Here is a 66868-nt window from a genome sequence, read left to right as displayed (position 1 = left end):
GTTTTCTGCATTCTTAATATGAAGTCCACTGAGAGCAATGACAATGCTGTCATAAAGTTAACAATAGGGTCTAAATCCACACTATCCAAAACTCCAAACTTTTCCATTACTATTGACGGTTTCCCCATCCCGCTTTCCACTCATGTGAAGAGCCTTGGTGTCATTCTTGGCTCCACTCTCTCATTTGAACCTCATGTAAAACACATCACCAGATCTGCCTTTTTCCATCTCCGAAACATATCAAAACTCAGGCCCATCCTGTCCTACTCAACAACAGAAACTCTAATCCATGCCTTTGTAACATCTCGGCTGGATTACTGTAACTCTATTCTCACTGGCACCCCAATCAGATCAATACGCAAACTTCAGTTAGTTCAAAATGCTGCAGCAGGAATACTGACCCACACAGAAACATACGATCACATCTCTCCAATACTGTACAAACTTCATTGAAGTAAAATTTCGAATACAATTCAAAACCCTCCTGCTAACCTACAGTGCACTTCATGGTTTAGCTCCAGCCTATCTCACTGACCTTCTCCTGGACCACACACCCACTCGCTCACTTCGCTCCTCCTCTGCCAGACTTCTAACTGTCCCCACATCTCGCCACTCCACTCTTGGTGATCGGGCTTTCTCCTGTGCAGCACCCAAACGCTGGAACACACTCCCTCCCCACATCTGTAATGCTGAGACTCTCCCCACTTTTAAGAAACATTTAAAAACTCACCTCTTCACACTAGCTTTTGCCTGAACAGGACATAGCTATCCACTCTCCCATGGCACTTTTATTTTTTTTATTTCATTACTATTATTTTATTTTATTTTATTTTTATCATTATTTATTTATTTTTTTAAATGTTTTTTATATCATGTATGTATCTGTAGTGTTTTGTCATTCTTCTATCCATTTTAATACCATGTAAGGTTGTAACCTTGAGTGTTCAGAAAGGCGCCTGATAAATAAAATGTATTATTATTATTATTAGTGTGGTTGCCTTAGGGCAACTACACTATTATTATTGCACATATTATTATTCTTATTCTATCTTTCCACCCATTTTTTGGACCGCTACTCCTCCCAGAGTTTTCGCACCACATACACATGCAATATGTCAAATCGAGCGGCTTGATCGGGAATGGTGTGCTATTACTTTGTGGAAAGATTGGTTGCACGGTTTTTGAAAAATTTGAATTTTTCTGGGCAATTTTTCCCATAGAGAATGAATGGCGGAATGTTCACCTTTGTGACGTCACAATGCTCTGTCTTCTCACCCTTGTGATGTCACAATGCCCTGTCTTCTGGCAGCAGTACTCTGGTCTCTCTCTAGATTTGAACATTCGGCCATTCATCTCTATGGGGAAAAATTGCCCACAAATTGTGCAATGCCTCATTGGACATGGTAGAGAGTCCATTGTCCATTGGTGGAGATCAGCCTCGCCCCCTTCCTGATTGGCTGATGTTTGATATTTCATAACTTTTGAACCGGTTGTCATAGAGAACTATGGGTCGCGTCATTGGACTCAGTAAAGACCTAGCAACCACCTATAACTCGATAGCAACCACCTAACAACACCGTAGCAACGGCCTAGAACTCCATAGCAACCACCTAGCAACACCATAGCAACCACCTAGAACTCCATAGCAACCACCTAGCAACACCCTAACGGCCTAGAACTCCATAGCAACCACCTAGCAACACCATAGCAACTGCCTAGAACTCCATAGCAACCACCTAGAACTCGATAGCAACCACCTAGCAACACCATAGCAACCACCTAGCAACACCATAGCAACCGCCTAGAACTCCATAGCAACCCCCTAGCAATATCCTAGCAACCGGCTCTAACTCCATAGCAATGACCTAGCAAACCATAACAACCAGCTAGAAAACCCTAGCAACCATCTAGAATTCCATAGCAACCACCTGGAACACCATAGCAAATGCCTAGCAACACCCTAGCAACCGCCTATAACTCCATAGCAACCACCTAGCAACATCCTAGCAACCACTTAGAATACCCTAGCAACCACCTAGCAACACCCTAGCAACCACCTGGAACACCATAGCAACCACCTAGCAACACCCTAGCAACAATCTGGAACACCATAACAACTGGCTAGTAACTGCCTAGCAACCACATGGAACACCATAGCAACGACCTAGCAACACCCTAGCAACCACCTAGAACTCCATAGCAACCACCTAGCAACACCCTAGCAACCGCCTAGAACTCCATAGCAACCACCTAGCAACACCATAGCAACCGCCTAGAACTCCATAGCAACCACCTAGCAACACCCTAGCAACCACCTAGAACTCCATAGCAACCACCTAGCAACACCCTAGCAACGGCCTAGAACTCCATAGCAACCACCTAGCAACACCATAGCAACTGCCTAGAACTCCATAGCAACCACCTAGAACTCCATAGCAACCACCTAGCAACACCATAGCAATGGCCTAGAACTCCATAGCAACCACCTAGCAACACCCTAGCAACCACCTAGAACTCCATAGCAACCACCTAGCAACACCATAGCAACGGCCTAGAACTCCATAGCAACCACCTAGCAACACCCTAGCAACCACCTAGCAACACCATAGCAACTGCCTAGAACTCCATAGCAACCACCTAGAACTCCATAGCAACCACCTAGCAACACCATAGCAACGGCCTAGAACTCCATAGCAACCACCTAGCAAACCCTAGCAACCACCTAGAACTCCATAGCAACCACCTAGCAACACCATAGCAACCGCCTAGAACTCCATAGCAACCACCTAGCAACACCCTAGCAACCACCTGGAACACCATAGCAACCACCTAGCAACACCCTAGCAACCACTTGGAAAACCATAACTGCCTAGCAACACCCTAGCAACCACTTGGAACACCATAGCAACCACCTAGCAACACCCTAGCAACCACCTAGAACTCCATAGCAACCACCTAGCAACACCCTAGCAACCACCTAGAACTCCATAGCAACCACCTAGCAACACCCTAGCAACGGCCTAGAACTCCTTAGCAACCACCTAGCAACACCAAAGCAACCGCCTAAAACTCCATAGCAACCACCTAGCAACACCCTAGCAACCACCTAGCAACACCATAGCAACTGCCTAGAACTCCATAGCAACCACCTAGCAACACCCTAGCAACCACTTGGAACACCATAACAACTGCCTAGCAACTGCCTAGCAACCACCTATAACTTCATAGCAACCACCTAGAATACCCTAGCAACCCCCAAGCAACCACCTGGAACTCCATAGCAACCACCCAACAACACACTAGCAACCACCTGGAACACCATAGCAAATGCCTAGCAACACCCTAGCAACCAGCTATAACTCCAAAGCAACCACCTAGCAACACTATAGCAACCACCTAGAACTCCATAGCAACCACCTAGCAACACCCTAGCAACCACCTGGAACACCATAGCAACCACCTAGCAACACCCTAGCAACCACCTGTAACACCATAACAACTGCCTAGCAACACTATAGAAACAACCTAGCAAGATGCTAGCAACCACCTAGCAACACCTTAGCAACACCCTAGCAACCGCCTATAACTCCATAGCAACCACCTAGCAACATCTTAGCAGCCACCTAGAATACCCTAGCAACACCCTAGCAACTGCCTATAACTCCATAGCAAATGCCTAGCAACACCCTAGCAACCGGCTATAACTCCATAGCAACCACCTAGCAACACCCTAGCAACCACCTGGAACACCATAACAACTGCCTAGCAACCACCTACCAACCACTTAGCATACCCTAGCAACCACCTAGCAATGCCCTAGCAACCACCTGGAGCTCAATAGCAACCACCTGAAACTCCATAGCAACCACCTAGCACCACCCTAGCGACCGCCTAGAATTCCATGAAACCACTTAGACCTCCATAGAACCACCTAGCAACACCCTAGCAACTGCCTCCGATATCATAGCAACTACCTACCACTGTTCACTCCGTTCAGCACAAAGTCGACTTTGCGTTGGCGGCAACCACACTTCACAATTTCTGCAGGAATTGTCTAGTTATTATTATTATTATTAACAATGGATTACAGTTAAACTGTACAGGGCTGGTTAATTAAAAGGCTTGAATTGATAATGATTGCTATTCTGGGTTCTCTGTTCCTCTATCTGGCTTTAGTGGTCTGGAGGTTTATAAATATACATAACCTTATCACAGGAACATACCTCTTCATGGTTTTGGCCAACCTTGCCAATGAAATGACCTTTTAATTTGACCTTGCATGCAAAGATCAGCAGAAAGCCAACAGGACTAAAATGGTGCCTGGTAGTCAGAGAAAGACACAAGGAGATTAGTTTCCATTCATTTTAATACACAGCATGCTGAGGGCAACACTGATGACTTATATACCTTGTATATGTTGGTATATTATATAGTAGAAGCCATAACTCTAATATGAGAGGCAATTAATCCCTTCCTGCTGAAGAGACCTTGTAGACAGAAAAATTGATTGCGTGTACAGAACATTCAATATTCAGTATTTGGTTATTTTCACTGATAATATTCAACTTTGCATCACTGATTCTATTACCACTTCAGGGAGTAATTTTAAGCAAGCATTGTATAATACGGTTATATCCAGTCTGTAGCAGTTTATAGTATATTGCTTGGAAAGATCACTTTAAAATCCTGCATATGAATGTAGTATGTTAATGTTGCCTGCATGTGTAAAAAACAAGCACTGCGACACTGTGTGAGTCTTGTCCTATTTATGCTCTTGAGCTGGGCCTCGTCTCAGGATTATCTTCCCACACCATAATCCCTCTATCAAATTAAATATTATCTGTTTTGCCTGACCTGGAATACTCATTCACATTTGTAAATTGGTCTCTTTACTGCAACATCTTTGGTAAATTTGGGGACCATGACAAGCACGCACCCTCCCCCAATTGTAAACTCCCAAATGGCTTTTTTCCTCACCAGCTGACAAAGATAGGGCGTGCCCGAATCGCAAAAAAAATACTGTGTCCCGATGTGGCTAGCCTAAAACATACTTGTTCTTTTAAAAAAAAAAAAAAAAAAAAAAAAAAAAAAAAAAAAAAAAAAAAAAAAAAAAAAAAAAAAATTTTTTTTTTTTTTTTTTTTTTTTTTTTTTTTTTTTTTTTTTTTTTTTTTTTTTTTTTTTTTTAATAAAACTTTCTGGGGTAAACGAACCATGGGAAAAGGGGTCGTTCCCTGGAGCCTTAAAGGGGGGAAAGTCTTAAAACCAAACCCCGGAAACCATACAACCACCTATAAACACCTGAAAACCCCTGAAACACCATAGAACTGCTGAAACTTAGAAAAACTACAAGATGTAGCAACCCCTAAAACACCTTAGCAACACCTAGCACCGCCTAAATCCATGGGGAACCCCCTGCAACCTTAGCAGCCACCTAAAACCCCTAGCAACCCCCTACAACTCCTATACCCTAGCAAATCCTAAACCCCCACAAGGGCAAACCCCATGAAACCACTAGCAACCCTAGCAACACCGGAACCCAAAATGCCTAAACCTAGAAACCCACTACCCCCCTTTACATCCCCAAAAACCCCTAGCAATCCCCCAAAACCCGGGAGCTAAATACAACCACCTGAAACTCCATAGAAACCACCTGCCCCACCCTAGCGACCGCCCTAAAATTTCCATGAAACCACTTAGCCTCCAAAACCCACCTAGAAAACCCCTAGCAACGCCTCCGTATCAGGCAATCCCTACCACTTTTACTCCGTCAGCACAAAGCGACTTTTCGTTGGCGGCAACCAATTTACAATTTTTGCAGGAATTGCTATTTTTATTTTTTTTTAAAAACAATGGTTACTTTAAACTGACAGGGGTCAAAAAAAGGCTTAAATTGTTTGTTGTATTGGGTTTTGTTCCTTATCTGGCTTTAGTGGTGGAGCAAAAGGGAGAAAGAGAAAGGGGGGGCGGGGGGGTCTGGAGCTTTATAAAAAGATGCCCCAAAACGGGAACACCCCTTTTCATGATTCGGGCCACCCTGGCAAAAATGCCTTTTTAATTTGCCCCTTGATGCAAAGCACAAAAAACCCAAAAGGGCAAAAAAATGGTGTGGGTCAGAGAAAGAAAAAAGGGAATTGTTTTCCATTATTTTAATACACGCATGCTGAGGGCCACTGATGATTATATCCTTGTATATGTGGTTTATTATTAGTAGAAGCCAAACTCTAATATGAGAGGCAATTAACCCCTTCCGCTGAGAGCCCTTTGTAGACAAAAAAAATTGATTGGTGTAAGAACATCAATTTTCAGTTTGGTTATTTTTCATGAAAATATTCAATTTGGCCCCTGATTTCATTACATTTAAGTATTTTAAGCAAGCATTGTATAAAAACTTAATCCCGTCTGTACGTTTATGATATTGCTTGGAAAAATCACTTTTTAAATCCGCAAGAAGTGTATGTTAGGTGTGATGGTAAAAAAAAAAGCACTGGGGGACTGTGGGAGTCTTTTCCTATTTTTGCTCTTGAGCGGGCCCCGTTCAGGTTATCTTTCCCCCACCATAATCCCTCTATCAAATTTAAAAATTTTTGTTTTTCCCGACCGGGAAAACTCATTCAATTTGTAAAAATTTGGGCTCTTAGCAACACATTTGGGAAATTTGGGAGCAAAAAACAAGCACGATCCTCCCCATATTGTAAAATGCCCCGTGTGCTTTTTTCCCTCACCAGATGACAAAAAATACGGGGTGTCCAACAGCACCCAAACTGGCCTCAAAATATTGGGTTTGCCCACTAAGCATACTGTGTTTTTTTTAAATGCCCCAAAGGGGGGATGCAAAAAAAAATCCTCCCTGCTACTTTTCAACCAACTGGGAAATGCATGGTTTCCTTTTACGGCCATGCCCCCGTCTTGTTTTTTTGAAGGGAAACACTGAAGCTCCACATCATATTTTAAAGCGAAGCTTGCATCATGCTAATGGGACAAAATGGTAATTTTACTTCCTGAATGTATGCCAACAGAATATGCTCAGCAAAACCCTGGAGATATCCATTTTTTAAGTATACTACAATTTAGTGGAAATTTCTTCTAATTAAGAACTCTTTCCATCCAGTGTACTTAACAGTCTACTCAATAGTAGACAGGTGTACTGATTCGTGACATGCCTAGCCTACGTGTACACAGAGGTGGGAAGATCTTAAAAACCCTCCACCCTTGGGCCTTGCCCCAGCCAATCCCACACCACTCTGCAAGGGTTCCTCACCACTGCTCCCACAGTCCACTCCACAAGAACCACTGCTCCGAAACCCATCCATAACCAGGTTTTAACCTCAACATGTGGGGGAAAAAGTAAAAAAAAACTCATTTCAGGATCATGTCTTTGGAGGTCCCACAGCCTCAGATGGAGCTGGAGGTCATAAGATCTTGGTAGTAAAACTTGGGAAGGCCGCACTCTAGAGACGAAGGCTCGGGTTCTTCGTTGGTGTTCAAGGAGCGGTTCTCTGGCAGGCTGTCCTTGATCCTTCTGATGTGGTCCCCTGGGATAGGTTTTTTGAGAGTGCAACCAGATGGAACTTAGCTGTCACTGAAATAACAGGGGGAAGGGTTCCAGGGTGTTTGTCCTGTACACAATGAACCTCTTACCCAGGACAATGTTGGGAAACAACATCGGGAAATGAGTAATACCATTAGTACCTATGAAACACCTCATTTCAGTGATATGGTTACATCTGTGCTGAGATGTTGGGAAAGTGAGGATTTATCAACCACAAAAATGGGTGGCAGCTAAACCTTTTTTTGCCATAGATCATTATAAACAATTTTAACCAATATTATTTTATTGCCATATAAAACAATCATTAGATGCTTTACAAGGAAATGCAAGACTTTTGTTTGTTTCATAAGAGCGTGGATTGACAAGAAATATTGTCAAGCATTACGGGGTTTCCTGAAGCTTCAGCTCTAAAAATAAATGAGATACTGCACTGTCCAAGTTGGGGATCCCATGGGACATGCTGGCATTTACTGTACAATAATGCCTAAAAAATCCATTAAAAAGAACATTAAAATATGTTTTAGTGTGGATTGTGCAGTAAATTCAAAACTGGAGTTAATCTGACTTTAAATAATGTGCTGCTGTTGTGCAAAAAAAGCTCCTGGCTACACTACTTATTCCAGGTTAACAACTGGCTAGTAACTGCCTAGCAACCACATGGAACACCATAGCAACGACCTAGCAACACCCTAGCAACCACCTAGAACTCCATAGCAACCACTTAGCAACACCCTAGCAACCGCCTAGAACTCCATAGCAACCACCTAGCAACACCATAGCAACCGCCTAGAACTCCATAGCAACCACCTAGCAACACCCTAGCAACCACCTAGAACTCCATAGCAACCACCTAGCAACACCCTAGCAACGGCCTAGAACTCCATAGCAACCACCTAGCAACACCATAGCAACTGCCTAGAACTCCATAGCAAACACCTAGAACTCCATAGCAACCACCTAGCAACACCATTGCAATGGCCTAGAACTCCATAGCAACCACCTAGCAACACCCTAGCAACCACCTAGAACTCCATAGCAACCACCTAGCAACACCCTAGCAACGGCCTAGAACTCCATAGCAACCACCTAGCAACACCCTAGCAACCACCTAGCAACACCATAGCAACTGCCTAGCACTCCATAGCAACCACCTAGAACTCCATAGCAACCACCTAGCAACACCATAGCAACGGCCTAGAACTCCATAGCAACCACCTAGCAACACCCTAGCAACCACCTAGAACTCCATAGCAACCACCTAGCAACACCATAACAACCGCCTAGAACTCCATAGCAACCACCTAGCAACACCCTAGCAACCACCTGGAACACCATAGCAACCACCTAGCAACACCCTAGCAACCACTTGGAAAACCATAACTGCCTAGCAACACCCTAGCAACCACTTGGAACACCATAGCAACCACCTAGCAACACCCTAGCAACCACCTAGAACTCCATAGCAACCACCTAGCAACACCCTAGCAACCACCTAGAACTCCATAGCAACCACCTAGCAACACCCTAGCAACGGCCTAGAACTCCTTAGCAACCACCTAGCAACACCAAAGCAACCGCCTAAAACTCCATAGCAACCACCTAGCAACACCCTAGCAACCACCTAGCAACACCATAGCAACTGCCTAGAACTCCATAGCAACCACCTAGCAACACCCTAGCAACCACTTGGAACACCATAACAACTGCCTAGCAACTGCCTAGCAACCACCTATAACTTCATAGCAACCACCTAGAATACCCTAGCAACCCCCAAGCAACCACCTGGAACTCCATAGCAACCACCCAACAACACACTAGCAACCACCTGGAACACCATAGCAAATGCCTAGCAACACCCTAGCAACCAGCTATAACTCCAAAGCAACCACCTAGCAACACTATAGCAACCACCTAGAACTCCATAGCAACCACCTAGCAACACCCTAGCAACCACCTGGAACACCATAGCAACCACCTAGCAACACCCTAGCAACCACCTGTAACACCATAACAACTGCCTAGCAACACTATAGAAACAACCTAGCAAGATGCTAGCAACCACCTAGCAACACCTTAGCAACACCCTAGCAACCGCCTATAACTCCATAGCAACCACCTAGCAACATCTTAGCAGCCACCTAGAATACCCTAGCAACACCCTAGCAACTGCCTATAACTCCATAGCAAATGCCTAGCAACACCCTAGCAACCGGCTATAACTCCATAGCAACCACCTAGCAACACCCTAGCAACCACCTGGAACACCATAACTGCCTAGCAACACCCTAGCAACCACCTACCAACCACTTAGCATACCCTAGCAACCACCTAGCAATGCCCTAGCAACCACCTGGAGCTCAATAGCAACCACCTGAAACTCCATAGCAACCACCTAGCACCACCCTAGCGACCGCCTAGAATTCCATGAAACCACTTAGACCTCCATAGAACCACCTAGCAACACCCTAGCAACTGCCTCCGATATCATAGCAACTACCTACCACTGTTCACTCCGTTCAGCACAAAGTCGACTTTGCGTTGGCGGCAACCACACTTCACAATTTCTGCAGGAATTGTCTAGTTATTATTATTATTATTATTAACAATGGATTACAGTTAAACTGTACAGGGCTGGTCAATGAAAAGGCTTGAATTGATACTGATTGCTATTCTGGGTTCTCTGTTCCTCTATCTGGCTGTAGTGGTGTGAGCTAAAGTGAGAAAGAGAAAGGGGGGGCGGGGCGGTCTGGAGCTTTATAAATATGCATGACCTTATAACAGGAACATCCCTTTTCATGATTCTGGCCAACCCTGGCAATGAAATGACCTTTTAATTTGACCTTGCATGCAAAGATCAGCAGAAAGCCAACAGGACTAAAACAGTGCCTGATAGTTCGAGAAAGACACAAGGAGACTGGTTTCCATTCATTTTAATACACAGCATGCTGAGGGCAACACTGATGACTTATATACCTTGTATATGTTGGTATATTATATAGTAGAAGCCATAACTCTAATATGAGAGGCAATTAATCCCTTCCTGCTGAAGAGACCTTGTAGACAGAAAAATTGATTGCGTGTACAGAACATTCAATATTCAGTATTTGGTTATTTTTCACTGATAATATATTCAACTTTGCATCACTGATTTCTATTACCACTTCAGGGAGTAATTTTAAGCAAGCATTGTATAATACGGTTATATCCAGTCTGTAGCAGTTTATAGTATATTGCTTGGAAAGATCACTTTAAAATCCTGCATATGAATGTAGTATGTTAATGTTGCCTGCATGTGTAAAAAACAAGCACTGCGACACTGTGTGAGTCTTGTCCTATTTATGCTCTTGAGCTGGGCCTCGTCTCAGGATTATCTTCCCACACCATAATCCCTCTATCAAATTAAATATTATCTGTTTTGCCTGACCCTGGAATACTCATTCACATTTGTAAATTGGTCTCATTACTGCAACATCATTGGTAAATTTGGGAGACCACTGACAAGCACGCATCCTCCTCCATATTGTAAACTGCCAGCTGCTGCTTTTTTCCACTCACCAGACTGACAAAGACTACGGCTGTGTCCGAATCAGCAACCTAACTACTGTGTCCTCAAAGTATGTACGGTCTAGCCTACTAAGCATACTGTGTTCTGTTAAGTGCCCAATGGGCAGTATGCAAAAAACATCCTCCATGCTACTTTTCAACCATACTGTGGAAGTGTCATATGATGTTCTGCCCTTGTACGGCCATGCTCACCTGTCATTGTTGTTGTTGTTAAGGAAAACATCAGTGAAGCGCCACATCATTTTTAAAGCGAAGCTTTGCATCATGCTAATGGTACCAAAATGGTAATTTACTTCCTGAAATGTATGCAACAGAATATGCTCAGCAAAACCCTGGAGATTCCATTTTTAAGTATACTACATTTAGTGAAAATTTCTTCTAATTAAGAACTTTGTCATCCAGTGTACTTAACAAGTATACTCAATAGTAGACAAGTGTACTGATTCGGACATGGCCTAGCTCGTGTACAAAGAGATGGGAAAGATCTTAAAAACCCTCCACCCTTGGGCTGCGCCCCAGCCAATCACACATCACTCTGCAGGGTTACCCACCACTGCTCCCACAGTCACTCCACAGAACCACTGCTCCAGAAACCCATCCAGACCAGGTTTTAACCTCAACCATGTGGGGGGAAAAAGTAAAAAAAAACTATTTAAGGATCAATGTCTGTGGAGGTCCCACAGCCTCAGATGGAGGCTGGAGGTCATAAGATCTTGGTAGTAAACTTGGGAAGCCGCACTCTAGAGAAGAAGGATCGGGTGTCTTCGGGGGTGTTCAAGGAGCGGTTCTCTGCCAGGCTGTCCTTGATCCTTCTGATGTGGTCCCTGGATAGGTTTTTGAGGTGCAACAAGATGGAGACGTGCTTGTCACTGTAAAAGGGGGAAGGGTGTCAGGGTGTTGTCATGTACACAATGAACCTCTTACCCAGGACAATGTTGGGAAACAACATCGGAATGGTAATACCATTATTACCTATGAAACACCTCATTTCAGTGATATGGTTACATCTGTGCTGAGATGTTGGGAAAGGGAGGATTTATCAACCACAAAATGGGTGGAGCTACCATTTTTTGCCATAGATCATTATAAAACAATTTAACCAATATTGATTTTATATGCCATATAAAACAATATTAGGTGCTTTAACAAGGAAATGAAAGACTTTTGTTTGGTTTCATATGAGCCAGTGATTGACAAGAAATATTGTCAAGCCATTATGGGGTTTCTGAAGCTTCAGTCTCATAAAAATACAATGAGATAATGCACTGTACAGTTGGGGATCCAATGGGCCATGCTGCATGTTACTGTACAATAATTCTAAAAACCATGAAAAGAGAACATTAAAATATGTTGTAGTGTGGATTGTGCAGTAAATTCAAACTGGAGTTAATCTGCAATTTAAATATGTGCTGCTGTTGTGCACAAAAAGACTCCTGGCTACACTACTATTCCAGGTTAAATAGTTTAAATGCTAAATATACTCTGCACCTCATACTACACACACACACACACAGTCCTTACAGTGGGAATGTGGATGTAAACCATTGCTCTCTGACAAATATAGGATGAGCTAGTTTAGACAATTTGGTATGCTTTATCACAGGTGTATCACAGCAGAAAAGTGAAACTGCATTCTGTATTTTTCCACTAGTAAACATAGATGGAGGATAAATGGAGGGGTGAATGTGTCTTATTACATTGGAGGAGTGGGGATTTGCATTGTGACAGACACCTGATAGGATAAATGGCGGATCCACTTCTCTACCCTCTGCCTTTGTCTGAGACCAACGACGCTTCAAGTCTACTTGGAGCCACACCATAGCACATCAAAGAACAGCTTCTGTATTGCTTTCAGGAGCAGCTCAAAAGAGGCAAAGCTTTAACAAAGGCTGCCCCAATTCTGAAGCGTTCCTTCGTATGTATTTGGGTATGTCTTCTTGTGGTGTGAGTGCTGGGATTCATTCACTGTGGTCAGGGTATGGATGAGAGGACAAAAATGGTTTACAAACAAAAGATGTCTACTGAATGCAGAATTGAATGTGAAAGCTGACCATCTGGTTCCTCCAGAGAATCTGTATTAGAGTGCTATATTGTGACACTGTGTCTTAAGTTTAACTGCTCAGGGACGAGGGACTGTTTATATGTGAGTGTGTTGGGGTGGGGGTAGGGGTAATCTTACCTGAGGTCAGGGTAACACTGGGCTAGTGTGATGACCTCCAGCTGGATGGCCCCAGGGTCCTGCAGCCTGAGGACTTCTGCAATTTTGGGGAGAATGTCCTGCAGCCACCTCTCCTTAGACCCCTGCATGAACACAGGGGGGCATAAATCCTCAGAACTCTCTGTGAGTGCACCAACACACTGAATATTCTCATTTTCATCTAAATACAGGAGGCAGCTGAAAAGGTAAGGCATTATGGAAGACAGTATTCACAGGACTGTTCTTCAATAACATCAGAAATATCCCAAGTAATATCTGTCTGTCAGATGCAATGCAGACCACAGCAAATCTAAGCCCCCCCAAAATGGTTTGATTCACCTCCAGAGTGTTTATATCTTAACCTGCATTACTGTCCAGCTCGTGTTAGTGTCTGATTCTGACCAATTGTAGGAGGGTACAGTTGAGGTCAAACGTTTACATACACCTAGGCTAAAGACATTCAAACTCAACTCTATATTCAGCAAGAGGTGTGTTTTTGATGAACGTAGGTCCAAAAAAAATAAAAGAAATTGCAGTCCATCGGTATTACACCTCAGCTTTAACAACTGTGTTTCTTACAAAAAATGTCCATAGAACATTAAATCATCTTATAAAGATATTCAAAAGAATAAAATCAATTCATATTGATGGAAGTGTGGTGAAATAGGTTGGGGATTATAAACAGAAATCAAACACAATGTTGTAATATAGTGTGTTTGGGTAAGGGAGATCAGTACTTACTGCTTCAATAAACACTAAATTGAGCATCTTACTGTCTTCGAACAGCAGTGATGCAGCTCGTTCCTGCTGCTCCTTATTTTTCAACTTCAGCTTCCCTTTCATCATCCTCCTCACATATTCCAGTATCACCTGCACATGCAGCCGACTCACTAGCTCCTGCAAACATGCACACACACACACACACACACACACACACACACACACACACACACATAAACAGACCCCCCCCCAGACACACACACACACACACACACACACAACACACGTAAACAGAAGCACACATAAACGCACACATACACACAAGGTTACTACAGTGTGGCACCACCTTACACCTAAGTGTTGTGTTCCAAATTCTCGTCTGTGTTTCCAAAGAGGAATCGTATCTAGTTCAAGGGCTCTTTGTCAGGCAAAATGGTTCAACCTGGGAGCTTTCATATGTTTCACACTTACTCACAGAATTCCACAAAGAACAAAAAAAGGGTCCCCCTATGAAGACAAGCCAAATAACCCTTTTTTCTGAGTGTGTAGAATTTAACCTAAGCCCCACTTTAGCACCAATACTACCCCATCCTATTGCTCTTTCTAACCAAATATATGAATGCAACAATGTCTCAGCACCACAGAAAAAACATATCATTTCCGATAGTAGCTTTGATGTTGTTAGCCCCATGTATTAGTGCCACTGCAGTGTTAGGCCTTACTTGCTTGCAGGTGGGCTTCAGGTTCTCGCAGTCCCAAATGTGTTTCTCCAGCAGTTCCACCAGCTGCCTGCTACCCCTCTCAAGCCAGGCTTGTGTCCATAGTTGCTTGTACTCTACCTGTACGAAAGATGAGTGTAGATGAACTAATCAACCCTGAAGCCAGACTTCCAGAAATAAAAACCCACAGAGAATAATTTTAATTAAAGTTAAATGTTATTATATATTGTCCTTCATCCTTATTGTTTTATCAATCCAACTGTATAGACAGTTGTTTTATAGACATAAAAATTATTGAAACTAAAATGAAGAAAAAAAAAATTCTTCCCAAACTTTTCATCTTACGCAAACTACAGTCTCCCACAATGCATTTCTTTGTCCATGCCCTCAACCAGAGAAAAACCAGTCTGAAGAAATGAGGCAGCACAGAAAAATAATGGATCACCATATGACTTGCACTACATTTAAGATAACATTGGGTTCATTGATTGGCAAAAAAAAAACCACACATACATCCTGAACTCTATAAAATTTGTTGATAGCTCAGTTGCTACTAACAAACATATATTAGAGATAGATGAACACAATATTAAAGTATTATATTTAAATGCAACAGTCAACACATTTTTTGGTTTAATACATTTTCTGTCATTTCCCAGTTTCCCTGGAGATCTACCAGCAATAGGAGGAAAAATGTTGCTGATGACTACTATTACCTTGTGAGTTCCTGATGTTTTATTAGGAGAAGCCAATGAAAAGCCAACCCAAGAAGCCCCAGATGATTTAACCCACCCTATCATAGAAGGGTAGGGTAGTCCAGTTGCTAAAACATGCAATATCTAAGCATTTACACCTTAACAACGTGAGTTCAGTTTGGGTAGTCCAACCAGTGTACATTTGGTTCTTGTTTTTTATGCTTTTATTTGTTGTTCATCATATTTATTTGCCTTGTCTTTTTGCTTATATGATTTCTTTGACAATCATAATATAAATAACCAAGAATGTCAGTTCAAAACAATAAATATCAATAGTTTGCTCCATGAAAATTTTGTTTCATAAAAAATTTTCAAATGAACATTATGCCCCCATACCTATAGAAGTGAATGGCACTTTCATTGTTAATGTGATCTATCTGAGTTTAATGGTAACCATTAACTAAATGTATTGTTTGGAATTGAGATAAAGATAATATATAAAGAGTACTTTTTTGCATTTTATTTCTGCATTGCTTTAGGATCCCAAATGCTTGTATATTTCCATAGTTTCCGTTGTAAGAAACAGATACTAGTTAAGTCCAACCAAAGTAGCAAGTACATTTTGTTCATTGCAAAAAGGGTGCAAAGTGAAACCCAGAATCTAGGAATTGTGTAACAAGTACAGACTAACTTCTATATTGACAGGTTAGTTGAGAAGTCAGGAGACTTAACAAAAGGTTCAACAGTTACATTGTGGACTTTTAACAGTATGGACAGTCATCTCATGGGAGTCATCGGGTCTGATGGGTGCTCTGCATGGTCTTATAATGGCCAAGGAATATGAAGCCATTTTACAGTACTAAGTACACCCTAAGAGACAAACACTGTTCCCTCATGATGTCCCCACATTCCATGATGGTAATGTACACTGCTAAACAAATTTAGATTTCAGGAACACCAGGATGAATTAAAATGCTTTCCATGAACACCACAATCACCACATCGAAACATCATTCAGCCTTAATTAGAGATTCTGAAGCACCACTTCAATCCCTCAGAGGCCTGGAGGCTTCCGTTCTTTACGAGTGGTCCAATAAAAAACTACATATGGTTCAGAACTTGTGTGGCAGAATTCCATGATGGTTTGAAGCTGTTCTGAAGGTGAAGGATTGCCCTATTCTTTCCTAGTTACACTGATATTCATATACTGTGATGTGTTTACATTATTTTGTCCCAGCCCTGTAAGGACAGGTAGTGAACAAAAAAAGGATACACCAGTGTGAAACCACTTTATAGGGTGTTGACCCAACATGTGTAGCCAATACAGCCTACATGCAGCATGACATTCGAACAGAATCTGAAACTGCAGGGCAATGACAGAACTTCCATGAGAAAATCAACAAACTCTTGCTTAGTGGAAAAGTAAAATTTATATTAGGCACTGTTCTAAATTACAAGGTATAGTTCACTAGTACGGAAGGCTAAAACATTTGGATAACATTGGTATTAAGTATTTCAAGCCAGTGCCCAGTTATTCATGCTCTGTGGTCAAGGGGGACAGTGCGGTCTTAATGAAAGACACCCACCTCTGTGAGAAAGAAATGATTCACTATGAAGTGAAGATGATCACAAAATACCATTAAGTAATGATTGACATTGACCTAAGACTGCAACCAGAACATGGGGAAATGTACAGTGACTTCGGAAAGTATTCAGACCCCTTCACTTTTTTCCACATTTTGTTACGTTATAGCCTTATTATAAAATTGATTAAATTTCTTTTTATTCTCATTAATCTAAACACAATACCCATAATGACAAAGCGAAAACAGGTTTAGAAATGTATTAAAAATAAAACTGAAATATCACATTTACATAAGTATTCTGACCCTCAGTACTTTGTTGAGGTACCTTTGGCATCGATTACAGCAGGGGTCCTCAATCTTATCCAGAAAGGGCCGGTGTGGGTGCAGGCTTTTGTTCCAACCAAGCAGTTACACACCTGATTCTGCTAATCAAACACTAGAGTCTTCTTTGCAAAGGATCTTGATTAGTAGAATCAGGTGTGTAACTGCTTGGTTGGAACAAAAGCCTGCACCCACACCGGCCCTTTCTGGATAAGATTGAGGACCCCTGGATTACAGCCTCAAGTCTTCTTGGGTATGACGCTACAAGCTTGGCACACCTGTATTTGGGGTATTTCTCCCATTCTTCTCTGCAGATCCTCTCAAGCTCTGTCAGGTTGGATGGGGAGCATTACTGCACAGCTATATTAAGATCTCTCCAGATATGTTAGATTGGGTTCAAGTCCGAGCTCTGGCTGGGCCACTCAAGGACATTCACAGACTTGTCCCGAAGCCACTCCAGTCTTGGCTGTGTGCTTAGTGTCGTTGTCCAGTTGGAAGGTGAACCTTCGCCCCAGTCTGAGGTCTGGAGTGCCCTGGCGCAGGTTTTCATCAAGGATCTCTCTGTACTTTGCTCCATTCACCTTTCCATCAATCCTGACTAGTCTCCCACTTCCTGCTGCTAAAAAACTTCCCCACAGCATGATGCTGCCACCACCATGCTTCACCGTAGGGATGGTATTGACCAGGTGATGAGCGGTGCCTAGTTTCTGCCAGACATGACGTTTGGCATTGTGCCCAAAGAGTTCAATCTTGGTTTTATCAGACCAGAGAATCTTGTTTCTCATGGTCTGAGAGTACTTTAGGTGCCTTTTGGCAAACTCCAAGCGGGCTGTCATGTGCCTTTTACTGAGGAGTGGCTTCCATCTGGCCACTCCACCATAAAGGTCTGATTGGTGGAGTGCTGCAGAGATGGTTGTCCTTCTGGAAGATTCTCCCATCTCCACAGAGGAACTCTGGAGCTCTATCAGAGTGGCTATCGGGTTCTCGGTCACCTCCCTGACCAAGGCCCTTCTTCTCCGATTACTCAGTTTGGCCAGGTGGCCAGCTCTAGGAAGAGTCCTGGTGGTTCCAAACTTCTTCCATTTGAGAATGATGGAGGCCACTGTGTTCTTCGGGCTTTCAATGCTGCAGAAATTTTTTTGTACCCTTCCCCAGATCTGTACCTCATCACAATCCTGTCTCGGAGGTACACATACAATTCCTTTGACTTCATGGCTTGGTTTTCGCTCTGACATGCACTGTCAACTGTGGGACCTTATATAGACAGGTGAGTGCTTTTCCAAATCATGTCCAATCAATTGAATTTACCACAGGTGGACTCCAAACAAGTTGTAGAAACATCTCAATGATGATCAATGGATGCACCTGAGCTCAATAATGAGTGTCATAGCAAAGGGTCTGAATATTTATGTCAACGTGATATTTCAGTTTTTTATGTTTAATACATTTCCAAAGATTTCTAAACTTGTTTTCACTTGTTTCAACTGACATTATGGGGTATTGTGTGTAGACTGATAAGAATAAAAATGAATTTAATCAATTTTAGAATAAGGCTGTTATGTAACAAAATGTGGAAAAGGTGAAGGGGTCTGAAGACTACACTGTACACCATTTGTTCACTACCTGTAGCTAGCTGGCATAATGACCATGTTCTAGCAGGTACTGTAAGTGCTTTGCCTGGGACTCTGCCCCCTGGATTAAGCCAGACAGTTCCCAGACATACAAATAATTAACCAAGTCCAAATGAACTCAACCTTTGTGGGAGATGGTTCCAGAAGACAGGATATAGTTTCCTGATTCATGTTTTCGGGAAATTCACCCTGGACCAAAAAGGGCCAATTATTAACAGCTATTCACAAAATAACACCTGTAAGGAAATAACCAGAAAAATATATTCACACTTGTTTGATTATCCCTTTTCTCCAGGGACATAACAATACATTTCTATGAATATTTACATTTATATTTGGAAACTTACATGAGACATTTTCTCCATGTACAATTTTTTGTCTTTTGTTTAGAAAAAAAAGTATTTATTTTTTTGTACGGGTACATTTTTAAAGATGCCACTAGGAGAAACAAAACAGAATCAGGCACAAGAATATCTGAACAAACAATAACTGCACGAGGAAGTCAGAAACTGACTGATCACAGCAGGTGTTCTGCTCTGGAAATTGAACTGCAGTCAGTTTCATTATGAAGTATCATGAATCAACCTGGCATTCCTGCAATGGTGCACATGGAAATTGGTAGAACCATGTGGGCAAGCACAATGTGTCTACATGCCAGTAGTAAATTTGAACCATACCAAAACAGAGGGTTTCCAAGTACTGCCAGATCTCAAGGTACTGACTGAGGAAATACTAATTAAGTGGCATGTAAATGGTGCAGGCAGCCCTGGTCTGCACAAACAGAAATGTGACCTTTTCTTACATATTTTTATGCACAATGCTACAACCTGCTCTAGGATCAGACTGGAAGTAGGATCAGAAAAATGAGTGGGGAATGTGAAATAAATTTTTATTTATTTTTATTTTTCCATAGATTGCGTTGTTGCCGTTCTCGTTGTTAGTGTTAATCAGTTTAACCATCAGGGTCCAAGTTGAACTATGCGGTTGTTCCCTGTACTTGGACCGGTACTTCTCTCTAGGGGTTTCGTCATACTTGTTCCTGGTTATGGTTATACACTTTGTTGTACGTCGCTCTGGATAAGAGCGTCTGCCAAATGCCTGTAATGTAATGTAATGTAATGAAAGGAAAATGGTGATGCAGACCAACGAGTATCTGCTCATCCAGAACTAACTGAAACCTGGCAAGTCTTCAAAGGGTTACTGGGCACGAGGCGGCTTTGAATGCCAAGCTTTGAGACACTTACTCTGTAGTCTGAAACTAAGAGTCCGAATAGCATACCCCCAATGGAGATGTAAAATTGCACCTTCAAAAATAATAAAGGAGAAATGACAAAGCAAAATAACAAAATAGTGTCCCAATGGAAGGACCTGTAGTCCAGCTGGGAACACTCTTCCTCCTAAAGTCACTATATGGTGTCACTATACGGCAAGCAGAGGGAAAAACGAGAGTCGAGGTTAAGAACGAGTGGATGGTCAACCACAAATTCGCAAACAAAGCATAGGGGCTAGACAAGAACCGGAATCGAATACAATGAGGGAACGGTCAAACACACAAAATCAATGGGACAAACAAACTAGAAGGTCCAAGTACGAATGAAACAAGTCAGTGGTCAAACACAAGATCAGCAAACAAATCAGCAAACAAAACAGAAGAGCTAGATGGGAATTAGAATCAAACAAAATAAGATCATATATGTGAAATCAAACTAAGTAATAATCATTCACAACACAACGAGCATAAGTTAAAAGAGTGAACTAGGTTCGACTGGCAAGTGGCCAAGGTTTACCTTTTCAAACCCATTAACTGGAGATGGCAAATGTCAATCTGATTACAAATAGGAACAACACAAGACACTCATGCAGCAGAGACAAATGTAAACACAAAACTTACAACAGGGGTAATAACAATGCTGTTTATTTGCTGAATTTTACAGTTAAATAAAACACTGAATTAAGTAAATGAGGTTGAAAAGAGGTTGGAGATTTCAACAAGACAATGATCCAAGACATAACTCAAAAATCTACCATTAAATACTTGAACTGGCTGATTTTGAAGTATGTTTGAATCATTGTCTCATTGAAATATCTTTCTGTTTCTTCATTGACTTGTTGATTTGTTGATATTTAGTTGAATACATTAGTTCTCCTACCCACATAAAATGTACTGTACCACTGGCTGCCACACAAAGGAATTATTAGGATGAATCTTTGGATTGGCCCACAGTCCACAGATTTGAATATTATTGAAAATCTATGGGGAGATCTCAAACATGTGTTGGTAGGAAGACCAAAGTACACTTCTGAATGAGAAGAGTTTTGCAAGAAAAATTCCTAAAGCGAGGAAAGAAAGGCTGTTATCTAGCTACAAGAAACATTTGAAAGCAGTGAATTCTGCCAAAGAAGGTGTTATGGTCTGATGGACAGGGCTCTGCACATGTCACATTTCGTATATATTTTTTTAAACTGTTAAATTCAGCAAATAAAAAGTAATTGTGTGTTAAATTTAAAGAAATATGTTTAGGTTTGTTACCTGCAGAGGTTGTGTTAATATCTTGTCAGTTAGCAAACATGCAATTTGACCAGGGGTGCATACCCTTGTATATGAATGCTTTGTGTATTGTATAAAGACTACAGTGTGTAACTGTTTATGTAGAGGTGAAATGTCAGAGAATTCTGGAGGTTTCTTTATCGTGGAGCTAATTCACATTTTTCTGCTGGCCAGTGATGATGCTACAGTGTGAAACGAAGATCCCTAATAAGATAAACCTTGGTACCCCGTTTTTAAAGTTATCCGTGCAGTTATTAATATGTATGCATCCTGTCCAACCCCATCCACCCACAACTTTAAAAATAGGGAGAGTCACATTATGCTTCTGCAGGAAGAATTTGTTAAAAAGACAACATACCTTAAATTCGGCGTGCATAACATCTAAGAAGTAACAATAGGTATAGTTCTCCATGTCTTCCAGAAGTGTTAGGCATCTGTTTTTCTCCTCTGGTAGGAGATATGCACATTTCTCTAAATATTCCCTGGGGAAAAAAAGAAATCACTGCCTATTCACCTTATAAAAAATACCTGTGCAGTTTCAGCTGTAAGGGAGGCATGGGGAAGAAGATTCCCTAAGGACCCCATGTGTCTATTGTGGAGAATTTAGAACCACATTTTTTTTTTAATTAAGAAAGTTATGCAAATTTATGAACTTATGGGTGAACTCTAAGCCAAAAGTTTCCAGTCACATGATTTAATATATCAACTTATTCTTATGGCTATACATATCTGTTCGGCATCCTGGCCCATTGACACTGAACATGCAGGTTTATGCAATACTTGTAGGCCAAAATAAAGGGCAAGTGTTGATAAAAGCAAACAGACCTTACATTCCAATCTTCTTAATTTAACAGATACAAATACAAGCAGCTTATGACATTTACATTTTTAAAAATAATACATGGTTGGGGAAGGAGAACTTACTTGAATTGTTCAATACTGGCTAAATTAGCCTTTAACACAGCATTGGTGTTCACATGCTTTTCTTTTATGAAATCTTCCAATGATTTCTTGTATCTGAAGGCACATGGTGAAAAAAACAAAAACGCTGGCAAAACACAGTCTTGTGAATGCACCTCATTGTGAAACCTAGCCCATATTAAAACTGTACTGAGAAGCATACATACATGGATAAAACATTTAACAGTTATCCCCCCACACAAATGTGCATTCTACCCAGATTCCCAGGTACCTCATCAAGAAGATCTCCAACTGACACATGATCCTCTGGGCCCTACTCGAATCACAGAAAATAGCTTTGGTTTCCTTCACAGCCGCATCCACCATCTGCCAAACAGGAAGTCAATGCAACAGTGACATATGTGAGCTCAGCTCTTTCAGACAGCCTCCATCACAGTACAGGAAACCTGAGCTAGAACACAGTAAACCTGACCAATGGGTTAACTTACCAGTGCTGGTGGCATGTGAGCCATTGAGGCTACTGGGATCTAATCCTCACTCGGTAATGGCCTAACAAACAGCTTTTTAGTTCATGCCTAACCAAGAAAACAGTTCACTGCATGGCTACAGCATCAAAGAACTAATCCCCTGGCAGTCTCTCCTCATGAAAAGAGCAACGTATGATAACATAATGGCAAAACGTTAAATCCAAAATATAAGAATTGTATTTAATGCAGATACAATTACACATTTGTCATCATAACCATTTTCAAGTAAGTCTTTTTTTCTATAAGTAATACAATTTACAATATGTACACAAACTTATTTTGCAATGCTGTCTTTAGAATGCAGAATTTAATGTGGCAACACTTGACATTGCACAATATTTTTGGTGAAGTAAAATAGTTTGATAAAGTCTGACAAATCAATCACCTCTATGACATCAATGGCAATGGTGGAGTAATAATGGTCTAATATGAGTTCAGGTAATGAGCCGCTGCACCAGCTGTTCTCCTCATGCTTCAGGGCATTGGACACCCACACCCCCAACTTACTCTGAAAAACACCAATCTGATCAAATTACTTCATCAAATCCACTCTGTCTCACAAACAACATTTTTAAAAACCTGGTGACCAATTATCTTTTGCCTCCAATTGTCTCCAATGACAGTGTTCTCCACATGCTCCAAAATCAGGAGACAAATTGCACGGTACATATTTGAAGTTTTCAAATACCTTACAGCCCACGCTTAACTTACAGCATGGTCTTCTATACTTAAACCCACTTGGTATCTTCAGAGTACATTGGCTTTATCAAATCTGCTTCTTTTGGTGTTGAGTAATGGTGTGGAAGAATGTACCTCTTTTTGGGATAGATATTTCTCCTCAATTGGTCTGACTACTGCTTCGGGGAGCAGGGGCCCAAGTGCTTCAATGTCAATGTCCTTCTCCAGCTCTTCGTGCTTCAAAACATCACTGAAACCAGCACAATGGAGAATCATGACTACAGTAATTAAGCTTTACTGAAGCTTTAAACCTCTAAACAATTATGGGTAGCATCATTGGTGGTGACATGCTGATCCATTTTTTAATGATAACAAAAAAAAATGTGGTGATACGTTTCCTCTATGGAGGCTCATTTTTGTCTCAGTGCAGTTATCTCTCAGATGGACTAATTTCTTATGAGCCAGGCAGTTAATGGGAATGAAAAGAGTCACTATTCTTCATATCCTCAGATGTAAAGCAATGAATTCACCCCAGGGTCAGTAATGTTTCTCATCTTGACTATGAGGATGAGGGCTGGTGATTTCCTGTACCCCTGCCACCTCCACTCCATCCAGTTGTCCCTATGACATTCTGTCTAAAAGGACAATCCACACGCTCTTTCTTTTTGTGTGATTGTTGCCCTCTGTTTACGGCTAAGTAGTCACATTATGGTAAAAAAAAGTGCCACACAACTGACCGCATTCCTGGTTGCATTGCTGCATCTGTGCATCACTGTCATTCATATGACAGCTTTACACCACAAGCTGCCAGAACAGCTTCAATACACCTTGGCATAGATTCTACAAGTCTGGAACACTATTGGAACGATGGAACACCATTCTTCCAAAAGATTTTCTCTCATTTGTGTATTTGATGATGGAGGTAGAGCGTGATGTCTAACATGTCAGTCCAAAATCTCCCATAGGTGTTCAATTAGATCTGGTGACTGCAAAGGCCACATCAAGTGATTCACATCACTTTCATACTCATCTAACCATTCGGTGACCCCATGGTTTGGGGCACTGTCATCCTTGAAGAGACCCCTCCCATCAGGATTGAAATGTTTCATTATAAGATAAAGGTAATCGCTCAGAATAACTTTGTATTAATTTGCAGTGACCCTACCCTCTAAGTGCACCCAAACCATGCTAGGAAACTGTAGCAGTCAATTATTTAGACTTGTACCATTCCTTTGGTGTATGCCACACATGCACTTGCCCACTTGTTGAGAATATGGTGAAGGATGACTCATTTGACCATATCTCTTTTTTCCACATCTCTGTAGACCAGTGTCTATGGTTTAAGCACCACTGAACTCTCAAATGTGCATCTGTCTTTGCAATGAGGGGTGTATGCACTGCAACCCTACTATAAAATCCCTCTCAATGTAGTTGTCAATGGCCTGTTCTTGCTGACACAGTCTGATCACGTCCTGCATTGACATTCTCAGTCACCTGAAGAAGAGTTTCTCATCTGTTTTTCCTTATATATCACACTAATACACAAGGTTCATCGCATGTGTGCTTTCAACCACAATTCCTGACCCTATTAACTGATGTCCCATAAATCTAGATTCAGATGTCACTTTAGTCACTGTTCCTATGGAAACACAAGCCACTTGAGCAATTTTTGTGACAGAAGCTCTAGCCATCTGTGCCCCAATAATGAACCCAATAATTTTCCTCTTACCATCTTGATCCACAATTGGGTCCAACTGGGCCTGCTCAGCATTTGTATACATGCCACAGAACATTGATAGGATGTTAATTGCTTAATTGTATCATGCAGCACAACTGTGAGGAAGCATCTGCATTTGTTACATTTCTCCACTCATTTATTCAGGTTGTCCCTTTGTCAGCCATCTATATATAAATACACACACTCTGCTTCATATACTGTTTACTTACTTTGGGTAGTAATTGTGCACCCAGCTCAGAAGGTAAACAAGGTCATCGAAATTAAGGTCAAACTCAGCCATCTTGACAAGCTGACTGGAGAAAGCTTGGTGGTAAAGCCGGGCGTAAGTGTCACACACATTGAATTCGGCGGGATAGCAGGTCTTCACATCCTGCACAACCTTCAGCAGGTCCACATGCACCTGTTTTCCCATCTTGCAGACCTCTTTCTTTAGGGAACTGGAGAGCCTGTCTGCAACAGCCACGTCCTCCATGCACTCCATCCGCTTCTCGACCATCACCTGCAGCAAGGCATCGTGGGTGTGTCGGCACTGCCGAGGCCTCCAGACTGGGGCCTTCACCTCTGTCTCCTCCAGCCACCTCCGGTCTTGCTCCTCCTCCTGCAGGATTACACTCACTGCTGATCTCAGAGCATCCAGCTCACCAGGCTCAGCACTAAACGAGTTCTGGATGGCCAGCCGCACCAGGACCAGAAGGCTCTCATAGTCCTCCTGCAGTTCAGCCTCCTCTTTGTCCCTGCCCCCCCTCTCCACTCCCTCCTGGCCTGCACCCTGCAAGAACAGATTCTCCTCTCTGTTGATCAGCTGGCAGTCAGCCTCCTTGAGTCTCTTCTCCTCTATGTTCTCCTTGAAAGAGCGCTCTAAAGAGAACCAAGATTGATTCTGGGTTAAAAAGCCAAATTCTGCTTTTCCCCTTAACATCAGTATTAAATAAGTAAACTTGATATAAGTCAACACAATTCAATGTCAGGGACAATATCCTTGTGACAGTGCACTGCAAGGTCCATTCCTTTCACTAGGAAACAGACTGTAGAATGATCTCAAAAGAAGCTAAACCAACTCAACCAGGGGATGAATTTCCATTCCCCATCTTAGAATGCAATGGTACAATACTAAATAAAAACCAAAACATCAATGGACAGATAAATACATAGATAGATAAAGAAGGTAGATTGAATGCATATTACTGTACCAATTTGCAAAGCACTATCCACTGCAGCTTGGGGACTTCTGGGTCCATTTTTGAATTTTGGAAACTTGATCCTACGCTTTCTACGTTTCTGATTTTCTGCACTTGATACAACAGGCGGTTGTTCAAATGAAGCTGCTCCATTTTCATTGTCATCTTTAAGCGTATTCACGTCTTCTGCAGGATGATCTGCAAGGGAACCACATAAAGTGGCAGTGCTTAAACACAGAATATTATACACATATACAACCAATATATAGGTTACTGATATCACCTTAGACATACTCTGTTTGCTGATGAAAGTTTGGTTCACTAGTTTGGTTCACTTTCAATGTTGGGGAAGACACAGCTGAACACAAAAGACAAGGAACACGCAATAGATATTTGTATAAATGTGCTATTGCATTCTGAGAAAGGATTAACAAGCAAAAACATTGAAAAACACCAGCTGACAAGCCATGACATATTTTTTATATAACACAACATAGTTACAAGAAACCACACTAATGTAAACTTGCAATTAACACTCAAACTTTCATTCTTAAGTCATATAATTAACTACTTTGCATTCAAAAGAGACACATGCACCACCTGTAGACCTGTGCCTCTCCCTGACTATCCATCTATGTACCCATCTATCTATCTATCCATCCATTATCTGACCCACTTACTCCTGGTCATGGTCATGTGGGGCTGGAGCCTATTCCAGCATGCATAGAACAAGAGGCAAGAAAACACCCTGGACTAGTCCAGTCCGTCGCAGGACACCCATACCAATCACTCACACAATCATACCAATGTAGACTGTCCAATTAACTACCATTCTGCACCCAAATATTACCTATACAGGAAAATGTAGTTGAACTGCAGTTCTCAGGCACTTTACTGTGAATGTGTGGGAGAGGACAACAACTGAGACAGAAGCCAATGTTCTGGCTCTAGATGTTGTTGTCTTCAAGATAAAACGGGGTATACAAAAAATCTGTAGTCTAATAATAGTTTAATTCTCAAACCAATTAGGATGGCTTTACATCTCATATCTGGAAGATATGCATGATAAAATATGTTTATAAATCAATCAATCAAATTGTATTTATATAGTGCATTTCACAGCAATTGCAGCAATACGCTTCACAGACAACCCTGGCCGAAACCCCCACAGGAGCAAGCCTAGAGCAACAGTGGCAAGGAAAAACTCCCTGTGGGAAAGAACCAGGATCAAGGGGGAAACCCATCCTCCTCTGGTTGGCTCAGGGTGTAGATTGGTGACCAACATGGTCAGTCAGTCAATGTTTACATCGGTCAAATTGGTGGCAAATAAATGACGGTCCTGTGGTAGCAGCTCGGGTGGCTCAGAATAATGAAATCTGGGGATAAATCATGTATATTGATTCTTGAGAAGAAGTTAAATTGTCTCATTTGTGTGCCAGCTACATAGTAATGGAAATGCAGAATTTATATGTATACGTATATGTATGCTTGCATGTATATTTTTGTATACGTATACATAATCTACATGTATGTATGTAAAAATGTATGTATATACACTACATGGCCAAAAGTACGTGGACACCTGACATAGAGCATCTCATTAAAAATTATGGCCATTAATATGGAGTTGGTCCACCCTTTGTTGCTATAACAACCTCCACTCTTCTGAGAAGGCTTTATACTAGATGGTGGAGCATTGCTGCAGGGATTTGCTTCCATTCCACCAGAAGGGCATCAGTGAGGTAGGGCACGGGTTGAGAGATTAGGCCTGGCTTACAGTTGCCTTTCCAATTCATCTCATCTGTAAAACTGTAAATTGTAACATACAAAATAAAAACAAAAACATGAATGGACAGTTATATAGACAGATACAGGAGAAAGACTGAATGAAGATTGCAGTACCTATTGTTGAAGTGCTGTCCACTGTGTCGATGGCAGCTTTGGGACTCCTGGGGCATTTTTTGAATTCTGGAAGCTTGATCTTACACTTTACATGTTTATGATTCTCTGCACTTGATACAACAGGTGGTTGTTCAAATGAAGAAGCTCCATTTTCAATGTCATCTTTAAGTGTCTTCACCTCTTCAGCAGGGTGACCTGCAAGGGAACCACATAAAACAGTGGCATTGCCTAAAAGTTAATAAAGCTACTAACAAAATATTATACACACATACTGGCAATATGTACTGACATCACCTTAGTCATCCTCCATTTGCTGATCAAAGTTTGGTTAACTTTGAATGTTGGGGAAGACACAGGTGAACACAAGACAAGGAACACACAATGGATATCTGTATAAATGTGTTATTGCATTATGAGAAATGATTAACATGCAAAAATATCGAAATAACAGCCTGACTCAAAAAAATAAAAAAATAAAAAATATGCAAATAATACTCAAACTTTCATTCTTAAGTCATCTTTTTCACTAATCTGCATTCAAAAGAGACACATGTACCACCTGTAAACTTGCGCCTATCCCTGACTATCCATCTATGTACCCATGTATCTATCTATTCATCCATTTTCTGACCCACTTACTCCTGGTCACGTTCATGTGGGGCTGGAGCCTATGCCAGCATGCACAGAACAAGAGGCAAGAAAACACCCTGGACTAGTCCAGTCCGTCGCAGGACACCCATACCAATCACTCACACAATCATACCAATTTAGACTGTCCAATTAACTACCATTCTGCACCCAAATATTACCAATACAGGAAAATGTAGTTGAACTGCAGTTCTCAGGCACTTTACTGTGAATGGTTGGGAGAGGACAACAACTGAGACAGAAGCCAATGTTCTGGCTCTAGATGTTGTTGTCTTCAAGATGAAACTGGGTATACAAAAAAATCTGTAGTCTAATAATAGTTTAATTCTCAAACCAATCAGGATGGCTTTATATCTCATATCTGGAAGATATGCATGATAAAATATGTTTATTCATCAATCAATCAATCAAATTGTATTTACATAGCGCATATCACAGCAACTGCAGCAATACGCTTCACAGACAACCCTGGCCGAAACCCCCACAGGAGCAAGCCTAGAACAACAGTGGCAAGGAAAAACTCCCTGTGGGAAGGAACCAGGATCAAGGGGGAAACCCATCTTCCTCTGGTTGGCTCAGGGTGTAGATTGGTGACCAACATGGTCAGTCAGTCCCGGAGCAAGTTACATCGGTCCAATTGGTGGAAAATAAATGACAGTCCTTGTTTGTCAGTCTGGCTTCAGAGGTGTCGATGAAGAATCTGGGCGGATAGAATGATATCGAATTCTGGGAAGATTATAGATTGTTTTTGTGTCCGCTACCATATTACAATGAAATGAGAACCTTTTATGTAAACTACTCATGTCACCGTGCTGTTCTATGGGCATGTCACTCAACCGTTTTGGCTAGATGACGTATACATACTTATTACATTATATGTATGTATGTATAATCACTACATGGCCAAAAGTACGTGGACACCTGACTAGCATTCATTAAAATTATGGCCATTAAATTGGAGTTGGTCCACCCTGTTGGCTATAACAACCTCCACTTTCTGAAGGCTTTATATAGCTGGTGGAGCATTGCTGGCAGGAGATTTGCTTCCATTTTCACCAGAAGGCATCAGTGAGGTAGGGCACGGGTGAGGATAGGCCTGCTTACAGTGCCTTTCCAATTCATCTCATCTTAAAACTGAATTAACATACAAATAAAACAAAAACTGAATGGGCAGTTATATAGCAGTACAGAGAAAGACTGAATAAGTGCAGTACCTATGTTGAAGTGCGTCCACTTGTAGATGCACTTTGCTCCTGGCCATTTTTGAATCTGAGCTGATCTTACACTTACTGTTATGATTCTGCACTGAACAACGGTGTTGTTCAAATGAAGGCATTCAGCTCTTAGTGTTTCACTCTCCGTGACGCAAGGGATTGGCATTGCTAAAGCTACAACGAAATCACATAGGATATTACTGACACCTACATCTCATTGTATCTTTTATTGGGAGACACAAAACAAGAACACAATGGATCTGTATAATGTGATGCATTAGAAAGATTAACATGCAAAAATATATCGAAATAACAGCCTGACTCAAAAAAATAAAAAAATAAAAAATATGCAAATAATACTCAAACTTTCATTCTTAAGTCATCTTTTTCACTAATCTGCATTCAAAAGAGACACATGTACCACCTGTAAACTTGCGCCTCTCCCTGACTATCCATCTATGTACCCATGTATCTATCTATCCATCCATTTTCTGACCCACTTACTCCTGGTCACGTTCATGTGGGGCTGGAGCCTATTCCAGCATGCATAGAATAAGGGGCAGGAACAGTCTGAACTTGATGTAACAGGTGGTTGCTCTAATGCAACTGCTTCATGTCCTTTGTCATTTTCAAGTGACATCACTTGTTCTGCAGGATGATCTGAAAGGGAACCACATAAAAAAGTGGCATTGCTTAAAAGCTACTAAACAAAATATTATACATACACATGCTAGCAATATATTCTGACATCACCTTAGACATCCCCCGTTTGCTGATGAACGTTTAGTTAACTTTGAATGTTGGGGGAGACACAGTTGAACATAAGAAGACAAGTATGAGGGTATTATTGGAGCAAAACAACTGAGCACCTGTGACAATGGAATTTGTAGTCACAGATAAATTTTTTGTTCTCTCCCTCAAACACAACACAACAATTATACCTTCACAAATTCTTCATTGCAGGTGCACAAATCCTATTCTACAAATCACAAATTAAGCTACTCATCCGCTCACATTTTTGCTTCAGTTGCTGCAGTGAATATGGTGCAAAACAAATTCACACACCCGTAGTCATAGACTAAATTTGCACATCTGCAAATCAGTGAATTGCAATGAGAGTTGCACACCTGTAGAATATTTTCTCACAAATACATTTTTTTTGTTGTTGATATTTTCTAGCACAAACACAAGTCAATAACTACAACTCCTTGAATCTACCGCTACGAGTCTGCTGTTTCTTTGCTAACAAATGACTAGTTCCACTCCCTCTCACTTTTGCACCACATATCTCAGTGAAATGTGGAGCAAAAGTGATTTGTGCACCTGTAGAGCCAGGGGCGGGCACTGTTCAGAGATCAGAGAACCCTTTTGGCCAATCAAAGGAGCTTGTTTGGGCGCCTGTCCCTAACTCTAATCTTATGAGACTGATTTTTCACTTGTGCAGTTACACTGCTTCGCTTACATAAGTGGTGCCCAATGTGAGAATATAGAAATATAATCCTGACATAAGTGGTGCCCTGTGTAAGGCTATTGTCATTTTCCCGACACTACTGGGTTTCATTATAAGGTATCCATTGTACTTGACCATTAGATTGCATTAAAACACAGTACACACGATTAGATCACCAGTAGAGACCACTATGCACCATTAGAAACCATCTGAAAATTTTCTAATGGTTTCTAATGCTTTTTTCAGCAGGGCAGGGATAAGCAGGTGTAGATAATGGATGTATGCATTAACCGCACAATCACAGAATGTTTACATTGGGCCTACCATTTGACATGGTCAACAGAGATAATCTCAATCTTAAAAAAAGATCACAATTTAATGCATAACTTTCATAATATCAAAAATCAGATATAGCCTATCTGGTAATTAGCCTACACGATGCCTTGATGAATTATGAAAATCAATCGCTATGTTGTGGACAGTGAGTTTATTAATTACAATAGACAAGCAGGATAAGGGTTTTTGACAGCCCGACCCAGCAATTGACGCAGCTGCTATTCAGCTGCATTTTGGTCACATTACCAGCGCAAACCTCCGGGATGGTAGCTTAGTGAATATGTAGGCTAAAAACACTATTTATCTAGTTAGCGTCTATAAAAGGGCCGCAAATCCTTAGTAAATGAGGCCCAAAGAGTGGCTAGGTGGAAAAATAAGTGAACCGCATATGTGGTTTCACTTGTGGTGTAGCATAGCCACCCCCCCGACTATCCATCTATGTACCCATGTATCTATCTATCCATCCATTTTCTGACCCACTTACTCCTGGTCATGGTCATGTGGGGCTGGAGCCTATTCCAGCATGCATAGAATAAGGGGCAGGAACAGTCTGAACTTGATGTAAGAGGCGGTTGCTCTAATGCAACTGCTTCATGTCCTTTGTCATTTTCAAGTGACATCACTTGTTCTGCAGGATGATCTGAAAGGGAACCACATAAAAAAGTGGCATTGCTTAAAAGCTACTAAACAAAATATTATACATACACATGCTGGCAATATATTCTGACATCACCTTAGACATCCCCCGTTTGCTGATGAAAGTTTAGTTAACTTTGAATGTTGGGGGAGACACAGTTGAACATAAGAAGACAAGTATGAAGGTATTATTGGACCAAAACAACTGAGCACCTGTGACAATGGAATTTGTAGTCACAGAGAAATTTTTTGTTCTCTCCCTCAAACACAACACAACAGTTATACCTTCACAAATTCTTCATTGCAGGTGCACAAATCCTATTCTACAAATCACAAATTAAGCTACTCATCCGCTCACATTTTTGCTACAGTTGCTGCAGTGAATATGGTGCAAAACAAATTCACACACCCGTAGTCATAGACTAAATTTGCACATCTGCAAATCAGTGAATTGCAATGAGAGTTGCACACCTGTAGAATTTTTCTCACAAATACATTTTTTTTGTTGTTGATATTTTTCTAGCACAAACACAAGTCAATAACTACAACTCCTTGAATCTACCACTGCGAGTCTGCTGTTTCTTTGCTAACAAATGACTAGTTCCACTCCCTCTCACTTTTGCACCACATATCTCAGTGAAATGTGGAGCAAAAGTGATTTGTGCACCTGTAGAGCCAGGGGCGGGCACTGTTCAGAGATCAGAGAACCCTTTTGGCCAATCAAAGGAGCTCGTTTGGGCGCCTGTCCCTAACTCTAATCTTATGAGACTGATTTTTTACTTGTGCAGTTACACTGCTTCGCTTACATAAGTGGTGCCCAATGTGAGAATATAGAAATATAATCCTGACATAAGTGGTGCCCTGTGTAAGGCTATTGTCATTTTCCCGACACTACTGGGTTTCATTATAAGGTATCCATTGTACTTGACCATTAGATTGCATTAAAACACAGTACACACGATTAGATCACCAGTAGAGACCACTATGCACCATTAGAAACCATTTGAAAATTTTCTAATGGTTTCTAATGCTTTTTTCAGCAGGACAGGGATAAGCAGGTATAGATAATGGATGTATGCATTAACCGCACAATCACAGAATGTTTACATTGGGCCTACCATTTGACATGGTCAACAGAGATAATCTCAATCTTAAAAAAAGATCACAATTTAATGCATAACTTTCATAATATCAAAAATCAGATATAGCCTGTCTGGTAATTAGCCTACACGATGCCTTGATGAATTATGAAAATCAATCGCTATGTTGTGGACAGTGAGTTTATTAATTACAACAGACAAGCAGGATAAGGGTTTTTGACAGCCCGACCCAGCAATTGACGCAGCTGCTATTCAGCCGCATTTCGGTCACATTACCAGCGCAAAGCTCCGGGATGGTAGCTTAGTGAATATGTAGGCTAAAAACACTATTCATCTAGTTAGCGTCTATAAAAGGGCCGCAAATACTTAGCAAATGAGGCCAAAAGAGTGGCTAGGTGGAAAAATAAGTCTACAGCGCATGTGGTTTCACTTGTGGTGTAGCATAGCCCCCCCCCCCCCCCGCAGTAGTTATTTAGGTGTAACGCCTTTTGTGGAATCAGAAGATAAAACCTGGCTGAAGGTCACACGTTCAATAATTTAACATAGATTCATTTATTTTGTTTTATTTTATTTTATTTTATTTTATTTTATTTTATTTTATATTTGCAGTGGGTTCAGGAAATGTGGGACATCAGCAGAAGTGGGACACTGAAAGAATTGAGGAAATATTGGGTAGCATTGCTTTGGAATACATGTTATGAAATTTCGGTGAGGCAAGATAGCCTATAGTGTTTGTAGTACCGTAACTTGGCGTCATTTTGATATCAATACTTTTAATGGCAGGCCTGGATTTTGGCAGTCTGAATGAATGAGTTATTGACGGTGTATGTCTTGTATGTGTGAGTAACTTGGCATTTTTGTACGTTGAAAACATGTTTTTTATGAGATATCATTTCTTTTTGCAAAGCGTTTTATTACGAGAGTGAGAAATGCGAAGTGACCCTGTAAGAAACGGTTGTGGATTATGGCTATCCTTGTGTGAATTTGTACATTCTGATGAGCGTGCACGTTTAGCAGTTTCGGTTTGCTATATATGTAAAACAGTGGCTGTGACAAGTGGTGCGGTGGCGTAATTGTAAACGCATCAGAAAAAGTGAAATATGGCCAGTGTATGTAGGCTACTCACGGATTTGACGGGCATCCAACAAGCCTTGATTGACAAAAGAATCAGCAAGCCTGTAGAATTAGCGCTGCCTAGGTCGCAACTTGTGTACCCTTCTGTCCTGCTCCGTTGTCTGTTATTTCGTGAAGATGCACTTTTAGTGTTTGTAAGGTTTATAAGGCATTTTGATAGGTACGTACATACGTAGTAATTGTTTGTATGTGGCTAGATAGAGAACAGGGCGAGGTAACATGAATGTAGAAACGTGGCGTTTGCTGATAAGAAGGTTTTGTACGGTAGCCAAGTGAAGAAATATAGTTAGTCGAAATGGCACAGTGGTGAACTGGTGTAACTTGTTAATAAAAGGAATACATTTGCCGTCATGAAATGCATATGGGTGGCCGTGAGTGAGTTTTGGTAAAGCAAGTATAAGTGTAAGAAAACGTTAGTGTAAAAGAGGAAATGATCTGCCTGAGGGCGAGGCGGGATTCAAGCCTTAAACCGGAGGTTTACCAGTCTGTGACTTTGTTAGTGCAGCACCATGCCATAGCTATGCAATGCGTGAAATATCATTAGCAAACCTGCCGGTGGTTTTAAAGAAGAACACAGGCCAGTAAGCACAGAAGAGCTCCCGTTGAATCCACATGGCTTTGCAATATTGTAGCCGGTTAATAACTGAACGTACAGACGGTACGTCATAATGCATATGGCATAGCAATATTGTAGCCGGTTAATAACTGAACGGTGAACGGCGGGTAGATATGGTGCAAAAGCAATAATTGATAAGTAGTAGACAATTATTAGTGAGGGTCGAAGCAGGTTAAAGGAGTAACATGGTGATTGAACGTGACACTTCCCAGTTGTCTTTAGGCAACAACAAAACGAATGTGCATAATTTTTTTATTATTCAGTCATTTCAATGTACTTGAAAACGTATTTTTCTAAGCCTAAATTTCCCACTATAAAAGTTCACCTGAACCGTCTGGGCGTGGTAATGACAACTGTCAGCTAGCTATGATTGACAGACCGTGCCCCGTTACCATTAGCTACCCCCATGATAAGCGCTATTTTTGGGAGACTTTTCACAAGCTAGCTAGCTTAGTAGTATATCAAGTATCGATAGATAGCTAAGATAAGGACGTTGACAATTATAATTTTTGCTATCTAGCTAGCCAAGTTAAGATGAAAGCAGAACTATAACGTCCTCATAAAAGCAAATTAGCTAGCTAATGTTATCGATAACATAGCTTTTGAAAGCGAACTACCTAGTTAGCTAACATTAGCTAGCTAGCTAGCTAAATGAATATAACCAGAAATAATCTAATAGTCCTTAAAAGGCACTCTAATTTAAGTGAACCTAACGTTAGTGAAATATTTGCATTGTCTTGCCCGTAAGCCAGCGGCGCAAACTATGGGTCTCGAGTTATCCATGGGTTTACGGGGCATGGAAAGGGGAGTGGTTACTGTGTTCGTGAGGCACCAAGTTGAGAACTTTCTCAACCGGTTGAAAATAGGACGATAAATTTAAAACGCATATTTCTCCGAAAATACAGAACGGACATATTTAATACTTTACTCATTGTGTTTGTTTAATGCCTCTTGTGCATATAGCACATAAAACCGAGAAAGTGTGAAAATCACCATGGTACTCCTTTAAAGAAAGGTGTTCCTAGCTGGGCTCGAACCTACGACCCCGTGTTCCCAAGACTGTAACCTTGCCCACTAGGCCACAGGCGGACTAGCTGTGTAAACTGGAAATGTTTTAGAGTAAAAAGGTATGGGTATTTTGCGTGTGTATGCGCGTTTTTGATTGGGTCGTGTAGGTGAAGTTGTTAGTGGGATAGGTGGCAGGAAAAATAAGAATGAGAAGAAGAAGAAGAAGAAGAAGAAGAAAGAGAAGAAGAAGGAGAAAACGCAAAATCCCCTTAGTTTGGGGCTTTATTGTGTGGACATGTGAAGTTGTTTATGAAATCTGTCTGTTGAAATGGGGTCAGAATGTACAGAATTTAATGTTTTTAAGGGCTGAGTGTCTTTGGCTGTTGTGGTTATTTCTGTGGGGAACCCTGAAAAGTGCCAAACTCTCGGTGCTGTATAGGTATGGGGCATGCCCCCACCAAGGCGTAACTTGGCGGGATGGCATACCTGCCATCCCAATCCCAATGGCCTATATACCGGCTGTCAGACATGTAATTCACCATTTGGCCGTTCTCAGCCATAGGAAGCTTCAAAGTAAAGTGCTCATCCAGCATAGCCAGGAGATGACCCTGCCCCCTACTCTTTTCCACCAGTTAAAATATGTGGCTTTCTTTTAGTTTTTAAGTTAAGTTTTGGGCAACTTGGGAAGAAGTTTGTAACAGTTGGAAGTGGGCATCTGAGTCCTACATCTAGGCCTGCCATTCTACATTTCATCTCGGATTCTGTCTTTTGGTTTCTGCATTTTGGATTACTTTGGAACAAAAGCTGTGGTTTGGTATCTGTTTTTGTTTGTTTGTTTGTTTTTTAATGGTGTGTGTGCCCTGCGATAGATTGGCGATGGCGGCCTGTCCAGGGTGTATTCCTGCCTCTCGCCCAATGCACGCTGCCTGGGATAGGCTCCAGTACCCCGTGCGACCCTGCACAGGATAACTTAAGTAGGTATAGATCAGTGGTGTCAAACTCGTGCCATGGAGGGCCGTGTGTATGCAGGTTTTCATTCCAGCCTCAGATCTTGATTATATAATTAGTTAAATTATTTGCTGAATTAGGGATGCAGGTTTGTGCACAATGGTGACCCGACGTCTATGGTGACCCGCATTGTCTAAATAAAAATTTTCTTATATTCTGTGCTTCAATGCAGTTAAACGCATATGGCTGAATGAGTAATTGGACTCAATTAAGGCAGCATTAATTGGTTGGAATGAAAACCTGCATACACACGGCCCTCCATGGCACGAGTTTGACACCACTGGTATAGATAATGGATGGATGGATGGATAAGTCCTGTGTTTTAACGGTTGATGCACTTGTGTTCGGTAGCCTATTCAGATTTCCGGACATGAAACGAGGGTGCTAACGGTTAAAACAGCTGGGTTCGGAAAATTAAACATATTTCAATTAATCCTCATCTTGCTGACAGGGTAGGCCTATATAGGCTAACTTTTTTGGAAAAAGATATACCCTACAGCATTTTCAGCCACAGTATATAGCCTATAGCCTATATTTTAAGTACCCGATTCATTTGAAATTATTTTTCAATACGTTGAATTCACTCACCCTTCATAGTAGGCTATAATCTCATCCAAAGCAAAATGTTTATTCTGAGTCCCGAAACAGCAGAAACGTATAATTTAGCTCTACTCTATTCAGCATACTCGGATCCTCCGGTTCTGGACAGAATTGAAATTTAAACAGGGTGGGGCGGAGGCTGAGAGAAGAGTTGAATTTAAGGTAACACTCAATAACCGTGGTAACCATCCCTCTTCCTGAAGATCTACCGTCCTGTAGGTTTCCATTCCAGCCATATCAAAATACATCCTACAGGCTAAACGTCTTTTCGGGTGAGATAGTAAGTGATGCTCCCTGTCACAGCGATCAGTAGAAGCCCATGGTACACTTTCACCAGATGAGGAGGTAAATCACAATCATAGCCTTCAACCCATTTATTGAATATTAGCATATAGCCTACGTGCTGTAAGTATTCAAACATAAACGTAGTCTAAGCCTTTACCCTATTAAGCATACTCGGATCCTCCGGTTCCGGACAGAATTGAAACTTAAACAGGGTGGGGCGGAGGCTGAGAGAAGAGTTGAATTTAAGGTAACACTCAATACCCGTGGTAACCATCCCTCTTCCTGAAGATCTACCGTCCTGTAGGTTTCCATTCCAGCCATATCAAAATACATCCTACAGGCTAAACGTCTTTTCGGGTGAGATAGTAAGTGATGCTCCCTGTCACAGCGATCAGTAGAAGCCCATGGTACACTTTCACCAGATGAGGAGGTAAATCAGAATCATAGCCTTCAACCCATTTATTGAATATTAACGTAGCCTATAGGCTACGTGCTGTAAGTATTCAAACATAAACGTAGTCTAAGCCTTTACCCTATTAAGCATACTCGGATCCTCCGGTTCCGGACAGAATTGAAACTTAAACAGGGTGGGGCGGAGGTTGAATTTAAGGTAATATTCTATAGCAGTGGTAACCATCCCTGTTCCAGAAGATCTACCGTCCTGTAGGTTTTCATTCCAGCCATATCAAAATACATTCTGTTCAACATCTTGTTGAGCTAATAATTAGTAGAGTTAGGCGTGGCAGATCAGGGTTGAAATAAAAACCTACAGGATGGGAGATCTCCAGGAACTGTTGGTTACCACTATTCTAAAGTGTAGCCTACAGCTGTTATGTATGCTCATCCAATTTATTTAACATGAGCGTATGCGTGCTGTAAGTATTCTAGTGTTTCCTACATTGCATTTTAGAAAGTTTAGATTTTTAAAAATCCGAATGTAGATCCCTCACATAAATGCCACAGATTTCTCAGTGAAACAGTAAAAACCAAGGACAGTCACACTGGCACGATGTACCCCGCAAAATCTAAAGTCTGCGCCTTGTTGCAACATAAAAGAGATAAATGTGACTATCTGAGGATCCCGTTTACCTCTCGTCTCCATCTGCCCAGAAGAGAGCAGCCCACTGCCGAAGTCTTACCTTGATGTTCCCTCTGCAGTTTTTTGATCGGGGTCCAGTTCACTCTTATTTGGCTGGAATTAAGAAACGTGACGAATGGTATGGCGTGGTTTATAAAAGTCCCCCATCTGTAGCCTATATTGATCTCAGATGGGCAGCCTGGGCTACATACTAGCCTATATACGTTCCTGAACTGCGGATCGGTAAAGCCCACCGCTCCAAAAATAGTGCGTGGTCTTCATCGCTCTTTACGCTATGGCGTTTGTGAGGCAGTTCTACCGCAGATAAAGTTAGGTTAGCCTACTACTTGCGCTTTCAATACTCCAATAAATGAATGAATAAATAAATAAATGAATGAATAAATAATGTAAAAATACTCCAGATTAAAGTATTAAATAATCAAAAAGGGAGTGTATTTTTACTTTAAGAATTTGGAATTACGGGAGGATAAAATCCTCCAAAATGGTCATTCAATTTTATACATAGCCTACCATTTAAAATAAGTTAAAAAATAATTCAATAAAGTTATGTAATCAAACTGTTTTCTACAAAGTCGAATATATTCTTCACCTTCCCAGGTATTCATGCAATAGAATCCACGCATTTTTACTTTAAGAATTTGGAATTATAGGATGGCAAATTCCTCCAAATTGCCTGCAATTCGATAGATGGTGCTTATTAAAAATTCAATAAAATAATTAAAATAAAACTTGAAGATCACCTTCCCAGGTATTCACACCATGGAGTTTGTGCATTTCTACTGGAGGAACCTGGAATTATAGGATAGGAAAATCTTCCAAAATGCCCATTCAGTCATATACACTGTGCTTCTTAAAAAAATCTATAGAAAAATTAAATCAAATTGTTTTCTACAAAGTCTGATATATTTATGAAGCCCACCTTCCCAGGTATTCATGCAATGGAGTCTGGATTTTTACTGTAGGAATTTGGAATTATGGGATCGCAAATTCCTCCAAAATACTTATTCAATTCCATAGATGTTGCTTTAAAAATAAATAAATAAATAAATAATTAAATTAAACTGTTTTCTTGCAAACTCTAATGCATTCTTGATTTTCTGGATTTTCCTTGTTCCTGGGTTTTTTTTTTGAAGTTTGTCTTTGTGTTTGAAGAGTTGCCCTGCGAGGCTTTTTGTTCCCTTTGTTACCCTTTGAGTAAAGTCTTTTGTTCTCCTCCCATTTTGGAGTTTTGAGTTTTTTCCCTCTCCTTTTGGGTCCAAACCCCCCCGCGAGTCCTGACATTAGCTAAATTCTGATCATGACATGGTGACACTGATGATGATGGTCATATCACAGATCCTTTGATAATCTGCTCGGGGATATTATTCCTTTTTTAATGTGAAAACAAACTCTAAATACTGCACATATTTATTGTATGCACGTATGTACAGTATTTAACAATCAGAAATGTCACCGATTTTGAGAGCTTGTACAATAAACTTGACAAGTATAAACATATTCTTTCTGCTGTGTTCACCAGGTTTTTAAAACAATCATTTAAATTGTGTTCTTCCATGCGGTCATTAAAAAAGAAAAAAAAAATTAAATGGATGGCAATCACTCTAACTGACATGGATGGCATTAGATGGCAATCTGATAATACTGGCTAATTGAAACCAAAAGTCATCAAAACCCCCTGTTTCTGACTTGACTTAACTTGACATAGCCACACAATGCAGAATAGATACCTCAAACAATCAACAGTCATTTGTATTTGTTTGCAGAAAATGAGAAATAGAAAGAGAACTACTGACAGGGGTCCCTAAGGAGGTTTTTGATATTACATTACAGGCATTTAGCAGACGCTCTTATCCAGAGCGACTTACACAACTTTTACATAGCATTTTTACATTGTATCATTTATACAGCTGGATATATACTGAAGCAATGCAGGTTAAGTACCTTGCTCAAGGGTACAACGGCAGTGTCCTTACCCGGGAATCGAACCTGCGACCTTTCGGTTACAAGTCTAGTTCCTTACCCACTGTGCTACACTCTGTCCAATATGTTGGAAATGTGTTGATCAATATGTTGTGTTGTCAATATGTTGATCTGATCAACTCTGACCTGATCATCATAAATATATTGAACTTTAGGCTACATGATGACATGCAACATCGTCTTGGAGTTACAAAATTATGTGATACTTTGATGTGACACTTAAAAGTTTGAATGACTACAATGTGTTCAGATGGTAAGAAGAAGAAACAAAGAGCCAAGTTACTTGAAATAATATAGAAAACATTGGGTAGCAGCATTGCTTTAGAATACAGCATGTTGAATTAGTGTTAACTAAGATAGCCAGTATTGTGTATTGTACTTGGCCTAATTTTGATATCAGTACTTTTATTAGCAGGCCTAGATTTTGTCTAGTCTTAATGAGTTATAATACTTTTTATGTGTGAGTAACTTCGCATTTTTGTAAGTTTGTAAGAAAACATGTTGTTTTTTTTCAAATAAATTATGCTGGAGAAATATGGCAAAGAGCGAAAAGTGTGCTAACCAACCCCAGTCTCACCTACTTGTATGCAGTCCATGAGAAAATATAGTAGGCCTAAGAGTGTTTTTAATAGACTCCATCATGATATTTCTTTAGTATCTTCATAAAATAACCTACAATAACAAAATATAAAGATAAAAAATAAAAGAAAGATAATGCAGATATTTCCAATATTCTTAAAATTTAAAGAGACGACAAACAGTACAAACACATAATGGAACGGAATATGGCCAAGCCGCTATACACCCTGTTGCACTACTTTTCCTCTGGACTATTTTCTCGGACTACCTTCACCCACTATACCATGCTGCTACACCATATAGTCTAGCAGGAGAAATAGGTTCCCATGTACCGGCACAGCATTTTTTTGTAACCTGTTTTTTTAGGACCCTAATGGTGTCTAGTTAAGAGTTTTTCATGTTGCCAAGGTCAACTAATGGCCAATGGGGTTTTGTTTGGTGGCCATCTTGAATTTATGTCCACACGAGTGGCAAAAAATGTCGATTTTCATAGCGCCTGAACCAGACAACATACAAAGACAAATGAACCAACTTTTTCATATAATAAATTGTGACACCAGGAATCAAATGGAAATGTCATTGACATGGTACAACCATTCTTTATTGGTGAAAAACAGGCAAATAACAAATTTTAGGCTCATAACAATATAACTTTTGCTATTTTGTTTCGCAATAGTTTCCTGCAATAGCCAAATGAAACTAGTTTATTCTCGTATATCGATTGCAAGGTTATTAAATGGATGGCAGTCACTCTAACTGACATGAATGGCATTAGATGGCAATCTGATAATACTGGCTAATTGAAAGCAAAAGTCATCAAAACCTCCTGTTTCACTGATCATCATCGTCGTCCATCTCATCATCAATCTCCACCTCATCCTCTTCCCCCTCATCATCATCACTGACGACACCAGCAGCCAACAGGTCAATGAGAGATGGGGGCAGACTTGGTCCACAAGACCAAACAGGCTCCAAAATCCCTCCCTCTGTCTTCTCCCACCCCTGACCCTCGTCATATGGTTTAGGCCTCCAGAAGATCGGCTCAGCTGCCCGCTTGTAACAGGCCACTCTATAGTTCACCCGCTGGATGTGGGGAATGAGTGAGTCTTAGCAGGGGGGCAGGCGAGCAAAATTGACTGTCAACTTGCTGCTGAGGGTCTCGTCTTCTCCCACAATCTTCTTGAGCATTTTGCTCCTGACCAGGTTGACTGATGTCTCACGTGCTTTACTGTGCATCACGCATGTGAAACCTTCCACCTGCTCCTGCACTTCCAGCTTCGCCTTCCACTCATCGCCCAGCTGACTGTAAAAAGATTGTTGGGATAATTGCTACGTTTGCTCTTTCCAAATCTTGCATTCTATTCAATATACATAACATGCCAAATTATCTAAAAATTCATCCACCAACCTGAAAGCCTTTTGAAATTTGGGGTTCTCCTGGAGCTTTTTGAGCGGTGCCACCTTGCCTATGCCCTTGAAGGCACTGGCACAGTCCTCACCACTGAATGCATAGTAGCCGAGTAGGGTTCTGCAGTACGGCTGCCTAAGAGAGGTGGCCAGCTCCCTGACATTGACCAGCTGACGGTGCCTGCCTATGCCAGTGTCAAGGTAGATGACGAGGTTGATGGCGTCAGTGTGGTGCACGAGGATGAAGAAGATGTCGGTGTCCGGGGTCGTCACTACTGCCGACTTGAAGCCCAGCTTGACGGCATGATGCAGGTAGAGCACCCGGCTGTCTGTCTCCTCCTGGTCTGACTGGAGGGCATGGATCTCAGTCACCACAACCTGAAATGGCACAAAACACCCCAATGCATGGTAGCTTATATTATTGGCAAACAATCTGCTAAAACAAGATCTCATTGAGGTTTCCTAGGTATGGATCAATCAACTTACTTCTCCATCTGATGACATTAGCTGATGAGCTGTTCCCTCCACGATGAGAGCAGCTGTCTCGCACTTCGCCAGCCAGGATGCTGCCTCCTTACTCCCCCAGACCTTGAGCAATCTGCCTGCAGGTCCTGGACCAGATGGTGACCAAGAAGCACTTCAACTTCTCCACTGACCCCTACCAGCCTGACTCTATCAAGGCGCAGGAGAGGCTGATTCGCGGCTTCTCTGAGAAGTTCATAGTACAAGGTAGAGCCACCAGGAAACCCCAAGTCTTTAAGCTCTTTCTGGGCAATAAGGAGAACAAGCGGCAGCTCTGCCAGTTGATGCTCAAGGTCTGGAGAAGTAAGGAGGCAGCATCTCAGCATTTTTTGCCATTCGCGTGGACATCAATTCAAGATGGCCACCAAACAAAACCCCATTGGCCATTAGTTGACCTTGGCAACATGAAAAATTCTTAACTAGACACCATTAGAGTCCTAAAAAAAAATTACAAAAAATGCCATGCGAGTACATGGGAACCTATTTATCCTGCTAGGCTAATACTTTACACACTATTTATTTTTTACTATGTATTTGTAACTTGATTCTTAATTTTATTCCATTTAGTTTATTTATTGTGTACTTACAGTTCTGTTGCACTCGTCATGTCTATTACACTTGCACTGTCTTGTCACTTGCACTATGTCTTGTATATATATTGTATATATTGCACCAAGGACCAGGAGAAACGCAATTTCGTTCCACTGTAAACTGCATTGTATATGGCTGAATGACAGTAAAGCTGACTTGACTTAACTTGACATAGCCACCCAATGCAGAATAGATACCTCAAACAATCAACAGTCATTTGTATTTGTTTGCAGAAAATGAGAAATAGAAAGAGAACTACTGACAGGGGTCCCTAAGGAGGTTTTTGATATGTTGGAAATTGAAAAATTCAAACTAACAGCCTGTTGTCAGTAGACTAATGATTGACCAATTGATTGGATCTGATCAACTCAGACCTGATCATCATAAATATATTGAACTTTAGGCTGTATGGTGACATGCAACATCGTCTTGGAGTTACAGTCTTGGAGTCAATGGCAATACTGCTTTTTAGTGTAGTCAGTGAAATTGACAGAATTATGGCAATTTTATTTATTATTATGTTATTATGTTCCATCAAAGTAACTGCTTCTCACTTTACCTGTGTCTGATTATTAATTATCTGCCCTTGGAAATCTGAAAGGAAGGGATCTGCTGCACCGGAGCTGTTGTATTCAAATGTTTTAGCTTAGCACATAGGCTATGCACATTGGCCATGTCACCTGGTTTGTCTGGCACAATTTGCAACATACAAAATAATATTAAAAACATACAAAATAAAATGTTTAGAAATCAGTGGGCTGTCCTTTGAGGCAGCAAAATGAACTACAGGATGCTCAGTACAAGGAACTTGTTCAGACATTAAGGTGAGGCAAGCAATTTCTTTTCCTGTGCTGGCATCAGGATGGGGGATTACCATTGTTTTTGAATACAGATACATCTAAACCTGTCTTCTGTCTTTCCTGTTGAAAGTTAAAAATGAACTACAGGCAGAAATGTGATAAATACAAGCTAAAATAATGCTATCACTTAAACCAGTTGTAAAAACAGTTATAAGAACCTTTAAATTCATGAAGTGAATGTGAGTTTAAAACCATAATATAAAACCTATTCATAAGACAATTCTCCGAAGTACCTGGAAGAAATCTGTTGAAATTGGGGAAAACTGTAAGAATCCGTGGTAGAACAACTTAAAATCCATTACTGGTTAAAGATAAGTTAAAATATGAGAACATTTCTGGTTCATTTCCTTATGTCGGTAATCTATCTTTTTATATTAACAGCATACAGCATACATTGCAGGGGGTTCGTGGTCTTGTTCCCTCACTCCAGATGAAGGTCCTGATGAAGTAACACTGCTAATGTCATGATTTTGATCTTTCTCCCCTCTTTTTCAGGGGGTACTGCACTCTCATTGGACATATTGTCACAGGACTTTCTAACCCCTTATCAGATTGTGACTACTGTCATAATTTCTGCAGTTGTTTTTTGTCCATGTAATTTTTTTTGAGGCTTTAGCTGTTGTCTTCAAACAAGCTTGTGTCACATCACCCTGATGCTCAAGAAACCCACTCGTGACCCCCACGACATCCAAAATTACTGTACTGTCTCTCTCCATCCCTTTCTCTCAAAAACTACTGAATGTGCTGTTTTAAACCCGCTCTCTCCTTTTCTGTGAAAGGATGACCTTCTAGAGCCTCAGCAGTCTGGCTTGAGGGCTGACCATTCAACTGAGACTGCCCTCCTTGCAGTCAGTGAGGAGCTCCAGTTTCTCTCCCCACTGTCCCCATAGTCCTTGCACTCTGTGCAGCTCCCTTCTTGCTGGCCTCCCTGCCTCCGCCATCAGACCTCTCCAACTCATCCAGAATGCTGCTGCTCATCTGGACCTCATCTGGATGTTAAAAAAAGATAGAGAAGAAAAAAACAACTGATGCAGTCAGATGCAAAATGGAAGTACTGAATCAAATAAAATGAACCACTCTACCTGTACATGCACAAACAAATGGTAGAATTTGGAATTCAGTGGAATTCAGCCACCTCACAGTAATAGTGCCAGCCTGTTTATCAATGTGTACAAAAAAAAGCAGTCTTGTTCTGTGTAATCACTGGGAAGATATCACCCCTGAGACTTCCCAGATGCTACAGCATAAACCACTGCAAGAGAGGGAGAGGGATCTCTGTACTGAAACGCGAATACATGGAAAGCCTCAAGACTTTCCCAGAAATGTATGTGCACTTTAAACATATGAACTCCTGTAGGGAATCCTGAAAAGTGCCAAACTCTTGTGCGGTATAAGTATGGGGCATGCTGCCCCACCAAGCCGTAACTTGGCAGGATGGCATACCTGCCAACCCAATTACCGTTGATATTTTATGTCATCAATTTACCATTATGTATGTCATCAAGGTATTGTACAGATATTACATTCGAAGGTGGGTCCCATATAGGGTCTCATATTGTGCCATTGTTCAGGCTTTATTTTGTAATTTTTTAAAATGTCAGAATGATTTGGGTTTCAAGCTAGTGAGGTCTAAATCTTATGTTTTTATGTTGTACCAAATGGTTTGCATAAGTTAAATATATAGAATACCATTCACGAGAATGTATCCCAAGGTATTAGCTTATGTAAGTACCATAATAAGAATGAAAAATTAACTGACAAGACGACACTCAGCAAGTGTCTTCTTGTCAGTTAATTATCATATCTCTTATTCACCTGAATTTCCACTAATTAAGCTCTGACGATGACCATTAGAAACTTCCCACCCTGTTACATGCTGTGCAAGTTATTTTTCTCTCTTTTTTTCAAACAATAAAAAGTGAAATTATTTACAGTGATGTACTTTTAAAAAAAATGGACGACTAAAAAATATAAACTCAAATTTAAAAACTCAAAATACAAACTCAAAGTAAAAAGCAAGGTTTAACCTTCATGATTAAAAATGATCATGGCAAGTTGTTTAAAAACTGTGATGTTCTGTGTAAGGACCCACACGCAGACCAGGGAAATCCAAAAAAACGTTGTCTTTATTCAGTCCGAGGTTCGAAGCCAGGTAATCAGAGAGAGTGCGGTACCGAATCGAGTTTCCAAAAGAATCGTAAAAGACAGGCAAAAAGTCAAAAACCAGGAGATCAGAAATAGCGAAGGTACAAAGGGGCAGGCAAAAGAGAAGTCAAAGAAAAGCGAAGGTCGAACCAGAAGCAAACAAAACCAAAAGGGGCAGGCAAACTCGAAGTCGGGCAAAGGGGTGTCGCAGGAATCTCAATAAACAAAGGCTTACAAATAATCGGCACAATGAATATGATCAACGTTCTGACCATGAGCTGGTGGAAAAGACTGACATTTATACACTGGGGAAGGTAACAATCAAGGAGGGGTTAAGTGAGTGAGGGAGGAGTAACAAACAACATCCAGGTGAAGAACATTAGGAAAACTAGTTCAATGACAGGGGACTGACAAAACGCGGACTGGAATCACATAGACAACAATGATAATAGACGGCCTGGGTGAAGCAGGTAAAACAAGTGCAGAGAGAGAGAGGTGCAGTTAGAGCAAGAGACAGGTGCAGGCAATTGCAGAACTCAGCGTTAGAGCAGGCTAGAAAGAAAAGGGGCGGAGCTACAGTGCAGCATGGAAAAGGGGAGACTGGTTAATGTATTAGTATAGTGATCTAAACTATCAAAAACCCAAAACTAGTGTGTGTTAGTCCATTAGTAATATTCACATGTTAGTATATTAGTGAGGTTAGTACTTTACAATCTATAAGTTAGTAGGGATTAGTAGAAATTAGTAAAACTAGAAATAGGCAGGAAGTAAGTAAAGCGAGACTGGAAAGAAGGGGGGAAACCACGAAAACCCGGAACCACCCGAATAGTGAAATCACACAAGTACAGGGGAGTGAAGCAGCTCAGGGAACACAGACACAGACAGTACTGGGGAGACAAGTGACCGTGAATACAGACTACAACAAAAAACCTCTTCTGTCTGTCTGAATATTTCATTTCATAGAGTACATTAGTCTCCTATTTATAAACATTTGGTATGATGTTTTCACAGCATGTCATTGCTGTTCCTGCCTGCTGCACATTGCCTCCCCCTTTCGGCAGCCTGATAATTCATGGCTCTAGCTCTGTTCTGGGCATAGTCCTTGCTTCTCAGAAAGCACGTGGTTTCCCTCCTCCTCTATCAGGATGATGTAGGCAGGCAGATGTTCAGCAGCAAAAGAAGAGGCAATGCTGTAGTCAAGTCATTATCTTGCAGCAGTGTCTATACCTATTGGACCGAATCGCAACACAGGTGTTAGAGATCAATTTTGGAGGTGCATTTTACATATGCAAAAGCAATAGTTCGAATGGTGTATTTTTAGTTAGCCAGCAAGCCAGCGTAATGGGTTAGAGATTTGCTTCAGTCAGAGTGGGGATTTTAACCCTGGTCTATTAGTCGTGCAAACAGTTCCATGGACAGTTGTTTAAGAGCCTCTGTCTTCAGCTTTGCTTATTTTGGAGATTTAGCTCCATCTAGATTCTCCCCATAACAACACTGCAAAAAGTGAAAATAGAGAATATATTTCAATCCCTGGCAGCGATACTTGGTCAGACGTTCCTACGAACACAACTGGCAGTGTTCGTGGGTGGGAAGCCGGTGAGGGTATGAGTCCTGATCGTTGCATTAGCGACTCCTACTGGTTGGTTGGGATGCCTGTTCAGCAGGGAGGGGATCTGGGAGAGATAGCATGAACCTCCGCACGCGTTAGTCTCTCCTAGTGAACCTCCTCGCTGTCAGGTGAAAAGAAGCGGCTGGCGACTCCACATGTATCGGAGGCTGGCATGTGGTAGTCTACACCCTCCCCACACCGACAGAGAATAGCGCATCGACCAGGACTGTGATACACACGGGGAATTGGTATAACAACTAAATTGGGGAGAAAATGGGAGAAAAAAAAAAAAGAGAATATTTAATTTTATTGAATACTTTAGTCTCTATTTATAAAAGTTTGGTATGATGTCATTGCTGTTCCTGCCTGCTGGTGATCACCGCTGCCCCCCCACCCCCCTTTAGGCAGCCTGATGATTCATGGCTCTAACTCTGTTCTAGTCATAGTCCTTGCTTCTCAGAAAGCACGTGGTTTCCCTCCTCCTCCATCAGGATGGTGTAGGCAGGCAGCTCTTCAGCTGAAAAAGAAGAGGCAATGCTGTAGCCAACGACACCTCTGCTGCCTGCCATTTGTAAGTGGCAACAACAGCAGTGCCTCTCATTTCTGACTGGCAGGAGCCAATCACAGCACTCGGCTGAATCCCATTTCTCATCACTGCTTCCTCTCTCTCAGCCTCTGTCAGGGCCAGATTCTGCAGCAGTGAGTAGACCTGATCCAAAATAGCTGCAATTGTTTTTCATTTGTGAATATGAACGCTTCCAAATATTTGATTGATTGATATATCAAAATGAACTCAACTTAAGTAAACATTTGTTTTCATTTTCAAAACAATCATTTGAATGCATTTAAACAAATCTTTAAAAAGAATTAAAATATTTGAATATTTTAAAAAATGTATCTTTTGGAATTTATTCAGTGGTTCTGAAACTAATGTAGTAATGAACAATTACCTCATGATGACTGAGGTTTTCAAATGAGCAGACATGTGAATAAGGGCAAGATTAATCCTCATTTGATATCTGCAATAATTAAGCAGCTATATTCTATAATGTAGTTTGAGATTTATGTCATAAATATCTAAATATTTGTATATTTCATATTCAATTAATTTTTAAATGGGCGAAGCTATGGTGAGCTGTCAATCATGGGCACAGTTAAAAGCAATCAAACCAATTTTCTGTCCACAGCAAAACATGACAATTGGTCCAAATCAGGTGAGCAAATGATTACCCCGAAGAAGGCATCTTGCTGAAGCACATTGGTTTTACTATTTTAAAAAATCATTTTTATTCCTCACCCAAGTGTGAAAAACCCCTTTTCTACACTTTTATTCACGTTTCTTAGCACCCTGTAGTGTTATAGTCCAGTAATGCCAAAGTCACACCATTTACAAATGATGGCCCCAGGCATTTTGAGTTCCCTAAAGTCTCATTTTCCCACATTATGCTAAAATGCAGCTCACCTACTAGGAGCGCAAACTTATCTTCCCACAAGTTTCCCTTAATTATTGGAGATGCTGTCATGGTGCTGGATGCGGATATGTTAATTTTCTCCTGTGTTCATATGTACTGCTGGTCATTTCCCTCATCTATGATGAGTGCAAATCAATACAAAAATGTTTCAATATTTGACTGCAGGACATGTGTCTATAGTGGAGCCCTCAGTGAACTTAACCAAATTTGCAACACATTTTAGTTCTTGAAGAATTTCCTCTCAATAGCGTCATTTCTTGGAAACTGCTCTTGCTACTCTGGGATTTTTGGTATGGAATGGATGGTTAGCCCACTTGGATTGCTGACACTTGTATACAAAACGAAAGATTAAATAAATGGTGTATATTTCCCCCTAATGGAATGGAATGGTATTGCAAGAAGTAAAAAAATAAAGACAATAAATGAAGCTTAGTTCAGAATTTTTGTACAATTTTGTATAATCAGCTGAGTGGGTTAGGGGGCTCATTTCTCAAACTTGGTGTAAATTGCATCCTCAGATATTTAATTGCATGAAAAATGTAATGCGATATTTATCAAAGTTTAATATGCCTCTATGATTTCACTGATAAATCAGAGTTATCCTACAAATGGCTGGTCTCGGGAGAGGGGATCGTGCATACTGGTTAAGTGGGCACAACTGCTTGGGTTGCACTGCCTAATCAGCCTAAGGACTAAAAATGTGCTTCTTATCTCAGGGGGTGTATGAATCAGGGCCTGCACCTGAGAGAGACAGAGAGAGCAAAATGACAATGTCAGCAAGGTGAGGATTAATTGAGGTTTGATGTCCAGCACTCTGAGTACCGTACACAAGTGCATCCCACTTACCCAACATGTAAAATGTAATATGAAAAAAATGTAATAAAATACATGTAATATGTATTTGATTTAATTTGGTAATTATTATCAAAGATATGAATTATCAATCAAATCGCCAAATTCATTGTTAGGCAGAGCAAACTGTTTGATCAACCTTCATCAAAATGTACAACTCACAACCAGATGAAAATTAAGAAATTTATTAAATTTTCACATCTAATCTAAAGACGAGGTTCAACTACCTTAAAACAATGAACAAAGGTTACAGACATGGACAGTCACACAAGAAATGAATGAATATACCAAACCACAGCTGTGTAATCCAAAATGGAAAAACCCAAGACAGCAGAATGTTCCCAAAAATCAGAGATGAAATGTAGAATGCCAGACCTAGATGTAGGACTCAGATGCCAACTTCCAAATGTTAACAACTTATTCCTTCCAAGTTGCCCATAAACAAACTTAACTAAAGGAAAGCCGCGTATTTTCACTGGTGAAAAAGAGGAGGGGGCAGGGGCATGGACACACATACACACACACACACACACACACAGATTCACCCTCAGATAATAAACTCTAGTTCTGTCTTTTCTCCAGGCTATGCTGGCTGAGCACTTTGAAGCTTCCTAGGCTGAGAATGGTCAAATGGTGAATTAAGCCGCGTTTCCACCAAAATTACCCGGAACTTTCAGTCCCAGGAACTACTTTACCAGGAACTAAAAGGTTCCTTCAGCCAATGGTTGTCTGCGTTTCCACCGGGGTCTAAAGTACCGCGAAGATTAGGCAATTAGCCCACTGACGTTGTCGTCGGTCCGTCTGTCATATGATTTCTTCTGTAACCCCATACTACCACCGAAGTAGCCTACATTATTTTCTAATAACCGGGACAGCCCGGAGGGGTTTATTCCACTTATATACAACGGGTTACCAACAATGACTATATATGGTTACTTTTGTATTTATTGATTTTCATATATCCTCTCAAACACATTCATTAACAGCAGAAAACATGCACACGTTGTAAACAATTTGCTGTTTTATTACTTTCTCGTCGTCAATTCCATATAGGCTAATCGCAAAATGACAAGAATAGAACGAAAACTCGGACTTGCGTGAAAATGTAAATTAGTAGTGGTACAGCCACCGTTTGCTTTCCTTCGAAGTTACTGCTAGCCGAGCAGCGAAGTGTGCCCTCCAGATGCGAACCATGCACCATAAATGAGTCCATAGTCTTCCTGGTATTTTCGTGGAATTGAAAAATGGCAGTAAAATTGAGTAAAATTACGGCAGTCTGAAAAAGCTAAAGGGAAGATTACTAGAATTAACCTGTTATTTTACCCGGATAAAAAGTGCGGAAGGTGATTTCCAGTTTGCTTGTACTGTATCACCAATGTTAATTATGCAGAACTACCGCATACCTCACATAACTGTATCAAACGTTTTGAGTCAATTACAACGGGCTAACAAAGAAAATCCGGAAGAAAATATTCAGCAACCGAATTAATCCGTTTGAATGTTTTGGTAGCCTACGTAATATGCTGTCCCAGCACGAATGCTTAGCATTTTATAAAACGAATACTAAAGCAAGAAAAGAACAGAAGAGCACACGTTATAATTCCAAGACGTTGACAGGCTATAACCAAAAGTAGGCTACTGCGCCGCATAACACAAGTTTGATTTGAAGTTATTATGAAAATAAATTGGTTTGCCGCTACATATTTTCAAACATGGCGGGTAATGGCGGAAAATAAATACAACACAAATGCTACGAGTACTCGACCAATCAGAAATGTTCAGCGCTGCAAGCTCCACCCAAAAGGTTCCTGTACTTTCGGAAAGTACTACCCCCCGAGCAGGAACGTTTTGGGGGGTAAAACAAAGCCCCCAGAACTAAATTTAGACCCTAGTTCCTGCGGTGGAAACGCACTGAGTTCCTCAAAAGGTTCCTAGTTCCGGGGTATAGTTCCTGCGGTGGAAACGCGGCTTTACATGTCTGACAACAAATGACCTCTAGTAGTAATCATTTGTTTGGCTTTGGTTTTATTTTTGTCTGTTATTAGTTTGCATGAAACATGCTAACTTCTGTTCTTCTTCTTCTTCTTCTTCTTCTTCTTCTTCTTCTTCTTCTTCTTCTTCTTCTTCTTCTTCTTCTTCTTCTTCTTCTCCTCCTCTGATTTTAATGGCGGTTGGCAAACCTAAATTGATGCAATGCCGCCACCTACTGTGTACATTTGGCATCTGATTTAGTTCTCAAAAAAAATAAAAATAAAATAAAACAATAACCCCACCCTCCCATACCTGAACCACTTCGCTATATCCCTGGCATCCAACTCCCTCCAAACCCTTTCGCCAAAATTCCCTGTATTTCGTCCCCCTTCACATCCGTTATACCCAAAATTTCTTTCTCTGCATCCACCACCATCCTTATTCTCTCTGGTTTCGTTTCTATCTCGCTTGCACAGTTAATCACCATCGCAATAAAAGCCAGAAACCTTCTTCTATCCAAATGCATGATTTCTTTGTCACATCTCCCTTGATCTTTTCCCTCTATTCCAGTTATATTCTGTTCCTTCCTCTCAGTTCCTGCTTCTGCCCTCACTCTCTTTGTTGCTTCTGCATATGTTATTTTATTCTGCATTTGTGTTCTTTCCACCTCACTTTCCCTCTTCCTTCTTCCACACTGCTTTGCTCCAGCTTCATGATTTTCCCCACAGTGAAAGCATATTGCTTGTTCTTTAGACACTGTACAATCATCATCAGAACACCCATCTTTCCAACACCTTCTACACCTGTGATCCTTTTTCCTACACACCGCTGCCATGTGTCCATAATCCTGACACCAATAGCACCTCAGTGGAACCCTCTCATATTCCCTCACCCTGTAACAAACATAATCTAAATAGACTCTTTCTGGTAATTCTCCCTCAAATTCTAAAGTACTGATCCACATTTTTGTTCATTTCCCTCCCGATAGCTTTTCACCCCTAAAACTCCTTCTACCTCCAAAAAACAATTGGCGTCTATCGACAACAGGACCCCACTAATAACACCTTTCCGCATTGCTCTTTCTCTCATTAAAAAACGAACTACTTTTGTGGATTCAAGTCTTTTGATTTTAGGAACCTTGTCCCTCAGTCTCTTCGACTGACACTCCACAATTACAATCCTCCCCCCCCCCCGGTTACCCTCACTGCTCTTACTTCCCCAATCTCCTTTTTTTACGAGTTTCCCTATTTCGTGGGCATCATTAAAAACTCCATTTGCTTCCCATCCATGCCCGAGCCTCACATCCCCCTTTATTCCAACTACATATTTATCATCCTTCGTATTCAATTCCTTTTTTCCTTTTCTTATTTCCTCCTTCCACCACTTCACACTCCATTTCTTGAAGTCACTTCATCCGTAATCCAAATTCGATTGTCAACAAACATATAATTCAAAATCATAGACCAAAACAACTGTCCTCGCATGCGACACTCATTCAACTCTGGCACTCTTTCCTCCCTTGCCTAATGCTCGACCTTCTGAGAAAGTCCACATGTGCTAACTTCTGTTCTTCTTCTTCTTCTTCTTCTTCTTCTTCTTCTTCTTCTTATCCTCTTGTAAACACTATCTGAAGAAAAACATGTATTCAATGTACAAAAATGCCAAGTTACTCACACATACAAAGCACTATAAGCCATCAACACTTTCAAAATCTAGGCCTGCCATCAAAAGTACTGATATAAAAATGACAAAAGATTTTCTTTTTTAATAATTGATGAGAAGAACTCTGCTGAAAACGAACCACTGCCAAACAAACTGTGTTCTCATGTTGGCTTTAAACTTTGCATTCAGTGACATTCCATGCAAGTGGAGACCGCAGATTCAGATTCTGCAGTTGTGCTCGGAAATTTGTCATTATTTAAAAGTGAAAATTCTGAGTGGCTAGCGACTTTAGAAAACCACTAGCCACTTAGTGGCTGCTGAGCCAATAAATTGATTTTAAGCCCTGGCGCAGAAAAGATCCAGGTTCAAATCTGATTGAAAAGATTTTAATATTTTCATAAATGAGCATTCTGCATTATTATTATTATTATTATTATTATTATTGTTATTATTATTATTATTATTATTATTAGCGATGTTGTGGCAGTTTTCCAAAAAGGCCATTTGGACACTCCAAAAGGACACTTGGTAACCAAATGAAATTATGGGTCTTTAGAGGTGTAAAATTCAATATATTGTATACTGTATACTCGTGAAAGAAGTATCCTTAAAAGAGACTTGCTTTGCCACCCCTTCCCTCTCCATCTCGCCTCTTCACTTCCCTCTCCTTGCAACCTCTGGCAGCAGCAGGTCTGGAAGATTGTAGAAAATATATACATTAGCTATCTAGTTTACTAATCCATTCATTTAGGTCCTTTGTTTGACATTTTCATCAAATCCCAGCCCTCCCCCCAATCAACATGTCAAAATATGCTCAATATTCTCAATTCTCAATTTTCTCAAAATATTTTTATTATTATTCAGTACTCCTTACTCCTTATTTATGAGTTCTGGATAATAATAAAAATATTTTGAGTATGTATTTAGATGCTCACCGATATAAAATGGGATCAATTCATCACTGAATGTGCCCTCTGCTGTGGATTCAAAGCTGTTTTCACTGTCCTCCTCAGAAATATTCTCTCAGATGAGTGATTTTCTTCCAAATTCATTGCAAGAATTCTTGGGAAGATCTTCTTCCAGAATGTATTAGAGTTTTCTGAAAACAGTTTGATTAAATTATTTTATGGAATTTTTAATAAGCACCATCTATAAAATTGAATGGCTATTTTGAAGGATTTTGCAATCCATAATTCTGAAATTCCCACAGTAAAAATATATGGATTCCATTGCATGCATACCTGTTCTTCAAGAATATATTGAACTTTGCAGAAAACTGTTTGATTTCATAAATTTATTGAATGTCAAAAAAGGAACTGTTGTCGCTAAAACATTTGCATGGTAAAATAGTTAAAGAGGTAGAACCATGAGTTTTACTGCTTTCAAATGGTATATTGTGTGACCAGACTGAAAATTTAATCGTAAAAAAATGTAATGAATGCAGGCCGGTGTGACTTAAGGGGTTAAGCGGCAAGGGGGCTTGTGCCGGTGAGGCACGGGGAGGGGTAAATCTGTGGGAGTGATGTGGTGCCACACTGGTGAAATAGCGACCTAACTATAGTGCCTGATTACAATTTAACATATGAATTATATGAGCATGGATTTTAATTAGCCTAAAATTAACCTGTCTTTCAGCACCCTGCAACCTCTCCAACCACCCTGTCTCTCTTCTCCCTTTCTTTCTGTCTCTTTTTTCCGCCCTCCCTCTGTCACTTTCTCTGTCCCTAGCACCCCTTCACTCAATATGAGCTGTTGACATGCATGTGCACCAGATTAAGTATGCTTGACCTTTTTCTTTTCCCTTGATGAAACTGCGAGATGTGAGATGGGGTAATTCATAAATATTCAGAGACTGATGCTATCGCTGTTAACTGTCACAGGCAGAGCAGAATTAATTTCCTAAAATGGGATCTCCCCAGCAACAGCCATGGCCTCTTGATGCCATGTAGGCATAAGCTGTGCTGTATCTCTTCACACCCTTGTTTTGTGGGCACCATTTTGTATTTTAGTTAAAGAGTATTTCTCACAGCAATGACAGACTGTGGTCAGTCCAGTGTATCACTGCATGTGGGTGTTGCTTGGAGCCTTCAGTCTGTCTGATGTAATACTTTTTGGGGCCTGTCAGTCTGTCTGTCAGCATTGGCAGTGGCTGCAATAATGGTGGTTAAGGAGCTGAGCACTGCAGCACAGATGTTGCAGGTTTGCCTCGCTGGTGGATGACGGCTTCCACTACCACTGAACCACTGAGCTTGGCGCAGCACTCAATCTATATTCAGTAGCTATCCAGCCTTACAAATGGATAGTGTACCAATAGTGTGAGATATGTAGACTGCCCTGGATAAGAGATATGCCATCTGGCCTTTTTGTATCTGTTTGTATCAGTGTCCTCAGCCTGGGTTCATCCCTCTCCTGGGCCTCATAAGGAAGTGAGTTGCATACAGTAAGTATGTCAGTCCCATCTATCTCATACAGGATTATTCAGAAGATCAAAGCAGCAGCACACTTGTGATATTTTGAGTCATGTAGGCTGACTGTCGAATGCTCCCCCTTTGAGCTGATGGACACCCTTAGATCCTTGCCTCGAGCTGTCAAACTTTTCACCCCATCCTCAGAATCGCTTAAGACTCTGTGTGGGAGAAAGAGTGGCAGCTGACTTCTTCACTGTTGCTATGTTCCGCAGGCCTCTGCAGGCCAAGTGTAGGTTTGAGCTGAAAGCTCTCTCTCTCTCTCACTCTCTCTCTCTTTCTTTGAGAGATGGCAATATACTGTAGCAATGAGGTGAAACCCAGTGCACACTGTTCTGCTAAATAATGCTCTTTGTGCAAAAAAACGAAAAAAAAAAAAAAAACAGTGAATACAGGGTAAAATTAGACCAGTATCCTCAATCAACAGACATACAAAAAGGCAGTAAAATTCTGTATTCATCAAAAAGTGGCCCCACTCCTATCATTACAAAGCCCTGGATGCCAAAAGCTGAGCTCAGCTTTAGAATCAACCAATTATCAGGCAACACAACACAATCACACCTCATAACATATTGGAAAACACACACAAAAGCACAGAGTAAATTAGAATTCTCTCCAGCCCTGAAAAGAGGATGTATTGTGCAAGAGAACCTGACCACTGTGAAAAACATTTAACAAAGAAACATTCCAACAAAGTGCAGTGACTCGGTGGGTCAATTGCAGCGTGATGGGTAGTAGTGCATGCTTTTCCCTGAAACCCACAACCTCCAAGCAGCACACACATACACACACACACACACAAACTGTTCAGCACCTTTATTGAAACAGGTACAAAAGACATACATTTAGACAGTTACACATTTAGAAAGACAGTTTGACACAACCCTACATTCAGCTGGATACAAAATGACTTCCTGGTTGTAGTTCCTGTGTGTAATCCAACGGAGGTGATTGAAAGTGCTACCTGTTTTCCTCCAAGTGAAACAGCGGACTGCTGCTCTCCAGCAGTGGAAGGAAGGAAGCTCTTAACACATGGAAAGTGGGGACCTTCTGTCAATCACTCTCTCTTGACCAGGGGCGACATAGCTCAGGAGGTCAGAGCGGTTGTCTGGCAGTCGGAAGGTTGCCGGTTCGATCCCCCGCCCTGGGCGTAGCGGGGGATCGAAGTGTAGCAAAGTGTCCCTGAGCAAGACACCTAACCCCTAATTGTTCCCAATGAGTTGATTGGTACCTTGCATGGCAGCCTTTCACCATTGGCGTATGAATGTGTGTGTGAATGGGTGAATGAGAGGCATCAATTGTAAAGTGCTTTGGATAAAAGCGCTATATAAATGCAGTCCATTTACCATTTGACCATGATGAAAATGGGTTGTGGCTACATCAGTATTTCCATGGGGTAACCCTGTGGGACAAAAAGGGGACTGTCCTGGTTGCTCCAATCTCATGCTTGCATGCATTGGAGTCCATGCTGCCGTGGTAGGGAGGTCAAACCTGTTTTGGCGATCTTTCAGAAAACACAGTGCATGAAGAATTTTGACCGTTTATTCTTCATGCATAATTTTATAAACGCTGCAGTATAATCAAACAACAACATATACATAGCTAGCATGCCAGAATATAACAGTTGCTCGCTATAATAAAATTAAAAAAACTAGTTTCCCGCCGCATGTAATCACTGTCATTGGAGGGAAACGCATCATCACCTGTGTGACTTTTAGGATGGGGTTATCTTTTCCTTTAACAGCATGAACCAATGTTTTGTGGTATTTGTACCGTGAAACTAACATACTGTAAGCTTTTACTGGTATGTATTGTTATTGGATGCAACATTTAATGGAAGGTGTACTCTCAAAATGCAATATGTGTCAAAATATCTCGTATTCAAGTGTCCCTGTGGCTTCATTGAACAGGGTCATGTCTCCCTTTTCACCCTAATAAAAAACACCCATTCGTAAAACTAAAATGCTTTATACCACACTGTAGAGAAGACCGTGGCAAAGATATACATGTAAGTTCAAACTTGTTGTTCACCAGAAAACACGTACACTGGCAGCAGGCCATAGCTAGCTGCGGCTATTCTAGCTGCTGGGGATTCGGATTCCAGAAGGTGGCGCATGTCTCCTTTTCACTGTCATTACAAAAAACATCCATTTGTAAAACTCAAATGTCTTACGCCACACTTTATATAAGACTATGGCAAAAATATACATTTTAAAATATTGTTGTTCAATCAAGGTTTGGCTGTCTAGACATATCAGAAAACATTTTATAGGGCTTCTTCCCCGGCATAACTTGGACAAATTGGAATTGAACAGTTAGGATTTTGGTGAAGCATTAAGTGCAGACACAAATGCTCCTAAACAGAGTCAAGGCTCAATTAAGACAGGACCAGTCTATCTAATACCTGACAATTTAATTATGAAAGTGTTATTGAAAGCAGGTCTAAGCACATGATATTATTGTTTAAAGATTCATGGTTTTAGTCTCTTTGTAATGAGACCATACATTAATATTCTAGGTGGTAATTCAGTTCAGCTATTGAATACCACTACAAGATGCTGCTTTTAACAACAGATGAGATGAAAGTCCAACTGGCATGCCTCAGCAACCAGTTCTACGTAGACTTTAGGATTTTTAGTTGATGATTTCAATCGAATATCGATTGGCATTCATACTCAAAATTGGAAGAAGGAAACCATGACCCTTATGATAATCCGGGCCCTGACACCCCATAAATAGCTTAGTGTCTTGAGGTCCCTTCAGAGACAACTCTGCAGGAGGTGGGACCCATAGATGTATGCCTAGATTAGGGTATCAATGTGACTTTTAATTTCCCAAATGACGTTTCCTTTGATGTCTGTGGGCGAAGAACAGGCTAAATTCTTAAAAACAATATAGTATATGAACCTTGAATAAATTTTCCCTATCAAAATATATTGTTTCTCTCTCTAAGGCCATAATCTGAACACTAGATATCTGACAGCTCTTTCTTTCCAGGTTTTCTCTCTTGTCTACAAGCCTGCTGAGTCTTGTAGGGGGTTGGAGTGCCCACCTTGATTCTATCTTTAGACATTCAATAGTGCAAAGCCACAGAAATCTCCCATGGTGCACCCTCTTTAATGAGTCAGCCCTTTTGTTCTGGTCCGGATGTGGAGGCTGAGGGCCCACACGGACCTTTCTACAGCTACTGGTCCAGGGGCCCTGCTCTGTTTCCTCTGTTCTCTCTCTGAGTCTCTGAGTACCTGAGAGGTCTCTGAATTCATTTGTGACAAAAATGACTGGTTTGCTATATTGATGGACCCTGGAAATTTAATGAGAGGCGTGCAAGACTTTGAGAGTAAAATGAAATTGAATTTAATATTAATAATTTTTTCATACCTTAATTTTTAAGTAATAAACCATGAGTGTGTAAGTGATTCTCTTGTTTTAGGGAAAGCTTTTCTTTTTATGGGAATCAATCAGTGCGTTTACATGCACAGTTGAAATCGATCTATATTAATAGGTTTTATGTTGTCTGTGCCTGGACTATTAAAGACAAAAAATGGACAACTTTACAGCGCTGTACATTACATACGTTCTATACGCTTTAGTTTTGGTACAAATGAGATGAGGTGCTTCCACCGTACAAGGATCTGCTCAGGGCTTCTGATAAATCCTGCTTCCTCCAATTTTTTCGCAACTTTTTTGAATAGTTCGCCATCTGCGTTTTTCTTCCATCCATGTATTTTAGGATATTTAACTCATTTAGTTGCGATAGCATGAATTTGGTCTCTTCGTCCGTCCAGAAATGTTTTTTTTTTTGCCATGATACTTCCTCTACTGTGCGCTCGCTGTTCGATTTCCGGATTAATTACCTGTCGCAGCGGAACCTCTAACCTACGGAACATGTGCAGAACGCCTAGGCCAATTTTTGGCCTATTGAAGCTTGTATATGCTGTAGTAAATCGACCCTCAACCGCATTATCTAGGTATGTTAGTCTGACTCTAAAAAATTTGACTTAGTGCAATTTCAGTCAGACTACAATTTTTACATTATTCCAGTTTTAGCCAGACTACAATAAATCAACTTTTTCAAACATCATGTAAACCCACTGAGTGTCATTCAAGGTTTTTAAAATGTGTTTTTAAGGTTGCTTCCAGCTTGGGTTTCAACGTATCTATATATCCTGATAATAATCTTTTTTTTCTTTGTTTGGAAATTAGGAAAATTGTGGATTTGCTCAGGTAAAGCTTTGAAAGTAACACTGGTTCATTTTCTTTCATCTGTTGTTGCGTCAGGTCTGAGAGTGTTAGCTCGGGCATAGTTACGGCTGGAAACATCATAACTTTACGTTACAAATGCATTAACTGGTTATTCCACTAGTGCCATTTTCTGCCAAACTAAAAAAACAAAAAAAAAAAACAAATTAAAAATAACGTGCATACAGCATTTATTCCTGCCATAGCATTTACACATGCTGCTGTACAGTGCCCCCTGTGGTCCTTATGAGCAGCAGCAAAGGACTGACGACCAATCATAATGGCTGTTATCAGAAGGCATTTCCAAGTTATTGGACGGTGAGACCCTGGGCTGTGCATGAAGGCAGCAGTGGGCCACTGAAGGTCTCTCGCCCCCAGAGCCTCCATTGTACATGGGCGCAGCGTACCGGCGGCATGGCATACTGGCACTCCACACAGGCTGAACATGTGAAGAAGAGACCAGATGGCACCATGTAATCTTCTGCCACTACCCTTGTGACAAACCATTAAAGATCACATGCTTTAACCAGCTGTGCTCATCTAAATACAGTGTGTGTACATATGATTTATCCATGTATGATTTCTATAAAATATATCTACTTTAACAAGCTGTGTAGACATACATGCATATTAATCTGTACAACTATCTACCCACATATTTATCAAGGATATCTGCTATAATCCACTGTGTACATACTGGTTTGGTGTTTCAATTGCTTTTTTAATAAGGGAAATTAAAAAAGAAAACTAAAACAGGTTGAGAGCAGTTAGTTTAGTCTATTCCCAGTAAACAGTCAGTTACGTATACGTATACGTATATATAGGCATCTATCATTTTCCCTGTCCATTTTTCTGTATGTCTGCGTCTGTTTGTCATGAGAGCAGCAGTGCTCTGTGCAGGTGTAAGGATGACACAACTCCATCTGTGTGTTCCTTGAGATAAGCCTCCGCTGTGTCACTCATCCAGAATGACATGTGTCTGTCTCATCCTCCGCTCCATGTGTGTGTCACGTGGAGCTGAATAACTCATAGCTGCTTCCTATCAGTGACTAGTGTGCCTCCACTGCATTCATTGACACTGCTTTCGGAGAGCCTTGGAGTGGGGACCACTTCCATTCTGAGACTCCCAGTCTCATTCAGAAGTATCCCATGTTTTTAAAACATTTTTTAATATATATACATTTGGCATCCAACATGGGGCTGTGCAAATACAATTCCCTCCCATTATTGGAATGTTCAATTATCTGCACCCATAGCTATGTTAATGCACATTCCCTTATAGACATTCATGGCTCTCTTCCAAAACACATGGTGTCACCAGCAAACAAGCTGGGAGTGGGCTCCCATTAGAACAGTACTTTCTTTTTCCATGTCACTTTCCAAAGAAAAGCAACATAAGTCATAGTATTTTTGTATCTAGGTGATTGAAAGGGTGACTCCCTTAAATGTAATGCTTGCCTTTTTGTATTACTCATAACAAATGAATCCATGCAGAGTATAAGCTTGAAGATTATGTAATTGCCTTTGTTACTTTGGAATTCTTGCTATGTTGCTTTGAGTGGTCAATACACAAACCTGAGGTTTGTATTGCTGAAGTTGTACTGTAGCTTGTAAATAGTGATTTGTGTAAGTTATGTAGACAAACATGAAAGGTGTGCAAAAATGGCTGCTGGGAAAGTGGGGAAGTGTAATCACTTCACACAGCCAGTACCAAGCAAGCAAGCAAAAATCAAATGCTGAGGCTGTCTGTGGCTTCAAGAACCCCAAGGCCTGCAAGTCTCAGCAGCAGGCTAAATTGGGACTCTAGAAAGTCTCAAGTATCAGAATATCTCATCTAAGCACAGGGATTCTCCTGGGACTTAAGAATCCAACAGTCATCCATTTCATCTACCAGCACAAATACAGGCCCGTGCAGCTTTATACCAGCCCAGCATTTGCTTCTTCCACGGGGTGATCCAAGGCTAAATGGCAGTCCACTCATCACCCTGGATAAGATCACCAGCTAAACAAAATGTATTTTGTTCATTAATGTATTCAACACATTTCATGATTTACTGGTTTATTTCACAATGTAAAACTTGCTAATGGGAACACAGAACCTATCAGCATAGAAATTATACCATGAAAATCAGCATAGAGTGAGGCTTCAAATCTGATTGCATTATTCTACCTAGTTTGGCACCAGACTCAGCATTTATATGGTGATACGATAATACAGTTTATGATAAAATACTGACAGAGGAACACATTGGCAGATTTATGCACAAAAGCAAATCAATTAACAACCTCATAAAATACTTTCAGGTGTTCACATAACCAGAGATAAAATATAGTTCTGCCAGAAAGTAGGATTTTATTACAGAGTTCTGCATATCATTTGAACATAGCATAATGTTTATTAGGTCAGGTGAATGCACTATAATTTTTTTTGCAGATGTAATGTACACATGAAAAATATATCAGTACTGTATATCTTAACAGCAACACTGAAAACAGACATTTATGGTAAACTGAATGCAAATCTACTGTGAATAATCTCATTATGCCTTGGTTTCACACTGATACTAAGTGAAACCATTCTTATCATCGCATGCTTTTTTATTCGTTGCCAGTATTACCTGCCACTATTCGGTGAGCTCCCTGCGCACCCACTAAATCTAATGTGCATGTTGAAAAAGGCACAAAAGAATGTTTACCACAGCACACACTGTATATGGCATATAGAATGTAGCACTAGATTGTCCTACTCATTAAAAGTGAGTCAAATCCATGCACAGAGCCTGTGTAGGCAATGGATCCAAATCCCATAAAATTTCTAATGCAATTCTTCAAGTGCAGCGTATTAAAATGTACGTACCACCAAAATTCAATGTGTGCAAATTCAGTTTTTGATACCAGTTTAGCAGGATAGTTATACACTTTAAATATGATGAACTGTCAAAAATGTCATGAATGTGAGTGTGCAGCACAGTAGTGTAACAAAGTGATACAAAATAACTGTCATGCATCACCCAGTTGGGCGCTGAACATTAGTTCAGGGGCTCTTCCCCAACTTCACTGTAGTCCTGTAATCCATTATTAAAAACATTCATCTGGTTCAATCAGGGAATGGTTCATAGAATATCTTTAACACGTAACTGACCTAACAAAATCACAGGTTTCAGCAACATTTACAACATAAAGGTGACTGCATTAAGACATACATCTATTATCTATAAAACTCTAAAATATCTGTTGTTCAGCTGTAACAGTTCTCCCTGCTCACAGTGAGCAAATCTAAGCAAATCTATTCTCTATTAAAAATCTATTCCTATGTTTATTCCTATGAATATAGACTGCCATATATTTATACCCGCACACACACACATGCACTGTACACACACATAACCAGTGCTGTAAACAAAATAAACAAAAATATCAACATATTGCAAAGGATCGAACATTAGAGTTACATATCACACATTTCTATAATCATATTTTAATATATTCCTTATCTTTCTAAGTACCCATTAAAAAACACACACACATTCTGGCATTACTGTTAAAAGGCATACTATGCAGGATTTCTACACTGAAAATATTATAAAATAACCACGCTACAGCATATCTATGATACACTGGTAATCTCAGTCTTTACGCATTTACACCGAATTTGTGCGTCTTTACCTGTATTTGTTATTCTAAAACGTTTTTGGGACTTTTCTGGGTTTGTTGCTCTTGTTTGTGTGGGGAGGGGTGCAGAGCCTGTGGTTTTGGTTCAGATTTCACCTGTAAGTAACATTACCTCTGGCTATTCAGGTAGCTACCATATGTAGCTAGATGGCCGAAGTCAGTTACTCAGGGTGAGTGGGCGGGGTTTAAGACAGAGGAGGAGGCTTCTTTGATTGTAAACACAGGACCACAGCAAGGCTAAAATCATGCATAGTATGCATTTACCCTGGGAAAAACTCTATACACAAGTGTTAACAAAGAATCATGTACAAAGAGCACAAATTCACATAGATCTCCAAAATGGGTCAGATGGTTGTTCATATGTACAGTATATAAAATGAGCAAAGATTCCAGAGTATGGCAAACATGAGCAGATGTTTTTTTACATAGCCTTGTCTCCATCAAGAGGTAAGGGGGATGGGTTTTCCCATAGGTGTGCAGGTCAAGTAGTAGGAGGGGGACGGGCCACGCCTCCACCTTCCTTGTGTGTTCCTGGCTGTTGGACCACACTCACAGTGAAAGCTGGATCATTATTGGCCCCAGGTCTCAGTTGGAGTCTCCACCTACCGCATATTCTGCCAATCCAGTACTGTCCCAGTACTGCTCCTCTTCTGTGTAGTACAGGCAGACAGACAGACCGGCAGACAGAGACAGGCAGATGTCCAGGTAGGCATAGTGAGACAGACATGTAGGCAGACAGACATTTAGAGAGAAAGTTGGAGACAGTATGAATCAGGCAGGTACTGTATATCTCTGTAATAAGAAGTAGACAGGACCATTTTCAAGAAGACAAATGTTTGGACAGGGTCCTGATTTTAGTATTCTGTCCAAATAGGCGGTTTCCTCACCTAGTCCTCCTATACATGCTGCTCCACACCTTCGTACTCACTAACTAATCTTCTCCAAGTCCCCATAAAAACCCATTCATATTACATATTTTTTCATCACAATATTTTTTCACATCCACATCAACAGGTGTGAAGCACTGTAAATCAAAACATCCAGATATCCTTCCCACTGGCAAGTGGAGTTTAAGGTTTTGGATTTATTGCAGTAACTGATGTATGTACATGCATATCTGCATGCCTCCATGTGTATGTATCGGAGCATACTGTATGAGTAAGTGTGTGTTCATTTGTGGTGTGTATGTTCTCTACACTCTGCACTGTGTATGTTCTCTGCACTGATCGCGAG

General features: G+C 40.7%; 2 protein-coding genes across 6 annotated transcripts in view; both read right to left on the bottom strand.

Moving 5' to 3' along the window:
• Window positions 1-10467: 10467 nt before the first annotated feature.
• On the bottom strand, window positions 10468-39671 carry LOC135257033 (tumor necrosis factor alpha-induced protein 2-like). Of its 5 annotated transcripts, none has more exons than XM_064339406.1 (13): window positions 39600-39671; window positions 28476-28670; window positions 26586-26771; window positions 25605-26253; window positions 23793-23907; window positions 23365-23502; window positions 22724-22818; window positions 22456-22548; window positions 21890-22013; window positions 14754-14870; window positions 14053-14208; window positions 13294-13415; window positions 10468-11983 (listed from the first exon to the last, which is right to left on the bottom strand). In XM_064339406.1, exons 1-13 carry the CDS (start codon window positions 39610-39612, stop codon window positions 11818-11820), a joined length of 2169 nt encoding a protein of 722 aa, XP_064195476.1. In that variant the 5' UTR covers window positions 39613-39671; the 3' UTR covers window positions 10468-11817. The 5 variants fall into 5 exon arrangements, with proteins under 5 accessions (XP_064195476.1, XP_064195478.1, XP_064195477.1 ...); XM_064339408.1 differs by having other exon boundaries at window positions 23365-23487; window positions 39600-39670; XM_064339407.1 differs by lacking the exon at window positions 39600-39671 and adding an exon at window positions 38214-38306.
• A 24334-nt stretch (window positions 39672-64005) lies between these two features.
• Window positions 64006-66868, bottom strand: part of LOC135257032 (protein LBH-like) — a 10361-nt gene continuing 7498 nt past the window's right edge. The window contains exon 4 of the mRNA XM_064339405.1: window positions 64006-66285. Within this exon, the coding sequence (XP_064195475.1) occupies window positions 66221-66285 (65 nt within the window). The 3' untranslated portion in view covers window positions 64006-66220. The remainder of the gene's footprint in view (window positions 66286-66868) is intronic.

The sequence above is a fragment of the Anguilla rostrata genome, chromosome 6 (assembly GCF_018555375.3).
Source record: "Anguilla rostrata isolate EN2019 chromosome 6, ASM1855537v3, whole genome shotgun sequence".
Lineage (NCBI taxonomy): Eukaryota > Metazoa > Chordata > Actinopteri > Anguilliformes > Anguillidae > Anguilla > Anguilla rostrata.
The sequence above is the reverse complement of the archived record's forward strand: the minus strand, read 5'-3'. Positions and strand labels throughout refer to the sequence as shown.

Excerpts from the sequence above, each read along its gene's own strand:
- LOC135257033 (XM_064339406.1), bottom strand. Across the intron at positions 26,254-26,585 it reads GGATAGTGCTTTGCAAATTG|AGCGCTCTTTCAAGGAGAAC; the intron begins GTACAGTAATAT and ends GGTTCTCTTTAG. Across the intron at positions 22,549-22,723 it reads TTGGAGATCTTCTTGATGAG|ATACAAGAAATCATTGGAAG; the intron begins GTACCTGGGAAT and ends ATGTGCCTTCAG.